The 72,089-nt window shown below is 36.0% G+C and overlaps 2 protein-coding genes, 3 long non-coding RNA genes and 1 pseudogene across 7 annotated transcripts; all 6 read left to right on the top strand.

Annotated features, from left to right (window-relative positions):
• The first annotated feature begins 10,926 nt into the window (after window positions 1-10,926).
• Window positions 10,927-11,537, top strand: LOC109174351 (annotated as a pseudogene).
• A 5,157-nt stretch (window positions 11,538-16,694) lies between these two features.
• On the top strand, window positions 16,695-33,925 carry LOC109174352. Its single transcript, XR_002053054.1, has 3 exons — window positions 16,695-16,830; window positions 20,858-20,860; window positions 33,912-33,925. It is a non-coding gene; the product is annotated as an uncharacterized LOC109174352 (long non-coding RNA).
• Window positions 33,926-38,365: 4,440 nt separating this feature from the next.
• LOC109174415 (agamous-like MADS-box protein AGL62) lies at window positions 38,366-38,965 on the top strand. The gene has a single exon (XM_019323652.1). The coding sequence runs from the start codon at window positions 38,366-38,368 to the stop codon at window positions 38,963-38,965; it is 600 nt and encodes a 199-aa protein (XP_019179197.1).
• A 7,246-nt stretch (window positions 38,966-46,211) lies between these two features.
• LOC109174525 lies at window positions 46,212-47,662 on the top strand. Of its 2 annotated transcripts, none has more exons than XR_002053092.1 (3): window positions 46,212-46,283; window positions 47,054-47,161; window positions 47,241-47,662. It is a non-coding gene; the product is annotated as an uncharacterized LOC109174525 (long non-coding RNA). The 2 variants fall into 2 exon arrangements; XR_002053091.1 differs by lacking the exon at window positions 46,212-46,283 and adding an exon at window positions 46,597-46,656.
• Window positions 47,663-54,543: 6,881 nt separating this feature from the next.
• On the top strand, window positions 54,544-55,158 carry LOC109174413 (agamous-like MADS-box protein AGL62). Its single transcript, XM_019323651.1, has one exon. The coding sequence runs from the start codon at window positions 54,544-54,546 to the stop codon at window positions 55,156-55,158; it is 615 nt and encodes a 204-aa protein (XP_019179196.1).
• A 4,925-nt stretch (window positions 55,159-60,083) lies between these two features.
• Window positions 60,084-61,340, top strand: LOC109174518. Of its 2 annotated transcripts, none has more exons than XR_002053087.1 (3): window positions 60,084-60,201; window positions 60,972-61,079; window positions 61,159-61,340. It is a non-coding gene; the product is annotated as an uncharacterized LOC109174518 (long non-coding RNA). The 2 variants fall into 2 exon arrangements; XR_002053088.1 differs by lacking the exon at window positions 60,084-60,201 and adding an exon at window positions 60,399-60,574.
• The last annotated feature ends 10,749 nt before the right edge of the window (window positions 61,341-72,089 follow it).

Raw genomic sequence — 72,089 nt, 5'->3', positions numbered from 1 at the left:
TATTTCATTGAGAACTTTAAGAACAAGGCACATGGGTTCATAAACACATTTCATCCAAATATTACAAATTAAGTTTAGCCAACCATGGCTAATATTGTCTTCATTACACAAATGCTAAGGAGCATGCAAGAAAAAAAGAAAGTAAAAGAAAATTGAAGAGATCAGATTCTCCCGAATGATGTCTTCCTAGCTTTCCCTTCGCCTTTCGGTGTGACTTGTAGCTCCCCATCTTCTCTTTTCAATCTTGGGGTGATTCTACTCTTTAAAGGTGTAGGAATCCCTCCTTTCACCTTTGAAGAGCGGAAGAATCACCATCTAAACTCTCTGTCTTCTCAAGCCGCAACCAAACTTAGGGTTTGAAGAGGATGGTAGTATTTATAGTGGGGTAGAAATGAGGGCAAAAATGAAAATTCTGCACAATAGAAAATTGCAGATCTGGAGTTTAACGAAATCTGGACCGTTCTACCAACTCTCGACGCGTCCAGCAGAATTATTCAATCTCGACGCGTCGAGAAAGCTCTACAACACAACTCCGACTTCTAGGATGATTTTGACCCTTTTAACTTCAGTACTAGACTTTGAGGTCTTCATAAGAGTTTTATCCATTTGAGTCTTCTTTCTATTGGTGCAAGAATTACTTGATTTGGACATTTCAAGGATGAGATATAATCAAAATACAAACATGTTGACATATTAAGTGTGGATTACAACTCTATGATCTTTTGCTCCACTTTTACCTTGTTTTGTCATTGTGATCAAATCTATTGAAAGTAACACTCTTTGGCTTCTTTAGAAGTATTTTAGCCTCCTCCTTAGCTTCACCTTGGCTCCCATTGACTCGATATTTATTCAAAACGCCCCGAAAGACATATGATTGTCTTCAATTCAACAGTTTATGCACCTAATGATATATACAAACAAATGAATATAATTGAGACACATTTTGCTTAAAATCATAGTATCTTTCACTCAAAATAAGTCTACATATGGGGGTAGAAGACATAGATTTTTTGAAATTTATTGTAAAAATAGTGTAATTCTCTAGTGATAATTGGATATATACATTTGTAATTAATTTATTGTGACTAAATAAGTTTATTATGAATAATATATTCTGTTTTAAAAATTAAATTTTAATCTTTTCAAAAATTTATTTCTAATGTTTTATTTATCACGTTCTTAGATTGTTAAATAATTAAAATATATCTTCAATTATATTTTTAATCCGTTCAGATTTAGTAAAAGATAAACTTTTTAAACTAGTGGTGGCAATGTAAAATTTAAAATTATATTGTGCATACTAAAATGTCATATTATTTTATGATATATGATATAAACGTTCAATTTTTTTTTGAAAGCATGTAAACGTTCAATTTAATTCTAAATAAAATGTCAAAATGTATATTTATGGTAATACACAATTATAATGGCATATAAATAATGAACTTTTTATTCAAAATTAAGAGTTAAATGAATAATAGCTATTTTTATAGAATTCTAAATACCATTAATAATTGTTATTCCTATTGTTGAAAATATTGTTGATGAGCAACCAATTCTGGATAATGTCCAGTTCCTTCACATCCAGAGTCATCGGTTCAACGATCTCAACGCGAGTGCCACTTACCTGCTCGCTTACAGGATTATGTTTTGGGTCATGGTAAAGATCTATCTGATGAAGAGATTGTTCAATTTGCTCTTTTTTTGCAGATTGTGACCCTTTATCCTTTGAGGAGGCTGCTACAGAAACTCATTGGCTTATTAAGACGATGGATGAGGAGATTCGTTCCATTGAAAATAATGGTACTTAGGAGTTAACAGAATTACCTCCTAGAAAGAAGTCAATTGGAGTAAAGTGGGTTTACATAACGAAATAAAAGTCAAATGGAAAAATTGGCCGTTTTAAGATACGGTTGGTAGCAAAGGGTTACAAACAAAAACCGTGTATTGATTATTTTGAGATTTTTACTCTAGTGAGTAGACTTGATACAGTTCGAATGGTTATTTCTCTTGCTGCTCAAAATGATTGGAAATTGAATCAAATAGATGTCAAGTCTGGTTTTTTGAATTGTTTTCTTGAAGAAGAAATATATGTAGAGCAACCTACAAGGTTTGTGTGAAGAAAGGGGAAGGAACATAAAGTGTACAGGTTGAGAAAAACCTTATATGGCTTAAAACATGCGCTTAGGGCATGGTATGATTGCATTAACTCATATTTTCTTGAAAGTGATTTTATAAGATGTCCTCATGAGCACACTTTGTATGTCAAACACACGGATTCTGGTAATATTGTTATAATCTGTCTATATGTTGAGGATTTGGTTATTACTAGAAATAAGTTGAAGCTAATCTCAGAATTCAGGGAGACAGTCATTAAGAGATTTGAAATGACTGATATGGGTCTTATGTGTTACTTTCTTGGCCTTGAGGTTGTTTAAATGGATGGTGGAATCTTTATTTCACAAAAGAAATATGCTACTGATATTTTGAAAAAGTTCAAAATGGAAAACTCCAAACCAGTTTCAACTACTGTAGCTAAAAAGTTAAAGGTGTCCAAAAGATGAGTCTGGTAATAATGTGAATGTGTTTGAGGCATTTGATGGCAACAAGGCTAGATATTTCTTTTAGAGTTGGAATACTTAGCAAATTCATGGAAGAACCAAAAGAATCACATTAGGCTACAACAAAGCGAATTTTGAGATATGTCAAACACACGAGTAATGATGTAATTTTTTACTCTACTAATGAAGTTATGAAACTTGTTGGATATACAGACAGTGATTGGGCTGGAGATTTTGAGACCAGAAAAAGCACATCGGAATATGCATTCTATCTTGGTTCAACCATATTTTCTTGGTCTTCAAAGAAGCAGCAGATTGTAGCACTTTCAACCGCAGGAGCAGAATATATTGCAGCAGCAAATTGTGCTAGCCAAGCAGTTTGACTGAGGATAATTTTGGAGTTTTTACAACACAAGCAGGAAGCACCTACAACTATTTTATGTGACAACAAGTCTGCAATTTCGTTGTCCAAGAATCCTGTCTTTCATGCTCGCAACAAACACATTGATATCAAGTATCACAAAATCATGGAGTTGGTTGCTGAAAAACAAATCAATATTGAGTATTGTTCAAGTGAATGTCAAGTTGCAGATATATTTACGAAGCTTTTAAAGACGGAGACATTTCTTAAATTGAAGAAGGAAATTGCGATGACCAACACTACAAGAAAAAAGCACATAGACAACAGTTTTTAACAAAACTGTTGTCTTTTGTTTAAAAGACAACAGTTTTGTCCAAAATCGTTGTTTTGACGCAACACTTTTGTCAAAGACAACGGTTTTTACCTAAGCGTTGTTATAAGTGTGTTGTCTTTGTGCAATTTTTAAAACCGTTATCTTTGCGTTCTCTCTCTTTTTTTTTAAAAGGAAAATAGTTTTTTTAATTGTTGTCGTTTGGTGTTGTCTTTAAGCGCACTTGAATACATAACACTACAAAGGCAACGGTTTTTAAAACGTTGTCTTTGCTCGTTTTTTTTTTTTTTTTTTTTTTTTTTTTTTTTTTTTTTTTTTTTTTTTTTTTTTTAAGACAACGGTTTTATTTAACTGTTGTCGTTAGTGTGTTGTCTTTAAGCGCACTTAAATACACAATACTATAAAGACGACAGTTTGTAAATCGTTGCGTTTGTGCATTTTTTTTAAAGACAACGGTTTTATTTAACCGTTGTCGTTGGTGTGTTGTCTTTAAGCAAACTTGAATACACAACACTTCAAAGACAACGGTTTTTTAAAACCGTTGTCTTTGTTTGAATTTTTTTTGTTAATTATTTAACCGTTGTCATAGGTGTGTTGTCTTTTAATTCTTTGACTTCCATCTCTAACACTTATCAAATTAAAAATTAAAAAATCTTCCCTCTCTAAAAAAAATTATTTTTTTTAAAATTTTTTTGTTTCCCTCCAAAAAAAAAAAACCTCAACTCTCACGCTTGACGACATTCACTTAGCAAAAGAAAACCTCCGCAGTAGACTTACGCCTCACCTGCGCTCTAATGCTTCATACCTCAGCTGCGCTATTCGATTCGCCGCTCTGTCTTGCACCTTCGACTCCGTCTCACACCTGCCGTAATCTGTTGTCGATAATCAAACTATTGATAACTAAAATTTTAAAAAAACCTTTAACCATTGATAGAACTGAAATATTTATTTAAAAATTTATTAACTGAATTTTTGATTCGATTATTTAACAAATTCAACACTCAATAGACAACGGTTAAAAGCCGTTGTTTATGTGCGTGACTTTTAACAACGCCGGTTTCAACACCACTCAGTAAACAATGGTTAAAATCCGAACAATACTTAATAGACAACGGTTAAAACCGTTGTCTATGTGCGTGACTTTTAACAACACCAGTTTCAACAACGCTCAATAGACAACGGTTTAAAACCGTTGTCTATGCGCGGGACTTACAACAACACTAGTTTCATCAACAGAAATTTTACTCCTAAGACAACGTAACGATTAAAAACCGTTGTTTATGTGTGTATTTTTCTTGTAGTGAATATATCCAACTTGATTTAAGAGAGTCAATGTTATAATAATAATATTATTATAATATTAAACCAAGTAGAACAAAAAGAAGATTTTAGTGGGTTAGTTATTTTAATTAGTGGGATTAGTTGTTAATTTCTTTAGTGGGTTAGTGGTATTTGATAATGGGGTTATTGTTATTAGTGGTTAGTTTTGTTTTAGCTATAGTCTGTTTTCTTTCACTATATTAAATAGAGAATGTATTACAAAACTTTCTATCATCAAGTGAAGCAATAAAGATTCATTTCTCATTCGTGTCTTTCTCTTCTCATATATATATATATATATATATATATATATATATATTATATTTAACATATAGATCTTACAATGGTGGCAATCAAATGAAAGTGAGGATGTAATATAGCAAAATTAAAAGAATAGGAGTAAATGTGTCAATGTCACAATAGTCAAAGATTAAAAGTGGAATTTGCTCAAAGTCAATGATGTTATATAGCAAAATTAAAAAAATAGGATTGGATGTGGCAATGTCACAATATAATAGTCAAGGACTAAAAGTAGAATTTGCATTTTTTTTTTTAAATTTTACCTCACTTAGAGTCAATTTAAAAAAGTTTAAAAAGTCTATTCACCACCTTTAGACTTTTTATCTCATCAATAGGACCTACAATTTATTAGGTCTTACGCAAAAAAAAAAAAAAAAAAAAAAAAAGTTTTCAACAAATTTATAAAATTCAATTCTCCCCTACACTTTTACTTTTGGGATCATTATTAGAGAAATTATATTAAATCAACTTAGAAATTATATTATGAACACAGGGATGGAGGTTTTTGTGACTGGCTCCGTATATGGAAGATGAAAGTTCCACCTAAATGGAAATTATTTTTGTGGATGGCTTTGAGTGATGTTCTCCCCACCACAACTAATCTTATCACGAAAGGAGTGGAAATTGATCCAACATGTTCAATGTGCACTACTTATCCTGAATGTACAATGCATGCTCTAGTATCTTGTGTCTTCTCGCAGACAGTATGGCGGGAATCTTCATTACCTATTATGCATGTTATGGCCGATTCCTTTGAGGCTTGGTTTCTTGAGATTATGAAAATACTCACCCCTAATCAACTTGTTATGGCAGCCGCGATTCTCTATTACATATGGCGGGCGAGAAACCAAGTGGTATGGGAACACACACTACCACTACCCAAGCGGGTTGTGAATGCCGCAACAGCCGCATGGCAGGCGTGGTCCACGGTTCACGGAGGAGCAGCGGCAGTGAGTCCTCCTATTGCTGCTGCCACTGGCAGAGGCGGTCTGCCCAGGGCATATGTAGACGCCGGCTACCATGCGTGAAATGGAAGGGCGACGGCGGGAGCAGTGGTGCTATCAAACGAAGGAGAATTTATGGCGTGTTTCCACATGCAGCTACCCGATTGTCTATCCCCGTTAATGGCAGAGGCTTTGGCATGTAAAGAGGCTTTATCATGGTTAAAGGACAAAGGAATACTCTCGGTACAACTACATACGGATTGTCGCAGTCTACAACACCAGTTAACAACACAAGCCACACGAATGCGAACATATATTGGCTATATCATTGATGGATGCAGGACTATTTTGTCAACTTTTAATTTATGCTCAGTTATTTTTGTTCCTAGATTATAAAATCTTATGGCGCATTCTCTAGCGTCGCATGCTTTTACTCAGACTCATACGATGTATTGGGATTCTATCCCAATGAATTTCGTTGCAGCCTATCTTTAATATAATCACCTTCAATGGTGGCTTTCAAAAAAAAAAAAAAAAACTTAGAGCCTTGTATATGAATTACAAACTTACCCCCACTCTCTCGCTCGTCCCTCCTCCCACTCCCCAACATTCATTATTGTGTGGAATAAGGGTCAAATAGACCACTCAACTTCAAATTAAAGTGCAATTAGACCATCAAACTCAAAAAAGATGCAATTGGATCTCTGAACAATACAAAATTATGCAATTAGGTCCAAAATAACCTGTTTACCTGAAATTGTTGGTTACCGATTTTAAAAATAAATTTTAAATAAAATAATTAATTATAAAAAAAATCTAAACCTGCCGGAGACGATTCGTTTCCGGCAGGCTTCGTCTCCAGCCATTGAGACGAAGGTTGGTCTCCCTGACCATGGAGACGAAGGTTCCTTCGTCTCCATGGCCGGGAGACCATCCCCTCGTCTCTGGCCATGGAGACAAAGAGACCTTCGTCTCCATGTCCAGGGAGACGAAGGTCTTCGTCTCCGTGGCTGGAGACGAATCCTGTCGGAGACGAATCGTCTCCGGCAGGTTTAGTGGGGTTTTTTTGTTTTTGTTTTTGTTTTTGTTTTTTGTTTTTTATTTTTTAAATTTTAATTAATTATTTTATTTAAAATTATTTTTAAAAATTATTTTTAAAATCGGTAACCCACAATTTCAGGTAAACATGTCATTTTGGACCTAATTGCATAATTTTGTGTTGTTCAGGGACCCTATTGCATCTTTTTTGAGTTCGATGGCCTAATTGCACTTTGGTGTGCAATTGGATGACCTATTTGACCCTTATTCCTTATTGTGTGGACCGTGATCCACACAGATGTGTGGACCATGGTACAAAAATATATAAATTACATCATTCTAACACATAAAGTACATTATTTTAACGCATAAAATATATTATTTTATTCCAAAAATTTTATTATTCTAACACTACATAAAGTACATTGTACATTATAATTTTCAAAAAAAAACATTGTACATTATACATTATACATTAAAACAACTCATAAAATATATTATTCTAACTCATAAAATACATTATCTTACACTAAAAATTTTATTATTATAACACATATAAACTATATTATTCTCACACACAAAGTACATTACTCTAACTCATAAAATATATTATCTTACCCCAAAATGTTCATTATTCTAACACGTGTACGGAGCAATGAAATTTTTTTTTTTTTAACATAAAAACAACGTCGTTTTTGACCGTAGTCCACACAACTATATAGACTACGGTGCACACAATAATTTCCCACTCCCCAACCTCCCAAACTCAAACACATGTGTATTCCTAGCAATTTTAATATTCCTAGTCCAGTATAAATGCACTCATTTCACAGCCAAATTGAATCCAATAAGAAGTCAATTCTAAGAAGATCACCTAAGGTCATTTCTTATTGTAGATTATCTCAATCTCACAGATCATTTTCTATTAATATCTCAATGTAGGAGCCCAAGTCTTATACAGAAGCTATTAAAAATCGTTGATAGAAAGAGGCTATGGACAATAAAATTATGGCCCTAGAAGCCAATAATACATGGTAGCTAACATATCGGCAAATTATATCGTGCACCACGGTGCACACCGGGCGTCAGACACTACAGTGTGTCTAAATCGACACTGTCAAAACGACGTTGTTTTATTTAATGAAAAGAAACAGCATCTTCGTAAAAAATAACTCTGTTCTTCAGTTTCATTTTGTATACACTGCAGTTTCAGTTCAACACAAATTACAGCTTCATTCAATATTTATACACTCAAATATGTGAAAATGTTATTTAATTTTATTTTATATACACTATAATTTCATTAAAACACAACTACATGATCATTAGAATATAATTATAGCTTCATTGTACAATATACACTAAAATATGTGAAATGTTATTCAGTTTCATTTTATATATACTGTAGTTTCATTTCACCACAACTACAGTATCATTTTGATATAACTGTAGTTTCATTTGATAATATAAAAATAATACGTGAAGCTGTGTCGGTTTAGACACACTGTAGTGTCTAACGCGCGGTGCATAATCGATTATGCACCGCGGTGCACGATATAACGACCCTAACATATCTGCCCCTTGGCAAGAAAAAAGTGGGTTGAAATGGCTGGGTTTTCAAATTAAAGTTAAATACGCTCTGTTGGGACTGTTAAGCGATACAAAGCTAGGTTAGTAGCAACATGCTACACACAAACTCCTGTTATCATATACTCCGTAGCAAGTATACCATTGTTATTGCTGAAAATCTTGTGTTCCACCGATCGAGTGCACCAAGCACATCGAGATCGATAGTCACTTAGTCAGGAGAAGTTACAGAAGAGGTTTTTGAAGTTGTACGTTGCATGTTCCAACCGGACAATAGTTGGTTAATGTTTTTAGGAGTCATTATTGCATGAACTGTGTGGACTCACAAATAAAAAGTACATTATTTGTGTACATAAAATACATTATTTGAGTATTAAAAGTACATTATTATGTATATTATCAAATAATGTACATTCAATATATAGATAATATACTTTTAGTATATTATTGTATTCAGCGAAAGTACATTATTTGAGTATTGAAAATACATTATTTCAAATAATGACTTTCAGTATTCAAATAATATATTAAAAATGTATTTTTTTTTTTATGGTCCAACAACGCGTACTATGTGGATCATTGCATGGTCCAAATCAAAATTTCCCCTGTTTTTACCAAGTCACTTCCTCTAGGTTGTTTTCTCTCCATTATCAAATTGGGAATTCACAATGTGTAAGCTCCAACTAATTGCGGGGTATATTGCAACATGAAGCAACTGTACTTATGTAGTTCAAAAAAGAAACAAGAAAAATAAATAAATTAGTGATGTAATAGATAGTTAGCTAGCTGATTAGAGCAACTCCGAAAAGTGGATTTTGTACAAATTTTAAGACATTTTGGGTGAGATGGAGGAAAGAGAGGAAAGAGAGAGAGAGAGGGGGAGTTTGTCCTGCAAAAATAGGGATTTTGCAGTCATGGGTCCCACCAATGAAGAAGGAGAGTTGCGTGAGGCGCAAATCTCGCGCCCAGGCGGACGCATAATATAATTCTTTTTATTTAATTTATTTATTTTTTGTTTTTAGATTTTAGATTTTAGTTTTGTTTTGTTTTTTTTATTTTTATTTTTTTTCTTTCCTTCCATTTGACCATTTCTCTTTCCTAATCACACCTGTAAAATCTCTTCAAAACTTCACACTATTGATGATGTCCTTAGTGTTGATTAGTTGGCAGTTGGTTAAGTTGGCACGTGTCTTTCTCTTCTCTATAAAATTAAGCCCAAGCTCTGTAATAAGGAAACTTGAGTCATAAGTCATAACAGACTAACAAGAATCAATTTATTCTTTCTCCCTCTTTGTGATAGTAAAGTGGTGAATAAAGTCCCATAACATTTAACTTCAATTTATCCAAATAAGTGATTGATCGAAGCAATGAATTTCTCCACCCACCAAACACTTCCTACCACCTTCGATCATAGTGTTTCTAGAACCATGGACAAAACCTTTTGGAAAATTTTTAAATTCATTATATTGCAATAACATTTATTTTAATATCTAAAAGAATTAAAATCTAAACCCTTGTGGATAAAAAATAAAATAAAAAAAGCTGAATTCCAATCACTTATTTAAGGTTCTGATAGAATTAATTAACCCGTGTAGTTTGAATTAACCAAAACTAATGATTAAGAGATAAAAAAATAATAACTCAACAAAAAAAAAAAGAGATAAATAATAAAAGACAAAGTATATATAGAGCTTAAAGGAGACAATATAATTGCCTTGTATTAAGAATTCTTGTAATGTGATTACAATCTAGATGTTTATGTCTTAACAAAGACAATAAAAAAAATATACATACCAAACCCATTCTACCGCCCCATGAGAAAAGGGTGAGCGGATGACCATTGACCAAGCTCGCCCATGCCTGACCTTGAGCCAAGCGCTAAGCTCGGCCTAATTGGGGCCTCAAAGTTGGCTATGGAGTCAACCTTGGGCACCTGGGCCCGAGTGCCAAGCTCAGCCTTGGGGCCTTGAGGCTGGCCTTGGGCACCTGTGGCTGAGCACCGTGCTCGGCCTTGAGGCCTCAGGGTTGGCCATGGGGTCGACCTTAGGCACCTAGGGCCGAGCACTGAGCTCTGCATTGGGCCTTGAGGCCAGCCATGGAGCCAGCCTTAGGTACCTGGGGCCAAGCTTCAAGCTCGGCCTTGGGGCCTCGAGGTGGGCGATTGCTAAGCTAGGCCCGAATTGTCTTGATCTTCTTCTTCAAATCGCTTTGCTCCGGACCATCAAGTTACTATATTTATTATAATTTATATAAAGGACAAAAATATATATATATATATAAAGGACAAAGCTACAAGGTCTCTAGTATCATAATTCACAAACGCATTACTAAATACTTAACATTAACTAATGTTGTTCAGACACACCAATTCAAATATGGTGCGCGTAGTGCACGCAGCAGTAGTAATTAAGGTGGGCGACACAATCATATCTAAGATTTTGCAATTCTAAATCTCCATCATATTACCACTACTTTAAATACACCTCCACTTTCCTAAACTTCCCACACCTTAAACTCACAGCCACATGAACGATATGACGCCTAAACTCAAGTTCTCGACGCTCATAATCTGCCTCCTGGTGGCGCTGGCGCCGTGCAGCGAGGCGGCGGTCTCCTGCAACACGGTGTTCAGCAGCCTTGTCCCCTGCCTCAGCTACGTGACGAAAGGCGGCAAGAAGGTGCAGCCGGCGTGCTGCAGCGGCATCAAGTCCCTCTACGCCGCTGCCAAGACGGGGCAGATCGCCGGAGCGTGTGCTCGTGCTTGAAGTCCGCTGCTTCATCCGTTAGTGGTATCAACTTCAAGTATGCCGCTCAGCTGCCTGGGAAATGTGGTGTTAAGAATATACCCTTCCAAATTAGCCCAAAAGTTGACTGCTCAAAGATCAAGTAAGCAAAGCTCCAGGGAATGAATTATTGAAGGTTGATCATATAATGGGTTGTATTAGATGCGGCATATATATACATATATGTTGGAACAAAATTGAAATAAAAATAATTAAGCTAGATTTCAAAATATATAATGTACTTTGTACTACATATTTTATGAAAAATCTTGTATTACTATTCGTAACATGGATGTGCTATTTCCCTTCGTATTTATGGGTTGCATATGGTATGATTTGGTTGATCTTAATTAAATTAAACTATATCATATATGCATTGTTGGTTTAATCAGCATAAAGGGCATTCTAGTCTAGCTTATTTTAAGAAAAACTCCTATCCCATTTTGCTATTATACTATCACAAGTGAATCCACTGGGATGTAAACAATACAATTATATACAACATCTAAAACTTAAATAATAGTTATATTAAACAACGGAAACAATTGAGTTAATTGAGTAGAACACCGGGCATAAGGGGCATTCAAGCATTGTGACAAATATGTCTCTAGACTTCCTAGACCAATCATTATGCCATGGTCATGGTTCATCTTGTTAGGTAAATCACGCTGACATAAGGTTACCTCATTTTTTGTATACTAAAAGTTTATTTTTAATATATTAAATGTTCATTTTTTGAAGGTTTATTTTTTGTATTGATGTAACTAATACGCATGTATTGTACTCGGTTAATACTCCTTAGTATTGGGTAGCTATATGTAAAGTCAGACACTCACGATCTTAGTTAAGTAATTATCAATTGTCCAAAAGTCCACACACGAATTTAGGGTCCGTTTGTAAACCTGAAAAATATTTTCCAAAAAATGACGTATTTTCTAGAAAATATTTTAATTTCCTAGTGTTTGACTAAATGTTAGAAAATTATCTTTTTTTTTTTTTTTTTTTTTTTTTGTTTGGCTAAAAGTTAATAAATTGCATTTTTCGTGTTTGGTTCATTTTTCTGAACATATTATTTGTTATAATAATAATAATAATAATAATAATAATAATAATAATAATAATAATAATAATAATAATAATAATATGTGATGATGGTGGTGGTATGGTGGTGTTGGTGGTAGTGATGGTGGCCTGGTGGTGTAGTAGTGGTGGCGGTGGTGGTATTGGTGGTGTGGTAGTGGGGGTGGCGGCGGCGGTGGTGGCCTGGTGTTGGTGTTGGTGTTGGTGGTATTGGTGGTGTGGTAGTGGTGTTAGTGTTGGTGGTGGTGGTATTGGTGGTGGTGGTGGTCATCGTCGTCGTCTTCGTGTGATAGTGGTGGTGGTTGTGCGGTGGTGGTGGTGGTGGTTGTGTTGAAGGTCCCACCACCACCACCACCCGAAAACTAACTTAAAAAAGAAGAGAGAGGAGAGATGAAAAATAAAGAATTCGGAAAATGTCTTCTAACTAAAAGACTAGGAAGACATTTTCAACCAAATTGGGTGTGTTGACCAGAATAAATATTTTAATTTTCTTTGACTTCATTTTCTGTGAATACCCAAACATTAGAAATTTCGGAAAATGAATATTAGAAGTCATTTTCTGTATATCTAAACGGACCCTTAATGTAGCTTATATAGGAGTTTGAAGGAAACACACGCCAAACCTACAACATGATGCACACGTGTTATCCATGCACTGGTCGGGATGGCGGCAATTCCACTGATCCCACGTGCCTTGAGAATTCTGACAGATTGCATGAAGTTAATTGATATGACTATGCAATCTGTTCGGGTTATGCTTCTATCTAACAATTAGGTCCCATGCTCGGGTAAGTACTTCCCGACCACATATGATCGGGAAAACTATCCCGATTAGAAATCATATTATGCGGAGCCAGAAAACCTCTTTCCCGACCACAATCTGGTTGGGAAAAACATAAAACAGGTCGGTTCCTCTCGAGAAATGACGCCAGTAACTGTTTATACGATACCAGAGCACATAGTTAAATACTCGAGTAGGGTATAATCCCTATCATGTATATTGAAGGTTAATTATATTATTTAGTATACAGCTTAAAAATGAACTTTTAGTATATTAAAAATTAACGTTTAATATACTAAAAATGAACATTTATCCACGACCCACAATATAATTTACTCCTCTAGACTAAATGACAAAAGGTTAGAGTTTCAACTTCCAAGGTCACATGAAACGTTATGCTGTGCAACCGTGTGCACTATGCAAGGTGCACACGGTTCCAATTCATAATTTTTATACTATAGATTCATAATTTCTATACTATAGATTCATAATTTCTATACTGCAGATTCATAAAATCTATACTGTAGATTCATAATTTCTAAACCGTAGATTCATAATTTAAATACAGTAAATTCATAATTTCTATATAGTAGATTCATAATATCTATACTGTAGATTCATAATTTCTGTACTGTAAATTCATAATTTCTAAAATGTATAGTTATCAAATTATAAACCTATTTAGTTCTGTGATTTGTGAATACAGAGTTCAACAATTAATAATATGAACATCGAAAATTATGAACATAGGGTTCTGTATAGGTAATTGTAAATATATAGTTCAATAATTATGAATATGAAGTACCAAAGTTATGAATATATAGCTTTATAATTATGAACATATAGTTCAGTAATTATGAACATAGAACAGATGGTGCACACAGTTACACATCATAATTTGCCACAAGGTAGACTCGAGTAAAAAAATAAACCATTTACATACTAAATGTCACAATTTATATATTGAATGTTCACAACTTACATACTTATGTTCACAAATTTACATACTAAATGTTAACAATTTACCTTTTTTTACAAAATTGCGAACATTCAGTATTTAAATTATGAACATTCAGTATGTAAATTGTATTTTTGGACCAGGTCCACATAGCAACGTGGACACAGGTCCACAGAATAATTTGCCAGATATCTAGGTACCTTCGCTATCATAGGTGTAATTCTGGACTTGGAACGAGGGTGGCGGCCATGGCCGCGGCCCTCGTTCCAGGCCGTTTAAGGTCCAGATCTGGACCTCAAACATGAGGTCCAGATCTGGACCTCACTTTGACAGCTGTGGTTGTCCGGCTGTCCTCGCCGGACAGCCACGGCTGTCTGTGAATGGGCAGCCACCGGCTGTCCGGCGATTATTATTATTATTATTATTATTATTTTTTTTTTTTTAAATTTTTTTTTAATTATTTTATTTATTTATTTATTTTTTAATAATTAATAAATATGTAACATGTAAAAAAAAAAAGCTAATTGAACAAATTAACTGGTAAATGGGTCTATTTGACACTTAATTTTGTTCGTGGTGGAAATTGAGCACTTCGCAATAGTAGATGAGCCTATTTGACACTTGTGCCTTTATATTATTTTGGACTGAAGACAAAAAACGCAGTGACATTTTCATAATTATTATCGATCAACTTTACTATGCAAACTTGAACACTTAAATATGCAACATTTAACAACTAAATACGAAAACCTGGTAAATTTTATAAAATCAATGTGAAATCGCACCGTGAATCTTGAATACAATATGTACTTCTCCTACGTCTGCGGGGCAACTCACGTCTGCCCAATCCACTAGATGTTCACCAAGGTGTTTTACATGGGGTGAGTACATAAGGCAATCAACCACTACTACCACTAGAACCTTCCTAACATCAAGAACAGGATTGGTACGTGCATGCCTTCATTGACATCAATTGTTGATGCTACTGATCCTGATGCAGTCGAACTGACCCAGTACGATCAACACTTCCTTAGCAATAGTATAAAGTAATTTGTTGAAGTAGCGATTCTGGACAGGGACAGAGCCAGAAATTATATTGAGGGGGGGGGGGGGGGGGGGGGGGGAGGCAAAGAAGTAGAACGGATTTAGAAATTTTTTCCAGTAAAAGCGAAATATTAAAACAAAAGAGATAATTTTTAAAAAATAAATAAATTATGTAAGAATTTTTTTTTTTATAACCATTACTTAAGAAATATAGTTGTCAATATTGTTGGATATGTGCGAAAAATAAAACACATCGAAATTTTATAAAAATATTCATAACAAAATATGAAACATAATTAATTTGATAAAATAATTTGAATAGAAAACACATTATAAATTACACATATTAAATATTAAAAAAGTGATTGTGTTGAAGCCATAGGAGAAGAACTCAAAAATATGTAAAACTATGTTAATGCAAGGATTTGAAACCAAGACCTTTTATATTCACAAAGACATACCTTACCAACTAATCTAACTCCTTACTTGTTAACATTTATTAGTTTTTTTTTTTTTTTATACTAATACTAAAATCTATACTATATATACATATATACATACAAAAATTATATATGGAGTGGGGGTACGGTGAGGGGGGCAGCTGACCCCCCTGCCCCCCTTTGGCTCCGTCCCTGATTCTGGAAACTTTCTCTCAAAAATAATAATATTCTAAATCGTGTGAAACAAAGAGGTAAGCATCCCATCCTTTTATATTGAAATTCACTCAACCAATTCCCCAATATGTGCTATCCATACGCCTTTACCAACTCAAAGCCATACTAGAATAAATTACCACAACAATAAATAAGCCATCCTTTGACTAAAGGTCAGATCCATACTTTCGACTTCCACTTAATTATTTGCGCCTGATTATTGCTATTGCTGTAGAATGCATGGGATAGGAGACGATCCATAGGTTAATTTCCAAAATAAATTCTAATTAATTTGTAGGAAAATTGTAAAAAATGCCCCTCAATAATATGACAATTATCAATGTCACCCCTGAATTATGAGTGGTGTAAATGTTGCCCCTCAATTATTAAAACAGTGCATATATAGCCCCTCCCGTAACGGACATGTGGTTCCCCGTTAGTGTACGCACTACAAGAAAAATCGCGAATCGCGACGGAAGCTCGAGACGGACTATATTCCGTCGCCATTTAGCGACCAAATTTGCGATCGAATAGATTCCGTTGCGAAATGGCGACGGAATTAATTTCCGTCGTGTATCTTGGCGCAAACATAAAATAAAGTCCGCGAAATTTTGGCGGCAAATATTCACGACCGAATTGGCGACGGAAGTAATTTACGTCGTCCATTTTGCGATCGAAAAGGCGACCGATTTGTGTTCCGTCGTTAAATGGCGACGGAATTGGCGACCGATTTCATTCCGTCCTTTAAATGAATTAAACTATAGATTATGGACTAAATATGGCGACGGAAATTGCGACCACCTATATTCCGTCGCAATAATTTAATTAAATTTTATTTTTTTTTATATACTTAAACGCTGTGTTTTGACTACGAAATATGAATTAAATTAAAATTATAAAACATCAGAACTCCCTCGTGAACCCTAAGTCCTAAAATTCTCAAAGACATCACCGTGAACTCCAGAACACTCCCTAGCTCGCGAACACCATCGTAAAACTCCATAGCCGTCATCACCGTGCGCCGTCGCCGTGCCGCCGTGGTCATCACCAAAACTCCATAGACGTCGCCTCCTCCTCCATTTCTGACCGGTAATCTTTTTATTACTCATTTTCTGGAGACTTCAATTTTAATTTCTGGCCTTTGGTTTATTGGAAATTACTGTACACTCCAACTTCTCCTAGAGCCAAATCTAAGTGTATCACGGTGTAGTGTATAATGCTTGGGAGATAAAGGCTAAAAGAAGATATGCTGATTACATAAGCAGAATAAGGAAAATGCCAAGACCTCCTTATGTCCCACCAGAAATATGGACAAAATGGAATGATGTTTGGAATTCTGAGGAGGGCAAGAAGAAAACAGAATTGGCTAAGAGAAATAAGCGTGGAGGAGTTTTAATTGGAGTTGCTCAATCTACCCATACCACAGGATCAACACCTCACGTAAAAGTTGCAGCTCAACTTGTAAGTTATTTGAATTGTTTAAGTTATAAGTATTATGTGTTTTGTATTATATGAAAATAAGATATGGAAACCTGAGATTTATTTGAACTTGAATGATTTGATAATGAGGATTGATTGAACTTAGGAGTAGAAACTGCAGAGTTAATTTGGGAAGCACTAGCTTAAATCTTTTAATGAGGATTCTAGGTAAAATGAATAACTAGAGTTTACTTGACTCCAACTTTTATGTTTTTTGTTGATTGTGATTGTGTTTTATTGTGTTTATTGATTGATGTTGGAGATTATAATTGAATTGTATTATATATTGAACAGGGAGATAGTCTTATATACAAAGGAAACTCTGCCGAATTTTTTCTTACTTTAATAATTGCTTTTGTTTGTTAAATATAATTTGTAGGAAGGAAAATTGGGTCATTGTCCATCGTATTATGAACTGTTCAGGCATACACATACCAAACAACACGATGGGAAAACATTCATAGCTGAAAAAGCCAAACAAATTCATGTAAGTTTAATTTGTTTTAAGTTTTTAAAATATCTATGCCTTTACATATATTTTGCACTAAATCTCTAACATATTTTAGGAACAAGTTGAATCGCAACGGGAGATGTTGGCAGAAAATGGGGAGCAGGTGGATGACAATCAATTATACTATGACGCGGTTGGTGGACACGATAAGAAAAGAAGAGTTTATGGACTTGGTTCATATGGTTGTTCTGTTGTTCATGGTCCAACTAATGATAACACTTCTGGCAATATGACACCAACATCGCGACCACCCGACAATGCTACTTCTACTTCTGCAAATGTATAACATGAAATTCAGAGTTTGAAGGAAATTATTCTCCTTATGCAACAACGACTTGATGCTATTGATGGCGGGAGAGCGGGTACTTCATCATCACCTCCATCTGCAATCAATTGATTTTAATGGTTGTTTGTTAATGTTGTTTAGACTTGAATTGACTATTATATTATGTATTAAGTGTGGATTGATAATGTATTATTATGTTGTTTAGACTTGAATTGACTATTATGTATTAAGTGTGGATTGATAATGTATTATTATGTTGTTTAGACTTGAATTGACTATTATATTATGTATTAAGTGTGGATTGGTAATGTATTAGTATTATAACTTAATTTAGAATTATGTTATTTTTTATTTTAAAAACATTCATTACTATTTACAATCAAATTTTAAAATAATTCAAAAACGCGACGGAATCGCGACGGAATATAAAATTTGCGACGGAATATTTGTTGCCAATGAAGCGACGGAATTACGACGGAAAACATTTCCGTTGCGAAATTGGCGATGGAATTCGCAACGGAATAATTCCGTCGCCAAATGGCGACGGAAATATTCCGTCGCCAAACGTTGCGACGGAATTATTCCGTTGTCTACCAAAAAACGACAAGGCGATAGACGACGGAATAAATTCCGTCGCGAATCGCGTTTCGCGACGGAATATTGCCCATTCGCGACGGAAAAATTCCGTCGCGATTCGCGATTTTTCTTGTAGTGACGACATCGTTAAGTCGGAGTAAATATGTAATTTAGTTGTTTTTTCCCTCCCTCGATTCAAAGTACCAGCGATGGATAACGGTGGGGAACCACAGGTCCGTTACGGGAGGGGCTATATGTGCACCATTTTGATAATTGAGGGGCAACATTTACACCACTCATAATTCATGAGTGACATTGATAATTGACGTATTATAGAGGGACATTTTTTACAATTTTCTCTTAATTTGTCAATTAAATTAGCCAACATAAGAGGGTTTAATGTTTATCATTTGTACACTTACAATCTCCCCTTTGGCAAATTAATTGGCAAAAACTATCGCATATATACTTTGGACAAACAATAAATTAATATTTTAAAAAATTTCATTAATAACTTGCCCTTAGTATATTTGCTTGACATAAAACCTATGTGTTAGAATTTATTGACAATTACCAAGACACTTTGAACCATGCTCCATCCATAATGCTTCAGGCTCAACAAGCAAACTAATAATTCCAATAGAGTACCAAATAGAGAGATAATAAGTAGAAGCCCAGAATACCAATAGAAATAGACAGTTAAGTTAAATAAAAGCTTATCATCCAACACAAGGCATACTTCAACCCATAATGCTACCAAAGCCAATATGCCAACACAGAATCCGTAATCCATAACAAAAAATAGATCAATAAAAAAACCATATACTCCCCCTTAATCAAAAAACCATATACTCCCCCTTAATCCAACCATATTCCCCCTTATTATACTCACTCCCCCTTTTTTCCAATAAATTGACAAAGGTGAATATCAATAGTGGATTGAGTTTGCCAGAGTGCCCGATTGGACTGATCCTGTACAAGAGAATTAGAAACGAGAAACGCAGAACTTGATAACAATTTTAACAAATAACGTATAAGCACAAGTCAAGTTGGAGCAGATTAAGTAGATAAAACGTAACATACCAAGTAAAAAACGCATTCAAGCACAAATTCGTAGCAAATAACACAAAAAGCACACAATTGGGTCACTCAAAGAGACAAATTGGTAAATAAGACAGTAAGCACATTTAGGCAAAGCATATTCAGCCAGAGATTCAACTAAAGCAACATTAGGCACATATTCATATAAATCTAATTTAGGCACATATTCATATAAATCTAATTTAGGCACATATTCATATAAATCTAATTTAGGCACATATTCATACCAGATAGCATGGGAAAACACACATACGGTCATGACCGGACTAAACACATAACATAGAGCAAGATTACAGATAACACTTTTATGGAGAATGCAGGTAAATCAATAGGTACATTCACATAAACACATAGCCACGAATATCAACTTGCAGCAAATTTACCATTCAAGCAACCTTATAGAATTCAAATTTTTAGCACAAGAAACACCAACAAAAAGGCATAATCAAAGGATTATCATATCAAAAGCATCCAAAACAACATAGATAGAACATTTAGTGAACACATAGAAACAGTCAAAAACAAAACACAAAGAATGAATACGCAATTTAGAGTAGTAGGTAACGAAAAGGACTAATTGCGAGAAAATTAAAAAAAATTGGAATAGAGGACAAATCAATCATAGAGAGACACACGCACAAAAAAAACACATAGATGCAATGTGAGAGCATGTAGGAACAGAACCATTAATTCAAAAGATAAATTCTATGATCCTGAAACAGATTCTATCACAGATGCAGAATATTACACTGGCAAAGATGAAGAATTGTCAAGATTTGATGAATGCAAGGATATTGAAGTAGAGGGCACCAAATTAGGTAGAGGAACACATAAAAACTCAGCTTTAGACATAGGAAAATTTGCAGGTATTTCACAAGACACATTAGACAATGACACCCTAAAATATTCATGAAATCAACAAAAAGAATTAGAGAGTAATGAACCTGTAGACCTATCACCAAAAATGATGGCAAAATTAATTTTGAAGATAGATGATCTATTGTGGATGCGTGTTGGAATGTCAATGTCGTCTTGATCAGTGTCAGATTCTGATTCTGGTTCTGGGTCAGGTTCAGATGGCGTGGGTGATTCTGGATCTGGTTCAGGAGTTTCAGGATCAGGAGTTACAGAACGGTTTGCATCAGGTTCTATCACTGACTCAGGTTGTGAAACTTCAACAATATCATTCGGTTGATCATCAATTACAAAATTTGTAGACTCGATGATGGTCTTGGTCACTTTGTTGTAGACACGATATGCACTGCTGTTCGTTGAATAACCGGGAAAGATCCCCTTGTCGCTTTTTGGTTTAAATTTTGCAACAGGATTTCTATCCTTCAAAATAAAACATCGTGAGTAAAAAATGTGAAAGTAATTAATATTCGGTTTCTTACCTTTCCATAATTCATACGGTGTTTGACTTGTGCCTGACCGAAGATAGACTCGGTTGGGGATGCGACATGTGGTGTTTACAACTTCTGTCCAGAATTTTTGAGGTAATCCTTTGGCGTTGAGCAGGACTCGTCCCTTTTCTTGAATGATGCTGTTTTTCATTCAACGACTCCGTTTTGTTGAGGTGTCTTTGGTGCCGAATACTCGTGGGTAATTCCTGATTGATTGGAAAAGGCATCGAACAAGTTGTTGTCGAATTTCCATCCGTGATCACTTCGAATTCGAATAATAGGTTCATTTCTTTCCTTTTGGAGTTTCAGTCCCAGTGTTTTGAAAGCTTCAAGTGCTTCGGATTTTTCCCTAAGAAAGATTACCCATGAAAAACGTGAAAGATCATCAACACATACCAGTATGTACTTCTTACCTCCAAAACTCCCTGTTTAAGTAGGACCAATAAGATCCATGTGGATCAGTTCTAGGCAGTAACTCGTCATTATGGTATGTTGAGCTGGATGAAATGATTTGGTCAGTTTCCCAACTTGGCAGGCACCACAAATGGTTGATTCGACTTTCATCTTGGGTAAACCACGAACACCTTCCATCCTCATTAGTTTATCAAGTAGTATGTAACTCAGATGCCCCAGTTTTTGGTGCCATAGCTCAGCTTCATCTATGCTGGTCCTGCAACAGAAGATATTTTAGTTAGAATATAGCAATTGTCAGTTGACCTTTTACCTTCCATAACGCATTGATTTGTTTTGTCCAAGACAATGCATTTATTTTTTTTGAAGCACACGTTCCAGTTTTGGCCACATAGTTGACTTATACTTATGAGATTTGCGTGAAGTCCATTGACTAGCAATACTTTTTCTAGTTTTGGCAGGCCAATGACATTTAGCGTGCCGATGCCAGTGACATGACCTTTAATACCATCACCAAAGGTAACATCACCTTTGCTTGCATTTACGTTACTTATAAATTTGGCATTTCCTGTCATGTGACGGGAACACCCGCTGTCAAAGTATCATTTCTCTTCTCTTCATGCACTTTTAGAGTGAAAATAGACAAACGAAATATAGTCAGTCTTTTTAACCTAAATCTATTTTATAAAGGGTTGGGTGTTCATGTGCGTGAATTTCTCGATTCTTTGACACTTGTAGAAGTAGTAGCATTCGGGTCTGGTATGGCCACGCAACATGCAATAATGACATACGGGGTCACAGAGTTTGTACTGTTGCTTGTTTGACCATACTATACCACTGTGTTATGTTTCGTTGAGCTGGATTCAGGAATGTCTCCTGGATCAAGTCCAGACGCTTTGACAAATACCGTTTTATCCTTTGAGTTGCTTCCAGTGAAGCCCAAACCGAATTTTGCAGAAGTTTTTCTTCCGGAATCAAGGATTTTGTCAAGTGTTGAAGTGGTGTCCATCATTTGGATTTGTCGTTTGTAGGTAAGAGCTCCTGCTTCAAGGTCTGTACTTCCTATTTCAGTATGCCATCTCGGTCAGCCACTTCTTTAAGAAGTACATCCCTATCTGCTATTTGAGTTTGGTACACTTTACTAGCATTTGTTATAATACCTATCTCACTAGTTAATCTAAGATTTGCTTTTCGTAGGGCTTCCCATTTGGGATACAACTTATTAAACTCAACTTCAAAAGATAAAACATTTAATTCTAAATCTTCCGCTGAAACATATTCACCACCCTCTGAGTTAGCTCCTTCATCAGGTTCTAAACGACCAACAACACGAGCAGTATCATCACCTGGTTCGTCTAAATCAAATGCAACATTATTTTCTTCAGGGACAAAGGCTACATTTTTTATTTTTTATTTTTTGTGTGATCAGTTAAAATTTCCATTTCATGGGTTCTACGATTTCCCATTGACTGAGTAACAGTTTTGTTCTCTCAGCCATCGTGTTCCTGAATAGCCGTGACTTTCATTTTGAACCTCGGTGGTAAGGACCTAAGAATTTTTTTACAAGTTTTGCGTGTGGGAAAGGTTCACCGAGGACCATTGCTCGATTTGCTAGTTCCTGTATGTTTGTGTGAAAGTTCGTGATGGTCTCATCCTCATTCATCCGAATCTCTTCAAAGTCGGACTGGACTAGTTGCAGCTTTGATTGTTTCACTGACGTAGTTACTTCGTAAGTTGATTCAAGAGCCTCCCACGCACCGTTAGCTAAATCAATACCTGCAACTATAGAAAGCAGATTTTTATGCATAAGGGAGTAAATCGTATCTAAAGCCTTACCGTTATATCCAGTATCAGTTTTTTCAGTTTGGGACCACTCAGTTTCAGGTTTAGCTACTTGCATTCCGTCAGCACTAGAACTGGCTTTGGTCGGATGAATCCAACCTGTCACCACGGACCGCCATACTGCATCACCCTGCGAATGAACAAATTAACAGAATAAAAAACCTTAGCACGATCCATTTTGTAACACAGACCTCAATTGTTGATGCTGCTGATCCTGATGCAGTCGAACTGACCCAGTATGATCAACACTTCCTTAACAATAGTATAAAGTAATTTGTTGAAGTAGTGATTCTGGAAACTTTCTCTAAAAAAATAATAATATTCTAATTCGTGTGAAATAAAGAGGTAAGCATCCCATCCTTTTATATTGAAATTCACTCAACGAATTCCCCATTATGTGCTATCCATACGCCTTTACCAACTCAAAGCCATACTAGAATAAATTACCACCACAATAAATAAGCCATGCATCCTTCGACTAAAGATCAGATCCATACTTTCGACTTCCACTTAATTATTTGCACCTGATTATTGCAATTGCTGTAGAATGCATGTGATAGGAGACGATCTATAGGTTAATTTCCAAAATAAATTCTAATTATTTTGTCAATTAAATTAGCCAACATAAAAGGGTTTAATGTGTATCATTTGTACAAAATGCTAAATTTTAAATCTAAACTGTAAATGCTAGATGCTAAGCAGTAAAAAGTGAACCACTAAACCAAATAAAACAAAAAATGCAGTCATAAACTCTAAAATAGCAACCCCAAGTACAATGCACTTTTGCATTTTTGCAAGTGCAATATTTAAATACTAAATATGCAAAATGTTAGTACTACATGTGCAAATCTGGAAAATTCTAAAAATTAAAGATTTTTGTTTTCAAGTTTGCATAGTAAAGTTGGTGATAATTACGAAAATGTCACCACATGTTTTTTCTTAAGTCGGATCTGGAACATCCATTTTTCCCAAACGTAAAGTTGAGATTGGTTCTTAGTTTTCACCTAAAGACTTGTTCTCATAGGATCCAACACATGAGATGGCATTATATATTTTCGTTATATAATTATGAATATAAGATTCGGCGGACCAATTTGTTAAAATTGACCATTCTTTTTGTGTGGTATACAACATTAGTTGTAATTTTTGAACGGTTGTGTCCATGCCTATATTGATTAAGAAGTCGTTACAACATACAGCCCCGAATAATTAATTAATACATTTTAATATTAATTACATATTTTATATGGCCGTCAAAATTTTTATTATATTACTAATTCTAGATCTCGCCTACCAACAGATGAGCTGGCATTATAGTTTCTATTACATTATTACGCATTTAAGATCTGGCATACCAAGTTGTGAAAATGGAACTTTTTTTGTGTGTGGTGTATGAAATTAGTTGATATTTTGAATAGTTGGGTCAATGCCTATACCGATTAAGAAGCAACACAATATACAATCGTGAATAATAGATAAATATATTTTTATATTAAATACATATATTTTATATAACGGCCAAAATTTCTATTATATTACAAATTCTAGATCTTACCTACCAACACATGAGCTGGCATTATATAATTCCATAATAATATTACGAATTTAAGATTCAGCATACCAAGTTGTAAAAATCTTCATTGATTATTCCAAATTCGAGATCCGACATACCAAAAAGTTGTGAATATCTATATCGATCATTCAATTGTAAACTTCCAATTTAATTTGTTTTTATTTTAGTTGCATAATAAATTTCAAATATATAATTGAAAAGCGTTAAGGAATAACAACCACACCCAACTATAAATAGACCACTACACATTCAATGCTATCAATATACTTTGTCTCTACATCTTTTGTGAGGGAATTATATTTTTCTTGAAAATGTCTAGCAATAATGCCAATCGAAGGGTGGGTAGAGGTAGGCAAAGGATTCCCCTATCTAGAATTGAAAGTGACACTAGTCGTAGTGTTGCCTTCTCGAAACGCCGCAATGGTCTTATCAAGAAGGCCAATGAGATATCCACACTATGTGGCGTGGAGATTTTGTTGGTGATTTTTTCGCCTTCTGGCAAGGCTTATACTTTCAGCAACCCTGGTATGGATGCGATCTTAACCAAATATTTTGGTGCTAATCCTACAGCACAACCCAACCCTGCCGAGCAAGTTCCTGCCGAACAAAACTTGCGTGCTCACCGTGAAGCCTTGATGCAAATCATGTCTTCCCAAATTAATTACCTGGAAATGCAGATTGAAGAAGAAATGAAAGTAAATAAAGCTTTGCGTGAGGCCGAAAAGGTTAATCCTCCTATTTCTGAACTTCCATTATCAGAGCTACCATCCATGAAACACAAAATGGAAATGCTTCGAGATCTTGTTCTGCAAAAACTAATGCAAGTTCCTGGTCAAGCTCATCTTGATACAAGCAGCTTATTTGGCTATTCACAATTTGGAGCGAATGACAATGTTGGCCCAAGTGGTGGTGCTAGTGCCCAATAAAGAGCCAGTACGAACCAAATGATGATGGAGGGACCTAATTAGAAGCAAGAAGATATTTATGAGTTTTATTTCAGTATATTTATATGTTTTCTCTGCATTTTATTATGGTTTTAGTTATTACATACAGATGATCGATTAAGAGATAATATGAACGGAAATGTGCGTTTTGGATATCTTTTAATAAAAATATCTTGAGTTTACATTGTTATGAAAATTAAGGACAAAATTATTTGACCAATTACCTGTTTTTATTTTTAAGTTACAATGGCAACTATAGAAGTGTTATTAAGACACATTATAGTAAATGTAAGGAAAAAAAAGAGTGGCATGCCATCAACAAAGATATTTTATTTTGGGTAGTAATTAAATGGTACGGAGTATTATATTACAACACCCTTTTTAGATGTAATTAATAAATTGTGGTACTATATCATGCAGACTCATCAATCGTTAATATATCGATAGAGTAAGTTTTGTTTACCTATTAAAAAAAAAAAATGAAGAGGAGAGAGAGAATAGCAATTTTCAAGGTGAAGAAATTTCCATTAATTCTCCAAAAGCTTAATTAATACTGGCTTTTTTACAAATTTACTTTAATGTGGGCTTACAATGATAATATAAATTTTCTCAGCGGATTTCAGTGAGATTATTCGTCTAAGGACATCCGTTTTGTTTCTTTTGCTATACCAACTTGTTCTAAATAGGTTTGATTTAATTTATAGAAATATTTGATTTTGTTAATGCTGTGATGATGAGATGAACACCGTAGCTTTGGTATTTTGGGGAGTGGATAAAATAAAGTTGCATTTTTAATCCTCCTCCGTGAGCCCTCTTCTAATAAATAAATATAAGACAAGTTGGATACTTTGCAAATGATATAATAAATAAATATAATGCAGTTTGTTGATTGAGTATTTATTAAGACATGGTTTGCTTTTCTTCAACAACCCAAACATGTAGCAGTGATTTAAGCTCGAGAATTTGCTTAGTCACTGTAATTTCTTCTCACCCCGTTGCAACATATGTACTATTGCTTGTTTGACCTTACTATACCACTGTTATGTTTCGTTGAGCTGGATTCAGGAATGTCTCCTGGATCAGGTACAAACGCTTTGACAAATACAGTTTTATCCTTTGAGTTGCTTCCGGTAAAGTCCGAACCGAATTTTGCATAAGTTTTTCTTCCGGAATCAAGGATTTTGTCAAGTGTTGAAGTGGTGTCCATCATTTGGATTTGTCGTTTGTAGGTGTTTAGCTCCTGCTTCAAGGTCTGGACTTCCTGTTTCAGTCTCTCTTCTCGGTCAGCCGCTTCTTTAAGAAGTACATCCCGATCTGCTATTTGAGTTTCGTACACTTTACTAGCGTTTGTTATAATCCCTATCTCACTAGTTAATCTACGATTTGCTTTTCGTAGGGCTTCCCATTTGGGGTACAACTTATTAAACTCAACTTCAAAATATAAAGCATTTAATTCTAAATCTTCCGCTGAGACATATCCACCACCCATTGTGTCAGCTCCTTCATTAGGTTCTGAACAACCAGCAACACGTGCAGTAATTGCAACAAAATTACCGGAGATTTTCTTCTATATCAGATCCAGTTGTTTCAGTATCAGGTTCGTCGTCACTCCAGGTAATGGCGAACATAGATTTTTTGCGTCTGAGATAGGTGGTACACTCCACTTGTACATGTCCAAAACCTTCGCACTCATAGCATTTGATTCCTTTATTATTAGGTATTTCTTTGGACTGCCCTAGACGTGAGACAGACTGCTTGAAGCTTGACGAGTCTGCCCTAGGGCCGGTTTTGGACGATGTTGCTCCTCTTTGTGCATTTCTATTGCCCGAATTTTTTGAAACCTGTTTCAAAATTTTAGAGAACTGTTTAGTAAAAAATACAACCGTATCATCACCTGGTTCTTCTAAGACAGATACACCATTATTTTATTCAGCGGCAAAGGCTACATTTTTTTTTTTTTTTTTTTGTTTTTTTGTGTGATCAGTTAAAATTTCCATTTCATTGGTTCTAAGATTTCCCATTGACTGAGTAACAGTTTTGTTCTCCCAGCCGTCGTGTTCCTGAATAGCCGTGACTTTCATTCTGAACCTCGGTGGTAAGGACCTCAGAATTTTTTTAACAAGTTTTGCTTGTGGGAAAGGTTCACCGAGGACCATCCCACGATTCGCTAGTTCCTGTACGCGTGTGTGAAAGTTCGTGATGGTCTCATCCGAAGCTCTTCAAAGTCGGACTGGACCAGTTGCAGCTTTAATTGTTTCACTGACGTAGTTCCTTCGTAAGTTGACTCAAGAGCCTCCCACGCACCTTTAGCTGAATCAATACCTGCAACTATAGAAAACTGACTTTCATGTATATGGGAGTAAATCGTATCTAAGGCCTTATGGTTATATCCAACATTAGTTATGTTAGTTTGGGACCACTCAGTTTCAGGTTTAGCTACTTGTGTTCCGTCAGCACTAGAACTGGCTTTGGTCGGATGAGTCCAACCTGTTACCACTGACCGCCATACTGCATCACCCTGAGCTTTTAGATGTGTACGTGTGCGAGCTTTCCAATAAGTGTAGTTCTCGCGTTTAGCTGAGGAAGAACCTTAACATGATCCATTCTGTAACACTCAACAACCCGTGAGAATGAACAAATTAACAGAATAAAGAAAAGTAATAAAAGTCGCTGAAAGTTTGAGTTCAAGATGCACGGAATAGCCAGATCGACAGACTAATAAATTAAGTCTGCAGGCTCTGATACAAATTGAAATTGCACCGTGAATCTTGAATACAAGATGAACCTTAGAATTCTACTTCATTTTATACTTTAAATAACCAGACCAATTAATTAAGTTATTTAATGAAAATAAATAACGAAATAAAAGGCAAAAATAAAACAAGTACACCGGAATTGATCACACATTTCGGAGCACACTTCTCCTACGTCTGCGGGGCAACTCACGTCTGCCGAATTCACTAGATGTTCACCAAGGTGTTTTACTTGGGGTGAGTACATAAGGCAATCAGCCACTACTACCACTACAAACTTCCTAACATCCCGAATAAGATTGGTACGTGCATGCCTACATTGACCTCAATTATTGATGCTGCTGATCCTGATGCAGTCGAACTGACCCAGTATGATCAACACTTCCTTAACAACAGTATAAAGTAATTTGTTGAAGTAGTGATTCTGGAAACTTTCTCTAAAAAATAATAATATTCTAATTCGTGTGAAATAAAGAGGTAAGCATCCCATCCTTTTATATTGAAATTCACTCAACCAATTCCCCAATATGTGCTATCCATACGCCTTTACCAACTCAAAGCCATACTAGAATAAATTACCACCACAATAAATAAGTCATCCTTCGACTAAAGATCAGATCCATACTTTCAACTTCCACTCAATTATTTGCACCTGATTATTGCAATTGCTGTAGAATGCATGTGATAGGAGACGGAGGTTAATTTCTAAAATAAATTCTAAAATTAATATAGACGTTTGAGTTCGGTAACGTTGAAATAGACGTTGTGACACAAATATTTATAACGCAGTTTCGGGCAAGTAGCCCTAATCTGCGAGGCACTTCTCAAATTGAGAATTTGCCTAAATCCACTAAAAGCTCAATATTTAAAGTACACTTTTGTTTAGGGAATGAGAATTACACAATATGATTTCCTATCAAGCTATTGAGACCTAAACACTTGTACTACTTTTCAAGGGGATTTGGGAATCTCTCTCAATTACTCTCGTGCTCACGATTAGGTGCTGAAAGCGTGAATGAGAGAGTTGTGAAGCAGTTCCTTTTGTAGGCCGAGAGTTTGCAGGTTGGATAGGAATAGGATTACTATTCCTATTTAGATTAGGAATATATGTCCTAATCCTTGATTGTCTTAGTATTCCCTTTTTGACTAGAATTTGACAAAATGTTCTCAAGTCAACATTCTCCCCCTTTGTCAAACTTTAGCAAAAACTTTGGTTCATCTTGAATCTTCTCATGGCTTGTCATGTGTGATTTGTCTCCCCCTTAATTTGTGAATCTCCTTCTTATCCTGATGTATCTTGTTTCTTCAGAGATTGTTAAGGGGAATTGTCTCCCCCTTAATTTGTGGGACATTGGATACAGTTAAGCTCTTGTTTTTTTTTTTTTTTGTTTTTTTTGTTTTTTTTTTGTTTTTTTTTTTTGTGTGTGCAAGAGTTGGGCTAGTATTGCTGATATTAGGATGCATCCTGGGTCCCAAAGGTAAATGATATGTATATGCAAAAATAAGATAATATATACCAGATAAAGGTATTTTGCATCCTTTCCGGTTACCATGCTGAGGATAAATTTAAATGACACAGGAATCATTGGGATGTAAATGAGCTAAGCTCTCAAAGATCTGCTTGGTTTTCTTGTCTGATCTGCTTGTAACAAAAGCTTAGAGTAACTATGCCAGAAGTTGTGCCAACAAAAAGAATTGTTGCCGTGCAACCCAACAAAGATTCACAACAAGAGTTCTGCCTTCTCTGCAACCCAAAAAAAAAAAACTCACAACAGAGAGTTTTCTGCCTGCCTTTCTCCCCCTTGTTTGCTAAAATGGTCAAGGTCTATTTTCTGAATTTGATGTTGAAACAGGGGTTTCAACACCCTTTTCTTGAGTGTGCTCATCCTTTTCTTGAGGGAACTCCTGGCTTTCTTCTTCTGATTCTTGATCTTCTTCATGATCTTCTTCATTGGCTGCTTTTAGGATTTCTAACCATTCTGATATTTCTGCTCTTTCTTCCTTGATGTCCATGTGTTTCCTTAAGATTTGTTTTTCTGAGGTCTCCAATTCTGTTAGTCTTCCCTCAAAATAGCTGATTAGTGTCTTGGAGTCTAGAGGATTGTTCTTTGGGGCTAAGGATCTTAGGTCATTTTGATGGCTTCCCTTCCTTAATTTTACTGTGGTGTTGAGGTTCTTGACAATGGTTTTTGGGCCATGTGTCTTGAGATTCTGTTTTGTCAGTATGCCAAAGATGAGGTTTGGGAAGATTAAGGAAGTGTTGGATTTTGTGTCTTCAGCTAGGTTTGTGATTTGTGAGTAGATAAGGATACCCATGTTGAGTTTAACTCCTTTCCCTATCTTGTATAGCAGCTCTGCTAAAGTCCATTTCACAGTGGATTCGTGGAGTGATGGCATCCAGTTTGCTAGAGCTATTTTCTGGAGGGTGGCATATTTGCTTGTTAGGGAAGCTGCTTTGATCTTGTTCTTTTCAAAAATGACATTTCCAGCTGTGAGCTCTTGGGCAACTTGCTCACTGTTTATTTCCATGTTTTGTTCTGCTTCTGGTGTTCCTAGATATCTGTTGATGATGTCTGGAGTGAAGTTATAGAAGCTGCCTCTTACATATACCTTTCCATACAAAGGACTACTAGGTGTAGAGATGGTTTTTGTCATATTGCAGTAGAACTCCTGTATAACCTGTTCATCATAGGGTTCTATATTGGTCACTGTTCCCAGGAGTTGACTTGTGATTAATATTTCTTGAATCTGTTCTGGATTGTCTAGCTTATCTATAGGAAGCAGTTTTTGGCTGATAATTTTTCTTTCTACTATTCTTTTCCATAAACTTACTGCTTCTTTTCTCAGAAAGTTTGTACTATGGGGTTTTGGTAGGTATGACATGTCAGCATTAGTACCTACTTTCTGTTTCCCCTTTTCCTTAGTACCTACTTTCTGTTTCCCCTTTTCCTTGCTGGACAGTCTATCCCTTTTGGTGGTTGGTTTCTTCTTTTGTTTTTCTTTTTCCTTGGTAGGTAGCTGGGACTTCTTTTGGGCTCGGGTCCTTACTCTTTCATCACCATCATTATCTTCATTGGGTGTCCAGTCATGTTCATCCTCTGTTTGTGTCATTTTTGATTTCTTGGTTTTTGAGGGTTTAGGTGGGATATTTGGCTGTCGTTGGGGGGGTCCTGCCCGTATTGGGAAATCATTCGGCCTTTTGGCTCTGGGATCGGCCCCTTCATACGGGTCAGTCACCTTCCTCTTTCTAGGGTTTCGGTTGACCCGAGGAATTGGATTTGGGGTTTCATCGATTTGGGTTTGTTCTCCATTTGTAGGACTTGGGGGACGATTCACCTCATGATGTTGAGACTCCTCTTGTCCCTCACTTTCAGTTCCCCTTGGATTTTCTTCATCGACAGAGCTAACATAGGAACCTAGATCAGGTTCCCAGCCACGATTTATGGCAAACCGGAGTTGTACCACTAAATCGTTTGGATCAACAATTCTATTGTCCCCGAAATCAGCCGCGATGGGCATGGGCATGGGGATTTCATGATCTGCTAGAGGGAGATTCGGGTTACCTGGTGGGTGGCTCTGTTCTTGGGGTTCGCCGAACGGTACTCTGGCTATCGGAACGGGATTTGTTGTAATGTTGGGACTTTCTTCTTCGACACATATCGGGTTCGAGGACTCTCCGGTGCCGGTGTAGTTTGTGGTGCCCTTGGTCGTTTTCTTTCGTGGTAACTTTCCCATCCTTTGGTTTCATGTTCTCACCATGGTTCCTGTTGTGTGAAGGTTTGGGGTGAGTGGGAAGGTCACTGATGGATGTTGAGTGGAGTCGGGTAAGGATGACGATTCTGGGTTTCTGAAACAGGGCTTTTGTTTGGGATGGGTATCCGGGTTTGGGTCTTTTATGATGGGTCGGTGTGATATATCAGATATGGACATGGGCCGGTTTTGGGTTGATGGACTTGTTTTGTGGATTGGGCCCATGTGTTTTTCTTTTAATTGATGAGTGTTATAGGATACACAGGCCCATTTCAGTCCTTAGTTTTGTGTATCTATTTCCATCTAGAGCTTTGGTCAAAATATCTGCTAGTTGTCTTTCTGTACTTATGTGAGTAAGACTGATGATTTCATCTTCAACTAATTCTCTTATGAAATGATGTCTGATGTCTATGTGTTTTGTCCTTGAGTGTTGAACTGGATTTTTTGAAATGTCTATTGCGCTCTTATTGTCACAGTGAATTATCATAGTTGACTGTTGCATTCCATAGTCTTCTAGCATCTGTTTCATCCAAAGTAGTTGTGTGCAACAGCTTCCTGCTGCAATATATTCAGCCTCTGCTGTTGACAGTGAAATTGAGCTTTATTTCTTGCTGATCCATGATACTAGATTAGTACCTAGGAAAAAACATCCTCCTGACGTACTTTTTCTGTCATCTATGTTACCTGCCCAGTCAGCATCACAATAAGCTGAGAGATGATGATTGGTGTCAAATGAGTACCATATTCCTAGATCAGATGTCCCTTTCACGTATTTAATGATTCTTTTGACCGCTTTTAAATGTTGCTCGGTTGGATCTGCTTGGTATCTTGCACAAATTCCTACTGCAAAGCTTAGATCTGGTCTGCTGGCAGTTAGGTACAGTAACCCTCCTATCATGCTTCGATATAGGGTTTGTTCAACCGGTTTTCCCTCTGCATCCCTTGATATTCTCTCTGTTGTTGGAACAGGTGTTCTGACAACCTTGCTTTCTTCTAGACCAAATCTTTTGACTAAATTTTTGGCATACTTGCTTTGAGAGATAAAGATTCCATTGTCCAGTTGTCTGATTTGTAAACCAAGAAAGTAGGTTAGTTCCCCAACCATGCTCATCTCGAATTCCCCTTCCATGTTGATGATGAATTGGTCTTTGTGGACCTTGAGTGTTGAGCCAAATACTATGTCATCAACATAGATTTGGGCAATGACTATGTCTTGACCGAGTTGTTTGACGAATAGGGTTTTGTCCACGCTGCCTCTTGTGTAACCCTTTTTGATTAGGAAATCAGTGAGGCATTCGTACCAAGCCCGTGGTGCTTGTTTTAGTCCGTATAGTGCTTTGTTAAGTTTAAACACACTTTGTGGAAAATGGGGGTCTTCAAAACCTTTTGGTTGAGCAACATAGACCTCTTCTTTTAGATATCCATTCAGGAATGCAGTTTTCACATCCATTTGGTAGAGTTTTATCTTGAGTATGCAAGCTACTGCTATGAGTAGCCGAATTGATTCAATTCTGGCTACTGGGGCAAATGTTTCCTCGAAGTCTGTTCCTTCTACTTGAGTGTATCCTTGAGCTACTAGTCGGGCTTTGTTACGTATGATGTTTCCTTGTTCATCCGTTTTATTTTTGTAAATCCATTTTGTCCCTATGATATTGGCATGTTCCGGTTTAGGGACTAACTCCCAGACATTGTGTCTTTCGAATTGTTGTAATTCTTCTTGCATGGCTTCTACCCAAAATTCATCTTTTAGGGCTTCCGTGATGTTTTTGGGTTCAATTTTTGAGGTGTAGCAGTAGTCATAGTCTCCTTCTTCCATTTTTTGATAGTCTCGTTTCTTTCCTCTAGTCCTGATTCCTTCATTTAGTCCTCCTATGATGTTCTCTATTGGATGATTTTTCTGTACCCTGGTTTCATCAGTGGTGTGGATTTCTTCTTCAAGGTCTACAGTTTCTTCTTTTTCTAATATTTCTGGTTCTGATTTCTGGTTGTGTGATGTTGGAACTGCTGTTTCAACACCAGTTATCTCTTCATCATTTTTGGGGAAATCTTCTGTTTTGTCATTGACCATAACATTGATAGACTCCATGACAGTGTTTGTCCTGAGGTTATATACTCGGTATGCCCGGCTGTTTGAGGAGTATCCTAGGAAGATTCCTTCATCTCCTTTGATATCAAACTTTCCCAATGGTTCTCTATCTTTTAGAATATAGCATTTGCTTCCAAACACATGTGTGTGTTTTAAATTTGGTGTTCTTCCTTTCCAGATTTGATATGGTGTCATGTTGATTTCTTTTCGAATGTATACCCGGTTTATCAAATAGCATGCTGTGTTAACTGCTTCTGCCCAGAATTTTGATGGAAGTCTTTTGTGATTTAAGAGGACTCTTGCCATTTCTTGGATGGTTCGATTCTTTCGTTCAACTACCCCATTCTGTTGGGGTGTTTTTGGTGCGGAGAACTCATGATGAATTCCATTCTCTGTGCAGTATTCTTTGAATTTTGTATTCTCGAACTCTCTCCCATGATCGCTTCTTAGGCGAATAATTTTTCCTATTCTTCCCTCTTTTTCATTCTGAATTTTGATAATGAGGGTTTTGAATGTTGTAAATGCTTCAGATTTTTCTCTAAGAAAGTTTACCCATGTGAATCTTGAGTAGTCATCAACTGTTACATAAACATATCTCTTTCCCCCTATGCTTTCTGTCTGAGTTGGCCCAAACAAGTCCATGTGTAGTAGTTCTAGAATTCTAGAAGTGTATATTCTTGAGGTCTTCCTATGGACTGTTCGGGTTATTTTGTTTTCGAGGCATGCATCACATTTTTTGTTATCATCTATGTCAAGTGTTGGAACTCCTCGATAGGCTCCCTTCTTTAAACCATTTTTCATGTCATGAAAGTTTATGTGACCCATCCGTTGGTGCCATAGTTGTGTTTGATTGACGGTTGTCTGTAGGCAAGATAGATCACCGTCCTATGTGTAGCATTTATTTGCGGATTTTCTTCCGATCATAACATATTCATGATTATGATTGAGAACATTGCAACTATCTTTTGTGAATTCCACTTTAAGTTCATCTTCACATAGTTGACTTATACTAATCAGGTTTGCTTTTAACCCTTGTACTAGGAAGACTTTTGGCAGTTTTGGCAGTCCATGTACATTCAGGATTCCATTTGCAACAATTTTTCCTTTTCCTCCATCTCCAAAGGTAACATATCCTTCATCTTTATAGTGTATGTTTTCTAAATTTTCTGGATTTCCAGTCATATGCCTGGAACATCCACTGTCAAAATACCATATATCTTGCTCTTTGTTTGTTTTGGAAGTGTATGCAACATTTTGGTCTTTTCTTACCCAGATTTTCTTGCTATTATTTCTGTTGTGTGGTGGCCATACCCCGTTGTTTTGTCTGTAGTAATAGTCGTTTTGTCTTTTGTAGCAATGTGCTTTGATGTGTCCTAGTTTGTGACAATAGTAGCACCTTATTCTTCTTCGATGTCGGAAGTGCTGTTGCGACACCTCCTGTATTTCAGGTTGATTATTCTCACTGGTGTCCGTGTTTGGAGTCCCGAGTCTTTTGGTAAGCTCCTTAATTTCTTGTAGCAGTTTTGTTTCTCTGTTCTTGAGGTCTAGGAGTTCGTTCTGGGCTTCTTTGTACTGTTTCTCTATTCGCTCTTTTTCATTCTTTAAATAGTGATTATCTTCCATGAGTTCCAAGTTTTTCTTGATGATTTGTTCCCATTTGGCATTTAGTTGAGTGTATGCCTCTAGTAACTCTTGCATGTCATCACTATTGTTGTCTTCATGACTAGCAGTGAATGCTACGAAGTTTGTATTGTTATCATCTTCTTCATTATCTGAGTCATCGCTCAGAGTTGTTATATATGTTTTATTTTTCCTTTTCAAGTATGTAGCACATTCTGATTGAATGTGTCCAAAGCCTTTGCATTCATAGCATTGTATTCCTTCAGTAATTGCACTATCTCTTCTTCGCTCCAATCAGTTCTAGGTTTTGCATTTCCTTTATCATCAACCGGAGTTTTCCATTCGTTTTCTATTGCATTCCAGACGCCTTCTCCTTGTGCTAGAATGTATATCTGCATTCGAGCTTTCCAGTAGGAGAAGTTTGTGCCAAGTAAAGCCGGGGGTCTGTTGTTTGAAAGACCTTCTCTTGGGAACTCCATTTGGATCCTGCTGGTAACTTGAGCAGACCCGCTCTGATACCAATTGAAATTAATATAGACGTTTGAGTTCGGTAACTTTGAAATAGACGTTGTGACACAAATATTTATAACGCAGTTTCGGGCAAGCAGCCCTAATCTGCGAGGCACTTCTCAAATTGAGAATTTGCCTAAATCCACTAAAAGCTCAATATTTAAAGTACACTTTTGTTTAGGGAATGAGAATTACACAATATGATTTCCTATCAAGCTATTGAGACCTAAACACTTGTACTACTTTTCAAGGGGATTTGGGAATCTCTCTCAATTACTCTCGTGTTCACGATTAGGTGCTGAAAGCGTGAATGAGAGAGTTGTGAAGCAGTTCCTTTTGTAGGCCGAGAGTTTGCAGGTTGGATAGGAATAGGATTACTATTCCTATTTAGATTAGGAATATATGTCCTAATCTTTGATTGTCTTAGTATTCCCTTTTTGACTAGAATTTGACAAAATGTTCTCAAGTCAACAAATTCTAATTATTTTGTCAATTAAATTAGTCAACAAAAAAGGGTGTAATGTGTATCATTTGTACACTTACAAAATGAAATGGCTAAATTTTAAATCTAAACTGTAAATGATAGACGCTAAGCAGTAAAAAGTGAACCACTAAACCAAATAAAACAAAAAATGCAGTCATAAACTCTAAAATAGAAACCCCAAGTACAATGCACTTTTGCAATTTTGCAAGTGCAATATTTAAATACTAAATATGCAAAATGTTAGTACTACATGTGCAAATCTGGAAAATTCTGAAAATTATAGATTTTTGTTTTCAAGTTTACATAGTAAAGTTGGTGATAATTACGAAAATGTCACCACATGTTTTATCTTAAGTCGGATCTGGTACATCCATTTTTCCCAAACGTAAAGTTGAGATTGGTTCTTAGTTTTCACCTAAAGACTTGTTCTCATATGATCCAACACATGAGATGGCATTATATATTTTCGTTATATAATTATGAATATAAGATCCGGCGGACCAATTTGTTAAAATCGACCATTCTTTTTGTGTGGTATACAACATTAGTTGTAATTTTTGAAGGGTTGTGTCCATGCCTATATTGATTAAGAAGCTGTTACAATATACAGCCCCGAATAATTAATTAATACATTTTAATATTAATTACATATTTTATATGGCCGTCAAAATTTTCATTATATTACTAATTCTAGATCTCACCTACCAACAGATGAGCTGGCATTATAGTTTCTATTACATTATTACGAATTTAAGATCCGGCATACCAAGTTGTGAAAATGGAACTTTTTTTGTGTGTGGTGTATGAAATTAGTTGATATTTTGAATAGTTGGGTCAATGCCTATACCGATTAAGAAGCAACACAATATACAATTGTGAATAATTAATAAATATATTTTTATATTAAATACATATATTTTATATACTGGCCAAAGTTTTTATTATATTACAAATTCTAGATCTTACCTACCAACACATGAGCTGGCATTATATAATTCCATAATAATATTACGAATTTAAGATTCAGCATACCAAGTTGTAAAAATCTTCATTGATTATTCCAAATTCGAGATCCGACATACCAAAAAGTTGTGAATATCTATATCGATCATTCAGTTGTAAACTTCCAATTTAATTTGTTTTTATTTTAGTAGCATAATAAATTTCCAATATGGAATTGAAAAGCGTTAAGGAATAACAACCACACCCAACTATAAATAGACCACTACACATTCAATGCTGTCAATATACTTTGTCTCTACATCTTTTGTGAGGGAATTATATTTTTCTTGAAAATGTCTAGCAATAATGCCAATCGAAGGGTGGGTAGAGGTAGGCAAAGGATTCCCCTATCTAGAATTGAAAGTGACACTAGTTGTAGTGTTGCCTTCTCGAAACGCCGCAATGGTCTTATCAAGAAGGCCAATGAGATATCCACACTATGTGGGGTGGAGATTTTGTTGGTGATTTTTTCGCCTTCTGGCAAGGCTTATACTTTCAGCAACCCCGGTATGGATGCGATCTTAACCAAATATTTTGGTGCTAATCCTACAGCACAACCCTACCCTGCCGAACAAAACTTGCGTGCTCACCGTGAAGCCTTGATGCAAATCATGACTTCCCAAATTAATTACCTGGAAATGCAGATTGAAGAAGAAATGGAAGTAAATAAAGCTTTGCGTGAGGCCGAAAAGGTCAATCCTCCTATTTCTGAACTTCCATTATCAGAGCTACCATCCATGAAACACAAAATGGAAATGCTTCGAGATCTTGTTCTGCAAAAACTAATGCAAGTTCCTGGTCAAGCTCATCTTGATACAAGCAGCTTATTTGGCTATTCACAATTTGGAGCGAATGACAATGTTGGCCCAAGTGGTGGTGCTTGTGCCCTATAAAGAGCCAGTACGAACCAAATGATGATGGAGGGACCTAATTAGAAGCAAGAAGATATTTATGAGTTTTATTTCAGTATATTTATATGTTTTCTCTGCATTTTATTATGGTTTTAGTTATTACATACAGATGATCGATTAAGAGATAATATGAACGGAAATGTGCGTTTTGGATATCTTTTAATAAAAATATCTTGAGTTTATATTGTTATGAAAATTAAGGACAAAATTATTTGACCAATTACCTTTTTTATTTTTAAGTTACAATGGCAACTATAGAAGTGTTATTAACACACATTATAGTAAATGTAAGGAAAAAAAAGAGTGGCATGCCATCAACAAAGATATTTTCTTTAGGGTAGTAATTAAATGGTACGGAGTATTATATTACAATACCCTTTTTAGATGTAATTAATAAATTGTGGTAGTATCTCATGCAGACTGATCAATCGTCAATATATCGATAGAGTAAGTTTTGTTTACCTATTAAAAAAAAAAAAGAAGAGGAGAGAGAGAATAGAAATTTTCAAGGTGAAGAAATTTCCATTAATTCTCCAAAAGCTTAATTAATACTGGCTTTTTTACAAATTTACTTTAATTCTCATGCAGACTCATCAATCGTCTAAGAACATTCGTTTTGTTTCTTTTGCTATACCAACTTCTTCTAAATAGGTTTGATTTAATTTTTAGAAATATTTGATTTTGTTAATGCTGTGATGATGAGATGAACACCGTAGCTTTGGTGTTTTGGGGAGTGGGTAAAATAAAGTTGGATTTTTAATCCTCCTCCGTGAGCCCTCTTCTAATAAATAAATATAAGACAAGTTGGATACTTTGCAAATGATATAATAAATAAATATAATGCAGTTTGTTGATTGAGTATTTATTAAGACATGGTTTGCTTTTCTTCAACAACCCAAGCATGTAGCAGTGATTTAAGCTCGAGAATTTGCTTAGCCACTGTAATTTCTTCTCACCCCGTTGCAACATATGTACTATTTCTTGTTTAACCTTACTATACCACTGTTATGTTTTGTTGAGTTGGATTCAGGAATGTCTCCTGGATCAGGTACAGACGCTTTGACAAATACCGTTTTATCCTTTGAGTTGCTTCCGGTGAAGCCCAAACCGAATTTTGCAGAAGTTTTTCTTCCGGAATCAAGGATTTTCTCAAGTGTTGAAGTGGTGTCCATCATTTGGATTTGTCGTTTGTAGGTGCTTAGCTCCTGCTTCAAGGTCTGGACTTCCTCTTTCAGTCTTTCTTCTCGGTCAGCCGCTTCTTTAAGAAGTACATCCCGATCTGCTATTTGAGTTTGGTACACTTTACTAGCGTTTTTTATAATCCCTATCTCACTAGTTAATCTACGATTTGTTTTTCGTAGGGCTTCCCATTTGGGGTACAACTTATTAAATTCAACTTCAAAATATAAAGCATTTAATTCTAAATCTTCCGCTGAGACATATCCACCACCCTCTGAGTCAGCTCCTTCATTAGGTTCTGAACAACCAGCAACACGTGCAGTAAATGCAACAAAATTACCGGAGATTTTCTTCTATATCAGATCCAGTTGTTTCAGCATTAGGTTCGTCGCCACTCCAGGTAATGGAGGACATAGATTTTTTGCGTCTGAGATAGGTGGGACACTCCGCTTGTACATGTCCTAAACCTTCGCACTCATAGCATTTGATTCCTTTATTATTAGATATTTCTTTGGACTGCCCTAGACGCGAGACAGACTGCTTGAAGCTTGACGAGTCTGCCCTAGGGCCGGTTTTGGACGATGTTGCTCCTCTTTGTGGATTTCTATTGCGCGAATTTTTTGAAACCTGTTTCAAAATTATAGAGAACTGTTTAGTAAAAAATACAACCGTATCATCACCTGGTTGTTATTTTTGTTTGATCAGTTAAAATTTCTATTTCATAGGTTCTAAGATTTCCCATTGACTGAGTAACAGTTTTGTTCTCCCAGCCGTCGTGTTCCTGAATAGCCGTGACTTTCATTCTGAACCTCGGTGGTAAGGACCTTAGAATTTTTTTAACAAGTTTTGCTTGTGGGAAAGGTTCATAGAGGACCATCCCACGATTCGCTAGCTCCTGTACGCGTGTGTGAAAGTTCGTGATGGTTTTATCCGAAGCTCTTCAAAGTCGGACTGGACCAGTTGCAGCTTTGATTGTTTCACTGACGTAGTTCCTTCGTAAGTTGACTCAAGAGCTTCCCACGCACCTTTAGCTGAATCAATACCTACAACTATAGACAGCTGACTTACATGCATACGGGAGTAAATCGTATCTAAGGCCTTATCGTTATATCCAACATTAGTTATGTTAGTTTGGGACCACTTAGTTTCAGGTTTAACTACTTGCGTTCCGTCAGCACTAGAACTGGCTTTGGTCGGATGAGTCCAACCTGTCACCACATTTTTTTTCTTAAGTCGGATCTGGTACATCCATTTTTTCCAAATGTAAAGTTGAGATTGGACCTCACTTTGACAGCTGTGGTTGTCCGGCTGTCCTCGCCGGACAGCCACGGCTGTCTGTGAATGGGCAGCCACCGGCTGTCCTCGCTGGACAACCGGTGGCTATTATTATTATTATTATTATTATCATTATTATTATTATTATTATTATTATTATTATTATTATTATTATTATTATTATTATTATTATTATTACTTTTTAAATTATTTTATTTTATTTTATTTATTTATTTTTTAATAATTAATAAATATGTAACATGTAAAAAAAAAAAAGCTAATTGAACAAATTAACTGGTAAATCGGTCTATTTGACAATTAATTTAGTTCGTGGTGGAAATTGAGTACTTCGCAATAGTAGATGGGCCTATTTGACACTTGTGCCTTTATATTATTTTGGACTGAAGACAACAAACGCAGTGACATTTTCATAATTATTATCGATCAACTTTACTATGCAAAAGTCAATTTTAAAAAAATAAATAAATTATGTAAGAATTTTTTTTTATAACCATTACTTAAGAAATATAGTTGTCAATATTGTTGGATATGTGCGAAAAATAAAACACATCGAAATTTTATAAAAATATTCATAACAAAATATGATACATAATTAATTTGAGAAAATAATTTGAATAGAAAACACATTATAAATTACACATATTAAATATTAAAAAAGTGAGTGTGTTGAAGCCATAGGAGAAGAACTCAAAAATATGTAAAACTATGTTAATGCAAGGATTTGAAACCAAGACCTTTTATATTCACAAAGACATACTGTTATAATAATATTATTATTATAATTGTTAATCCAAGTAAGATGAGTTAGTTGGTTAAAAATAATGGGAGTAATTATAGGTGCAGTACATGGCCATGATGTTAGCTTTACATGGAGCATTAATTCCTTAATTTTAGCATTTGAGTTATCTTATCTAGTATAAATAGTCTTTGTATTCAAGATTTTATTATCAATCAAGTTATCCATTCCTCTCTCCCTCTTTCTCTAATATTATATATATATATATATATATATATATATATATATATATATATATATATATATATATATTATAGATATATTATATTATATTTAATATATATTATATTAAATATATTATATTTAATATATCTAACATTTGGTATCAGAGCCAGTCAACCTTTCAACCCCGAGATATTTCCCGTAGTGAAATATGGCTGCAAATTTCAATATTGTATGGACGGGTCCCAAATTGGACGGGAAACTCGATTACAATTATTGGCAAATTATGATGTCCACACATTTGCAAGCTCAAAAAATTTGGAGCTTTGTTGATCCCGGTCTACCCGAAGGAGCTGAAGTAGGCGCTATACGGCGAGATAAATTGGCCTTGGGTCAGATTCACCAAGGTGTTCATTATTCCATTTTTGGGCAATTAGCTCGTGCTCAAACAGCAAAACAAGCTTGGGACATCTTAAAGGTGTCACACAAAGGAGTCGATCGGGCGCAGAAGTCTAAGTTGCAGTCGTTGAGAAGGTTGTACGATAATTGTGAGATGACCTCTACAGAAACAGTAGATGCGTATTTCACTCGTCTTATTGATATGGTGAATAAGATGAGGCTATATGGAGATACGATTGAAGATGGTGCAGTGGTTGAAAAAGTTCTTCGAACTATGCCGATGAAGTATGACCATGTGGTGGCTTCGATCACAGAGTCACACAAAACTGAGCTCTTATCAATTGCAGAGCTGAAAGGTATGGTAGAAAGTCATATTGACAGGATTGCGTCAAAATCGGAACCACTAGCAGAAGAAGCTTTGAAGAGTCAAGTCACCCTTAATGTGACTGGCACTAATCAAAGAGGTGGAGGATCTGGTAGAGGTCGTGGAAGAGGAAGGGGAGGTTCTGGTGGAAGAGGTCGTGGTAACTTCAACCAAGGAGGAGGACGTGGTAACTCCAACCAAGGAAGAGGTGGAGGTAATACCAAACAAGGTAAATTTCCATTTCATTGCTACAATTGTGGCAAGTATGGACACAAGATTGCAGATTGTTGGTATAATGAGGACAACAATCGTGGAAATCAAGCAAACATTGCTGAAAACACTGCTGAAAAGTCTGGTGAGAGTTCTGAAACTTTACTTTTAGCCAGCGATAGTTTTTCTGCAGATAAAAACATATGGTTCTTGGATACTGGGTGTAGTAACCATATGTGTGGGAAGAAAGAATTGTTTTCCGAACTAGATGAATCAGTCCGGTCTGAAGTAACGTTTGGCAATAAGTCAAAGGTGCCAATTTTGGGAAAAGGTAAAATCTCTATTCAGTTGAAGGATGGTACTCACAATTTTATATCCGATGTGTTCTATGTTCCTGAACTACACCAAAATTTGTTGAGTATGGGTCAGCTGTCAGAAAAAGGATATAAGATACATATTGCTCAGGGGTGTTGTACCATTGAAGATGCTAAAGGAGTTTTGATTGCAAAGGTAAATATGTCCCAAAATCGACTATTTCCTTTGAAAATTAAGCATACTCTCATTGATTGCTTTAATTCTGAAGTTTGTGATGATAATTGGTTATGGCATATGCGGTTTGGGCATTTTCATTTCTCTGGATTAAACTATCTTGCGAGAAAGGAACTTGTTTCTGATTTACCTGTTGTGAATGTCCCTGATCGTATCTGTGAGATTTGTGTGATTGGGAAGAAGCATAGAGATCCCTTTCCCATGGGCAAGTCAAGGAGAGCTACAAAACAGTTGGAGATTGTTCACTCATACCTGTGTTCGTTGGAGGTTCCTTCACATGGAGGTTGTAAGTACTTTATTACTTTCATTGATGATTTCAGTAGAAAAACATGGGTTTACTTTCTGAAGCAAAAGTCTGAAGCATGTGATGTTTTCAAATAATTTAAGGCTTTTGTTGAAAAGCAGAGTGGTTATGAGATTAAAATCTTGAGAACTGATAGAGGTACAGAATATATTGCCTGTGATGATTTTCTGAAAAAGAAGGGTATTCAACATCAGATGACAGCTAGATACACTCCACAACAAAACGGAGTGGCTGAGAGGAAGAATAGGTCTATCATGGATATGGTAAGGTGCATGTTGAAATCCAAGGATCTGCCTAAACCTTTTTGGGCAGAAGCTGTTGCTTGTGCTGTCTATATGTTGAATAGGTGTCCAACTAAGAGTGTCCATGATAAGACGCCCGAAGAAGCTTGGAGTGGGAGAAAACCCTCTATCAAATATCTCAAGGTTTTTGGATGTTTGGCATATGCCCACGTGCCGGATCCATTGAGAAAGAAGTTGGATGATAAAGGTGAGAAATGCATATTCATTGGTTATAGTGACGCTTCAAAGGCTTATAAACTATACAATCCTGAAACTAAAAAGGTTGTTATAAGTCGTGATGTCACTTTTGATGAATATGGTGCTTGGGATTGGTTAGCTAAAGATGAAAGTTCAGTTGTTATTCCTGCTGTTGAAAATATTGTTGAAGAGCAACCGATTCCAGATAATGTCCAGTCTTCTTCACAGCCAGAGTCGTCAGTTCGACGATCTCAGGGCGAGCGCCACTTACCAGCTCGCTTGCAAGATTATGTTTTGGGTCATGATAATGACTTGTCGGATGAAGAGATTATTCAATTTGCTCTTTTTGCAGATTGTGACCCTTTATCCGTTGAGGAGGCTGCTACAGAAATTCATTGGCTTAAGGCGATGGATGAGGAGATACGTGCCATTGAAAAGAATGGTACCTGGGAGTTAACAGATTTACCTCCTGGGAAGAAGCCAATTGGAGTAAAGTGGGTTTACAGAATGAAATACAAGTCAGTATATCCAACTTGAAGACGAAGACATTTCTTAAATTGAAGAAGGAAATTGGGATGACCAATATATCCAACTTGGTTTAAAGGAGGCAATGTTATAATAATATTATTATCATAATTGTTAAACCAAGTAAGATGAGTTAGTTGGTTAAAAATAATGGGAGTAATTATAGGTGCAGTACATGGCCATGATGTTAGCTTTACATGGAGCATTAATTCCTTAATTTTAGCATTTGAGTTATCTTATCTAGTATAAATAGTCTTTGTATTCAAGCTTTTATTATCAATCAAGTTATCCATTCCTCTCTCCCTCTTTCTCTAATATATATTATATATATATATATATATATATATATATATATTATAGATATATTATATTATATTTAATATATATTATATTAAATATATTATATTTAATATATCTAACACATACCTTACCAACTAATCTAACTCCTTACTTGTTAACATTTATTAGTTTTTTTTTATACTAATACTAAAATCTATACTATATATACATACAACGATTATATATAGAGTGGGGGTACGGTGAGGGGGGCAGCTGACCCCCCTGCCCCCCTTTGGCTCCGTCCCTGATTCTGGAAACTTTCTCTCAAAAATAATAATATTCTGCGATCAAAAAGGCGACCGATTTCTGTTCCGTCGTTAAATGGCGACGGAATTGGCGACCGATTTCATTCCGTCCTTAAATGAATTAAACTATAGATTATGGACTAAATATGGCGACGGAAATTGCGACCACCTATATTCCGTCGCAATAATTTAATTAAATTTTATTTTTTTCTACTTAAACGCTGCGTTTTGACTACGAAATATGAATTAAATTAAAATTATAAAACATCAGAACTCCCTCGTGAACCCTAAGTCCTAAAATTCTCAAAGACATCACCGTGAACTCCAGAACACTCCCTAGCTCGCGAACACCATCGTAATACTCCATAGCCGTCATCACCGTGCGCCGTCGCCGTGCCGCCGTGGTCATCACCAAAACTCCATAGACGTCGCCTCCTCCTCCATTTCTGACCGGTAATCTTTTTTATTACTCATTTTCTGGAGACTTCAATTTTAATTTCTGGCCTTTGGTTTATTGGAAATTACTGTAGACTCCAACTTCTCCTAGAGCCAAATCTAAGTGTATCACGGTGTAGTGTATAATGCTTGGGAGATAAAGGCTAAAAGAAGATATGCTGATTACATAAGCAGAATAAGGAAAATGCCAAGATCTCCTTATGTCCCACCAGAAATATGGACAAAATGGAATGATGTTTGGAAGTCTGAGGAGGGCAAGAAGAAAACAAAATTGGCTAAGAGAAATAGGCGTGGAGGAGTTTTAACTAGAGTTTCTCAATCTACCCATACCACAGGATCAACACCTCACGTAAAAGTTGCAGCTCAACTTGTAAGTTATTTGAATTGTTTAAGTTATAAGTATTATGTGTTTTGTATTATATGAAAATAAGATATGGAAACCTGAGATTTATTTGAACTTGAATGATTTGATAATGAGGATTGATTGAACTTAGGAGTAGAAACTGCAGAGTTAATTTGGGAAGCACTAGCTTAAATCTTTTAATGAGGATTCTAGGTAAAATGAATAACTAGAGTTTACTTGACTCTAACTTTTATGTTTTTTGTTGATTGTGATTGTGTTTTATTGTGTTTATTGATTGATGTTGGAGATTATAATTGAATTGTATTATATATTGAACAGGGAGATAGTCTTATATACAAAGGAAACTCTGCCGAATTTTTTCTTACTCTAATAATTGCTTTTGTTTGTTAAATATAATTTGTAGGAAGGACAATTGGGTCATTGTCCATCGTATTATGAACTATTCAGGCATACACATACCAAACAACACGATGGGAAAACATTCATAGCTGAAAAAGCCAAACAAATTCATGTAAGTTTAATTTGTTTTAAGTTTTTAAAATATCTATGCCTTTACATATATTTTGCACTAAATCTCTAACATATTTTAGGAACAAGTTGAATCGCAACGGGAGATGTTGGCAGAAAATGGGGAGCAGGTGGATGACAATCAATTATACTATGACGCGGTTGGTGGACACGATAAGAAAAGAAGAGTTTATGGACTTGGTTCATATGGTTGTTCTGTTGTTCATGGTCCAACTAATGATAACACTTCTGGCAATATGACACCAACATCGCGACCACCCGACAATGCTACTTCTACTTCTGCAAATGTACAACATGAAATTCAGAGTTTGAAGGAAATTATTCTCCTTATGCAACAATGACTTGATGCTATTGATGGCGGGAGAGCGGGTACTTCATCATCACCTCCATCTGCAATCAATTGATTTTAATGGTTGTTTGTTAATGTTGTTTAGACTTGAATTGACTATTATATTATGTATTAAGTGTGGATTGATAATGTATTATTATGTTGTTTAGACTTGAATTGACTATTATGTATTAAGTGTGGATTGATAATGTATTATTATGTTGTTTAGACTTGAATTGACTATTATATTATGTATTATGTGTGGATTGGTAATGTATTAGTATTATAACTTAATTTAGAATTATGCTATTTTTTATTTTAAAAACATTCATTACTATTTACAATCAAATTTTAAAATAATTCAAAAACGCGACAGAATATAAATTTTGCGACGGAATATTTGTTGCCAATGAAGCGACGGAATTACGACGGAAAACATTTCCGTTGCGAAATTGGCGATGGAATTCGCAACGGAATAATTCCGTCGCCGAATGGCGACGGAAATATTCCGTCGCGAATTCCGTCGCCAAACGTTGCGACGGAATTATTCCGTCGTCTACCAAAAAACGACAAGGCGATAGACGACGGAATAAATTTCGTCGCCATTCCGTCGCGAAACGCGATTCGCGACGGAAAAATTCCGTCGCGATTCGCGATTTTTCTTGTAGTGACGACATCGTTAAGTCGGAGTAAATATGTAATTTAGTTGTTTTTTCCCTCCCTCGATTCAAAGTACCAGCGATGGATAACGGTGGGGAACCACAGGTCCGTTACGGGAGGGGCTATATGTGCACCATTTTGATAATTGAGGGGCAACATTTACACCACTCATAATTCATGGGTGACATTGATAATTGACGTATTATAGAGGGACATTTTTTACAATTTTCTCTTAATTTGTCAATTAAGTTAGCCAACATAAGAGGGTTTAATGTTTATCATTTGTACACTTACAATCTCCCCTTTGGCAAATTAATTGGCAAAAACTATCGCATATATACTTTGGACAAACAATAAATTAATATTTTAAAAAATTTCATTAATAACTTGCCCTTAGTATATTTGCTTGACATAAAACCTATGTGTTAGAATTTATTGACAATTACCAAGACACTTTGAACCATGCTCAATCCATAATGCTTCAGGCTCAACAAGCAAACTTATAATTCCAATAGAGTACCAAATAGATAGATAATAAGTAGAAGCCCAGAATACCAATAGAAATAGACAGTTAAGTTAAATAAAAGCTTACCATCCAACACAAGGCATACTTCAACCCATAATGCTACCAAAGCCAATATGCCAACACAGAATCCGTAATCCATAACAAAAAATAGATCAATAAAAAAACCATATACTCCCCCTTAATCAAAAAACCATATACTCCCCCTTAATCCAACCATATTCCCCCTTATTATACTCACTCCCCCTTTTTTCCAATAAATTGACAAAGGTGAACGTCAATAGTGGATTGAGTCTGACAGAGTGCCCGATTGGACTGATCCTGCACAAGAGAATTAGAAACGAGAAACGCAGAACTTGATAACAATTTTAACAAATAACGTATAAGCACAAGTCAAGTTGGAGCAGATTAAGTAGATAAAACGTAACATACCAAGTAAAAAACGCATTCAAGCACAAATTCGTAGCAAATAACACAAAAAGCACACAATTGGGTCACTCAAAGAGACAGATTGGTAAATAAGACAGTAAGCACATTTAGGCAAAGCATATTCAGCCAGAGATTCAACTAAAGCAACATTAGGCACATATTCATATAAATCTAATTTAGGCACATATTCATACCAGATAGCATGGGAAAACACACATACGGTCATGACCGGACTAAACACATAACATAGAGCAAGATTACAGATAACACTTTTATGGAGAATGCAGGTAAATCAATAGGTACATTCAATGTGAGAGCATGTAGGAACAGAACCATTAATTCAAAAGATAAATTCTATGATCCTGAAACAGATTCTATCACAGATGCAGAATATTACACTGGCAAAGATGAAGAATTGTCAAGGTTTGATGAATTCAAGGATATTGAAGTAGAGGGCACCAAATTAGGTAGAGGAACACATAAAAACTCAGCTTTAGACATAGGAAAATTTGCAGGTATTTCACAGGACACATTAGACAATGACACCCTAAAATATTCATGAAATCAACAAAAGGAATTAGAGAGTAATGAACCTGTAGACCTATCACCAAAGATGATGGCAAAATTAATTTTGAAGATAGATGATCTATTGTGGATGCGTGTTGGAATGTCAATGTTGTCTTGATCAGTGTCAGATTCTGATTCTGGTTCTGGGTCAGGTTCAGATGGCGTGGGTGATTCTGGATCTGGTTCAGGAGTTTCAGGATCAGGAGTTTCAGAACGGTTTGCATCAGGTTCTATCATTGACTCAGGTTGTGAAACTTCAACAATATCATTCGGTTGATCATCAATTACAAAATTTGTAGACTCGATGATGGTCTTGGTCACTTTGTTGTAAAAAATGTGAAAGTAATTAATATTCGGTTTCTTACCTTTCCATACTTCATACGGTGTTTGACTTGTGCCTGACCGAAGATAGACTCGGTTGGGGATGTGACATGTGGTGTTTACAACTTCTGTCCAGAATTTTTGAGGTAATCCTTTGGCGTTGAGCTGGACTCGTCCCATTTCTTGAATGATGCTGTTTTTCATTCAACGACTCCGTTTTGTTGAGGTGTCTTTGGTGCCGAATACTCGTGGGTAATTCCTGATTGATTGGAAAAGGCATCGAACAAGTTGTTGTCGAATTTCCATCCGTGATCACTTCGAATTCGAATAATAGGTTCATTTCTTTCCTTTAGGAGTTTCAGTCCCAGTGTTTTGAAAGCTTCAAGTGCTTCGGATTTTTCCCTAAGAAAGATTACCCACGAAAAACGTGAAAAATCATCAACACATACCAGTATGTACTTCTTACCTCCAAAACTCCATGTTTAAGTAGGACCAATAAGATCCATGTGGATCAGTTCTAGGCAGTGACTCGTCATTATGGTATGTTGAGCTGGATGAAATGATTTGGTCAGTTTCCCAACTTGGCAGGCACCACAAATGGTTGATTCGACTTTCATCTTGGGTAAACCACGAACACCTTCCATCCTCATTAGTTTATCAAGTAGTATGTAACTCAGATGCCCCAGTTTTTGGTGCCATAGCTCAGCTTCATCTATGCTGGTCCTGCAACAGAAGATATTTTAGTTAGAATATAGCAATTGTCAGTTGACCTTTTACCTTCCATAACGCATTGATTTGTTTTGTCCAAGACAATGCATTTATTTTTTTTGAAGCACACGTTCCAGTTTTGGTCACATAGTTGACTTATACTTATGAGATTTGCGTGAAGTCCATTGACTAGCAATACTTTTTCTAGTTTTGGCAGGCCAATGACATTTAGCGTGCCGATGCCAGTGACATGACCTTTAATACCATCACCAAAGGTAACTTCACCTTTGCTTGCATTTACGTTACTTATAAATTTGGCATTTCCTGTCATGTGACGGGAACACCCGCTGTCAAAGTATCATTTCTCTTCTCTTCATGCACTTTTAGAGTGAAAAGAGACAAACGAAATATAGTCAGTCTTTTTAACCTAAATCTATTTTATAAAGGGTTGGGTGTTCATGTGCGTGAATTTCTCGATTCTTTGACACTTGTAGAAGTAGTAGCATTCGGGTCTGGTATGGCCACGTAACATGCAATAATGACATACGGGGTCACAGAGTTTGTACTGTTGCTTGTTTGACCATACTATACCACTGTGTTATGTTTCGTTGAGCTGGATTCAGGAATGTTTCCTGGATCAAGTCCAGACGCTTTGACAAATACCGTTTTATCCTTTGAGTTGCTTCCAGTGAAGCCCAAACCGAATTTTGCAGAAGTTTTTCTTCCGGAATCAAGGATTTTGTCAAGTGTTGAAGTGGTGTCCATTATTTGGATTTGTTGTTTGTAGGTGCTTAGCTCCTGCTTCAAGGTCTGTACTTCCTGTTTCAATCTGCCTTCTCGGTCAGCCACTTCTTTAAGAAGTACATCCCTATCTGCTATTTGAGTTTGGTACACTTTACTAGCATTTGTTATAATACCTATCTCACTAGTTAATCTAAGATTTGCTTTTCGTAGGGCTTCCCATTTGGGATACAACTTATTAAACTCAACTTCAAAAGATAAAACATTTAATTTTAAATCTTCCGCTGAAACATATTCACCACCCTCTGAGTTAGCTCCTTCATCAGGTTCTAAACGACCAACAACACGAGCAGTAAATGCAACAAAATTACCGGAGATTTCTTCTATATCAGATCCAGTTGTTTCAGCATCAGGTTCGTCGTCACTCCAGCTAATGGCGGACATAGATTTTTTGTGTCTGAGATAGGTGGGACACTCTTCTTGTACATGTCCAAAACCTTCACACTCATAGCATTTGATTCCTTTATTATTAGATATTTCTTTGGACTGCCCTGGACGTGAGACAGACTGCTTGAAGCTTGACGATCCTGCCCTAGGGCCAGTTGTGGACGATGTTGCTCCTCTTTGTGGATTTCTATTGCGCGAATTTTTTGAAAACTTTTTCAAAATTCTAGTGAACTGTTTAGTCAAAAATACAACAGTATCATCACCTGGTTCGTCTAAATGAAATACAACATTATTTTCTTCAGGGACAAAGGCTACATTTTTTTTTTATTTTTTTGTGTGATCAGTTAAAATTTCCATTTCATGGGTTCTACGATTTCCCATTGACTGTGTAACAGTTTTGTTCTCTCAGCCATCGTGTTCCTGAATAGCCGTGACTTTCATTCTGAACCTCGGTGGTAAGGACCTAAGAATTTTTTTACAAGTTTTGCGTGTGGGAAAGGTTCACCGAGGACCATTGCTCGATTCGCTAGTTCCTGTATGTTTGTGTGAAAGTTCGTGATGGTCTCATCCTCATTCATCCAAATCTCTTCAAAGTCGGACTGGACTAGTTGCAGCTTTGATTGTTTCACTGACGTAGTTACTTCGTAAGTTGATTCAAGAGCCTCCCACGCACCGTTAGCTAAATCAATACCTGCAACTATAGAAAGCAGATTTTTATGCATAAGGGAGTAAATCGTATCTAAGGCCTTACCGTTATATCCAGTATCAGTTTTTTCAGTTTGGGACCACTCAGTTTCAGGTTTAGCTACTTGCATTCCGTCAGCACTAGAACTGGCTTTGGTCGGATGAATCCAACCTGTCACCACGGACCGCCATACTCCATCACCCTGAGAATGAACAAATTAACAGAATAAAAAACCTTAGCACGATCCATTTTGTAACACGGACCTCAATTGTTGATGCTGCTGATCCTGATGCAGTCGAACTGACCCAGTATGATCAACACTTCCCTAACAATAGTATAAAGTAATTTGTTGAAGTAGTGATTCTGGAAACTTTCTCTAAAAAAATAATAATATTCTAATTCGTGTGAAATAAAGAGGTAAGCATCCCATCCTTTTATATTGAAATTCACTCAACGAATTCCCCATTATGTGCTATCCATACGCCTTTACCAACTCAAAGCCATACTAGAATAAATTACCACCACAATAAATAAGCCATGCATCCTTCGACTAAAGATCAGATCCATACTTTCGACTTCCACTTAATTATTTGCACCTGATTATTTCAATTGCTGTAGAATGCATGTGATAGGAGACGGTCTATAGGTTAATTTCCAAAATAAATTCTAATTATTTTGTCAATTAAATTAGCCAACATAAAAGGGTTTAATGTGTATCATTTGTACAAAATGCAAAATTTTAAATCTAAACTGTAAATGCTAGATGCTAAGCAGTAAAAAGTGAACCACTAAACCAAATAAAACAAAAAATGCAGTCATAAACTCTAAAATAGAAACCCCAAGTACAATGCACTTTTGCATTTTTGCAAGTGCAATATTCAAATACTAAATATGCAAAATGTTAGTACTACATATGCAAATCTGGAAAATTCTGAAAATTAAAGATTTTTGTTTTCAAGTTTGCATAGTAAAGTTGGTGATAATTACGAAAATGTCAACACATGTTTTTTCTTAAGTCGGATCTGGAACATCCATTTTTCCCAAACGTAAAGTTGAGATTGGTTCTTAGTTTTCACCTAAAGACTTATTCTCATATGATCGAACACATGAGATGACATTATATATTTTCGTTATATAATTATGAATATAAGATTCGGCGGACCAATTTGTTAAAATTGACCATTCTTTTTGTGTGGTATACAACATTAGTTGTAATTTTTGAACGGTTGTGTCCATGCCTATATTGATTAAGAAGTCGTTACAACATACAACCCCGAATAATTAATTAATACATTTTAATATTAATTACATATTTTATATGGCCGTCAAAATTTTTATTATATTACTAATTCTAGATCTCGCCTACCAACAGATGAGCTGGCATTATAGTTTCTATTACATTATTACGAATTTAAGATCCGGCATACCAAGTTGTGAAAATGGAACTTTTTTTGTGTTTGGTGTATGAAATTAGTTGATATTTTGAATAGTTGGGTCAATGCCTAAACCGATTAAGAAGCAACACAATATACAATCGTGAATAATTAATAAATATATTTTTATATTAAATACATATATTTTATATAACGGCCAAAATTTCTATTATATTACAAATTCTAGATCTTACCTACCAACACATGAGCTGGCATTATATAATTCCATAATAATATTACGAATTTAAGATTCAGCATACCAAGTTGTAAAAATCTTCATTGATTATTCCAAATTCGAGATCCGACATACCAAAAAGTTGTGAATATCTATATCGATCATTCAGTTGTAAACTTCCAATTTAATTTGTTTTTATTTTAGTAGCATAATAAATATAAAATATCGAATTGAAAAGCGTTAAGGAATAACAACCACACCCAACTATAAATAGACCACTACACATTCAATGCTATCAATATACTTTGTCTCTACATCTTTTGTGAGGGAATTATATTTTTCTTGAAAATGTCTAGCAATAATGCCAATCGAAGGGTGGGTAGAGGTAGGCAAAGGATTCCCCTATCTAGAATTGAAAGTGACACTAGTCGTAGTGTTGCCTTCTCGAAACGCCGCAATGGTCTTATCAAGAAGGCCAATGAGATATCCACACTATGTGGGGTGGAGATTTTGTTGGTGATTTTTTCGCCTTCTGGCAAGGCTTATACTTTCAGCAACCCTGGTATGGATGCGATCTTAACCAAATATTTTGGTGCTAATCCTACAGCACAACCCTACCCTGCCGAGCAAGTTCCTGCCGAACAAAACTTGCGTGCTCACCGTGAAGCCTTGATGCAAATCATGTCTTCCCAAATTAATTACCTGGAAATGCAGATTGAAGAAGAAATAAAAGTAAATAAAGTTTTGCGTGAGGCCGAAAAGGTTAATCCTCCTATTTCTGAACTTCCATTATCAGAGCTACCATCCATGAAACACAAAATGGAAATGCTTCGAGATCTTGTTCTGCAAAAACTATTGCAAGTTCCTGGTCAAGCTCATCTTGATACAAGCAGCTTATTCGGCTATTCACAATTTGGAGCGAATGACAATGTTGGCCCAAGTGGTGGTGCTAGTGCCCAATAAAGAGCCAGTACGAACCAAATGATGATGGAGGGACCTAATTAGAAGCAAGAAGATATTTATGAGTTTTATTTCAGTATATTTATATGTTTTCTCTGCATTTTATTATGGTTTTAGTTATTACATACAGATGATCGATTAAGAGATAATATGAACGGAAATGTGTGTTTTGGATATCTTTTAATAAAAATATCTTGAGTCTATATTGTTATGAAAATTAAGGACAAATTTATTTGACCAATTACCTTTTTTATTTTTTAGTTTCAATGGCAACTATAGAAGTGTTATTAAGACACATTATAGTAAATGTAAGGAAAAAAAAGAGTGGCATGCCATCAACAAAGATATTTTCTTTTGGGTAGTAATTAAATGGTACGGAGTATTATATTACAATACCCTTTTTAGATGTAATTAATAAATTGTGGTAGTATCTCATGCTGACTCATCAATCTTCAATATATCGATAGAGTAAGTTTTGTTTACCTATTAAAAAAAAAAGAAGAGGAGAGAGAGAATAGAAATTTTCAAGATGAAGAAATTTCCATTAAATCTCCAAAAGCTTAATTAATACTGGCTTTTTTTACAAATTTACTTTAATGTGGGCTTACAATGATAAAATAACTGTTCTCAGCGGATTTCTGTGAGATTATTCGTCTAAGAACATTCGTTTTGTTTCTTTTGCTATACCAACTTCTTCTAAATAGGTTTGATTTAATTTTTAGAAATATTTGATTTTGTTAATGCTGTGATGATGAGATGAACACCGTAGCTTTGGTGTTTTGGGGAGTGGGTAAAATAAAGTTGGATTTTTAATCCTCCTCCGTGAGCCCTCTTCTAATAAATAAATATAAGACAAGTTGGATACTTTGCAAATGATATAATAAATAAATATAATGCAGTTTGTTGATTGAGTATTTGTTAAGACCTGGTTTGCTTTTCTTCAACAACCCAAACATGTAGCAGTGATTTAAGCTCGAGAATTTGCTTAGTCACTGTAATTTCTTCTCACCCCGTTATACCACTGTTATGTTTTGTTGAGTTGGATTCAGGAATGTCTCCTGGATCAGGTACAGACGCTTTGACAAATACCGTTTTATCCTTTGAGTTTCTTCCGGTGAAGCCCAAACCGAATTTTGCAGAAGTTTTTCTTCCGGAATCAAGGATTTTCTCAAGTGTTGAAGTGGTGTCCATCATTTGGATTTGTCGTTTGTAGGTGATTAGCTCCTGCTTCAAGGTCTGCACTTCAGTCTTTCTTCTCGGTCAGCCGCTTCTTTAAGAAGTACATCCCGATCTGCTATTTGAGTTTGGTACACTTTACTAGCGTTTGTTATAATCCCTATCTCACTAGTTAATCTACGATTTGTTTTTCGTAGGGCTTCCCATTTGGGGTACAACTTATTAAACTCAACTTCAAAATATAAAGCATTTAATTCTAAATCTTCCGCTGAGACATATCCACCACCCTCTGAGTCAGCTCCTTCATTAGGTTCTGAACAACCAGCAACACGTGCAGTAAATGCAACAAAATTACCGGAGATTTTCTTCTATATCAGATCCAGTTGTTTCAGCATCAGGTTCGTCGTCACTCCAGGTAATGGCGGACATAGATTTTTTGCGTCTGAGATAGGTGGGACACTCCGCTTGTACATGTCCAAAACCTTCGCACTCATAGCATTTGATTCCTTTATTATTAGATATTTCTTTGGACTGCCCTATACGCGAGACAGACTGCTTGAAGCTTGACGAGTCTGCCCTAGGGCCGGTTTTGGACGATGTTGCTCCTCTTTGTGGATTTCTATTGCGCGAATTTTTTGAAACCTGTTTCAAAATTATAGAGAACTGTTTAGTAAAAAATACAACCGTATCATCACCTGGTTCTTCTAAGTCAGATACAACATTATTTCTTCACCGACAAAGGCTACATTTTTTTTTTGTTTTTTTGTTGTTTTTTTTGTTTGATCAGTTAAAATTTCTATTTCATAGGTTCTAAGATTTCCCATTGACTGAGTAACAGTTTTGTTCTCCCAGCCGTCGTGTTCCTGAATAGCCGTGACTTTCATTCTGAACCTCGGTGGTAAAGACCTTAGAATTTTTTTAACAAGTTTTGCTTGTGGGAAAGGTTCACAGAGGACCATCCCACGATTCGCTAGTTCCTGTACGCGTGTGTGAAAGTTCGTGATCGTTTCATCCGAAGCTCTTCAAAGTCGGACTGGACCAGTTGCAGCTTTGATTGTTTCACTGACGTAGTTTTATCGTAAGTTGACTCAAGAGCTTCCCACGCACCTTTAGCTGAATCAATACCTGCAACTATAGAAAGCTGACTTACATGCACACGGGAGTAAATCGTATCTAAGGCCTTATCGTTATATCCAACATTAGTTACGTTAGTTTGGGACCACTCAGTTTCAGGTTTAGCTACTTGCGTTCCGTCAGCAATAGAACTGGCTTTGGTCGGATGAGTCCAACCTGTCACCACATTTTTTTTCTTAAGTCTAATCTGGTACATCCATTTTTTCCAAATGTAAAGTTGAGATTGGACCTCACTTTGACAGCTGTGGTTGTCCGGCTGTCCTCGCCGGACAGCCACGGCTGTCTGTGAATGGGCAGCCACCGGCTGTCCTCGCCGGACAGCCGGTGACTATTATTATTATTATTATTATTATTATTATTATTATTATTATTATTATTACTTTTTAAATTTTTTTAATTATTTTATTTTATTTTATTTATTTATTTTTTAATAATTAATAAATATGTAACATGTAAAAAAAAAAAAAAAAAAAAAAAAGCTAATTGAACAAATTAACTGGTAAATGGGTCTATTTGACACTTAATTTAGTTCGTGGTGGAAATTGAGCACTTCGCAATAGTAGATGGGCCTATTTGACACTTGTGCCTTTATATTATTTTGGACTGAAGACAAAAAACGCAGTGACATTTTCATAATTATTATCGATCAACTTTACTATGCAAACTTGAACACTTAAATATGCAACATTTAACAACTAAATACGAAAACCTGGTAAATTTTATAAAATCAATGTGAAATTGCACCGTGAATCTTGAATACAATATGTACTTCTCCTACGTCTGCGGGGCAACTCACGTCTGCCCAATCCACTAGATGTTCACCAAGGTGTTTTACATGGGGTGAGTACATAAGGCAATCAACCACTACTACCACTAGAACCTTCCTAACATCAAGAACAGGATTGGTACGTGCATGCCTTCATTGACATCAATTGTTGATGCTACTGATCCTGATGCAGTCGAACTGACCCAGTACGATCAACACTTCCTTAGCAATAGTATAAAGTAATTTGTTGAAGTAGCGATTCTGGACAGGGACGGAGCCAGAAATTATATTGAGGGGGGGGGGTGAGGGGGGGGGTGGGGGGGGGGGCAAAGAAGTAGAACGGATTTAGAAATTTTTTCCAGTAAAAGCGAAATATTAAAACAAAAGAGATTATTTTAAAAAAATAAATAAATTATGTAAGAGTTTTTTTTTTTTTTATAACCATTACTTAAGAAATATAGTTTTCAATATTGTTGGATATGTGCGAAAAATAAAACACATCGAAATTTTATAAAAATATTCATAACAAAATATGAAACATAATTAATTTGATAAAATAATTTGAATAGAAAACACATTATAAATTACACATATTAAATATTAAAAAAGTGATTGTGTTGAAGCCATAGGAGAAGAACTCAAAAATATGTATAACTATGTTAATGCAAGGATTTGAAACCAAGACCTTTTATATTCACAAAGACATACCTTATCAACTAATCTAACTCCTTACTTGTTAACATTTATTAGTTTTTTTTTATACTAATACTAAAATCTATACTATATATACACACAAAGATTATATATGGAGTGGGGGTACGGTGAGGGGGGCAGCTGACCCCCTTGCCCCCCTTTGGCTCCGTCCCTGATTCTGGAAACTTTCTTTCAAAAATAATAATATTCTAAATCATGTGAAACAAAGAGGTAAGCATCCCATCCTTTTATATTGAAATTCACTCAACCAATTCCCCAATATGTGCTATCCATACGCCTTTACCAACTCAAAGCCATACTAGAATAAATTACCACAACAATAAATAAGCCATCCTTTGACTAAAGGTCAGATCCATACTTTCGACTTCCACTTAATTATTTGCGCCTGATTATTGCTATTGCTGTAGAATGCATGTGATAGGAGACGATCCATAGGTTAATTTCCAAAATAAATTCTAATTAATTTGTAGGAAAATTGTAAAAAATGCCCCTCTATAATATGACAATTATCAATGTCACCCCTGAATTATGAGTGGTGTAAATGTTGCCCCTCAATTATCAAAACAGTGCACATATAGCCCCTCCCGTAACGGACATGTGGTTCCCCGTTAGTGTACGCACTACAAGAAAAATCGCGAATCGCGACGGAAACTCGCGACGGACTATATTCCGTCGCCATTTAGCGACCGAATTTGCGACCGAATAGATTCCGTTGCGAAATGGCGACGGAATTAATTTCCGTCGTGTATCTTGGCGCAAACATAAAATAAAGTCCGCGAAATTTTGGCGGCAAATATTCACGACCGAATTGGCGACGGAAGTAATTTACGTCGTCCATTTTGCGATCGAAAAGGCGACCGATTTCTGTTCCGTCGTTAAATGGCGACGGAATTGGCGACCGATTTCATTCCGTCCTTAAATGAATTAAACTATAGATTATGGACTAAATATGGCGACGGAAATTGCGACCACCTATATTCCGTCGCAATAATTTAATTAAATTTTTTTTTTTTCTACTTAAACGCTGCGTTTTGACTACTAAATATGAATTAAATTAAAATTATAAAACATCAGAACTCCCTCGTGAACCCTAAGTCCTAAAATTCTCAAAGACATCATCGTGAACTCCAGAACACTCCCTAGCTCGCGAACACCATCGTAAAACTCCATAGCCGTCATCACCGTGCGCCGTCGCCGTGCCGCCGTGGTCATCACCAAAACTCCATAGACGTCGCCTCCTCCTCCATTTCTGACCGGTAATCTTTTTTATTACTCATTTTCTGGAGACTTCAATTTTAATTTCTGGCCTTTGGTTTATTGGAAATTACTGTAGACTCCAACTTCTCCTAGAGCCAAATCTATGTGTATCACGGTGTAGTGTATAATGCTTGGGAGATAAAGGCTAAAAGAAGATATGCTGATTACATAAGCAGAATAAGGAAAATGCCAAGACCTCCTTATGTCCCAACAGAAATATGGACAAAATGGAATGATGTTTGGAATTCTGAGGAGGGCAAGAAGAAAACAGAATTGGCTAAGAGAAATAGGCGTGGAGGAGTTTTAACTGGAGTTGCTCAATTTACCCATACCACAGGATCAACACCTCACGTAAAAGTTGCAGCTCAACTTGTAAGTTATTTGAATTGTTTAAGTTATAAGTATTATGTGTTTTGTATTATATGAAAATAAGATATGGAAACCTGAGATTTATTTGAACTTGAATGATTTGATAATGAGGATTGATTGAACTTAGGAGTAGAAACTGCAGAGTTAATTTGGGAAGCACTAGCTTAAATCTTTTAATGAGGATTCTAGGTAAAATGAATAACTAGAGTTTACTTGACTCCAACTTTTATGTTTTTTGTTGATTGTGATTGTGTTTTATTGTGTTTATTGATTGATGTTGGAGATTATAATTGAATTGTATTATATATTGAACAGGGAGATAGTCTTATATACAAAGGAAACTCTGCCGAATTTTTTCTTACTTTAATAATTGCTTTTGTTTGTTAAATACAATTTGTAGGAAGGACAATTGGGTCATTGTCCATCGTATTATGAACTGTTCAGGCATACACATACCAAACAACACGATGGGCAAACATTCATAGCTGAAAAAGCCAAACAAATTCATGTAAGTTTAATTTGTTTTAAGTTTTTAAAATATCTATGCCTTTACATATATTTTGCACTAAATCTCTACCATATTTTAGGAACAAGTTGAATCGCAACGGGAGATGTTGGCAGAAAATGGGGAGCAGGTGGATGACAATCAATTATACTATGACGCGGTTGGTGGACACGATAAGAAAAGAAGAGTTTATGGACTTGGTTCATATGGTTGTTCTGTTGTTCATGGTCCAACTAATGATAACACTTCTAGCAGTATGACACCAACATCACGACCACCCGACAATGCTACTTCTACTTCTGCAAATGTACAACATGAAATTCAGAGTTTGAAGGAAATTATTCTCCTTATGCAACAACGACTTGATGCTATTGATGGCGGGAGAGCGGGTACTTCATCATCACCTCCATCTGCAATCAATTGATTTTAATGGTTGTTTGTTAATGTTTGTTATAATAATAATAATAATATTATTATTATTATTAGTAATATTAAACCAAGTAGTTAGTTAATTGGTTAAAAATAATGGGAGTAATTATAGGTGCAGTACATGGCCATGATGTTAGCTTTACATGGAGAATTAACTCCTTTATTTTAGCATTTGAATTATCTTATCTAGTATAAATAGATTTGTTATTCAAGCATTTCTAATCATCAATAAAATTATCTATTCCTCTCTCTCTCTTCTCAATATATATAAATATAATATATAGATATATTATATTTAATATATATTATAGATATATTATATTATATTTAATATATATTATATTAAATATATTATATTTAATATATCTAACAATGTTGTTTTCAGAGCCAGTCAACCTTTCAACCCCGAGGTATTTTTCATAGTGAATTATGGCCACAAATTTGAATATTGTATTGTCGGGTCCCAAATTGGACGGGAACCTCGATTACAATTATTGGCAAATTATGATGTCCACACATTTGCAAGCTCAAAATCTTTGGAGCTTTGTTGATCCCAGTCTACCCGAAGGAGCTGATGCAGGCGCTATACGGCGAGATAAATTGGCCTTGGGTCAGATTCACCAAGGTGTTCATTATTCCATTTTTGGGCAATTAGCTCGTGCTCAAACAGCAAAACAAGCTTGGGACATCTTAAAGGTGTCACACAAAGGAGTCGATCGGGCGCAGAAGTCTAAGTTGCAGTCGTTGAGAAGGTTGTACGATAATTGTGAGATGACCTCTACAGAAACAGTAGATGCGTATTTCACTCGTCTTATTGATATGGTGAATAAGATGAGGCTATATGGAGATACGATTGAAGATGGTGCAGTGGTTGAAAAAGTTCTTCGAACTATGCCGATGAAGTATGACCATGTGGTGGCTTCAATAACAGAGTCACACAAAACCGAGCTCTTATCAATTGCAGAGCTGAAAGGTATGGTAGAAAGTCATATTGACAGGATTGCGTCAAAATCGGAACCACTAGCAGAAGAAGCTTTGCAGAGTCAAGTCACCCTTAATGTGACTGGCACTAATCAAAGAGGTGGAGGATCTGGTAGAGGTCGTGGAAGAGGAAGAGGAGGTTCTAGTGGAAGAGGTCGTGGTAACTTCAACCAAGGAGGAGGACGTGGTAACTCCAACCAAGGAAGAGGTGGAGGTAATACCAAACAAGGTAAATTTCCATTTCATTGCTACAATTGTGGCAAGTATGGGCACAAGATTGCAGATTGTTGGTATAATGAGGACAACAATCGTGGAAATCAAGCAAACATTGCTGAAAACACTGCTGAAAAGTCTGGTGAGAGTTCTGAAACTTTACTTTTAGCCAACGATAGTTTTTCTACAGATAAGAACATATGGTTCTTGGATACTGGGTGTAGTAACCATATGTGTGGGAAGAAAGAATTGTTTTCTGAATTGGATGAATCAGTCCGGTCTGAAGTAACGTTTGGCAATAAGTCAAAGGTGCCAATTTTGGGAAAAGGTAAAATCTCTATTCAGTTGAAGGATGGTACTCACAATTTTATATCCGATGTGTTCTATGTTCCTGAACTACACCAAAATTTGTTGAGTATGGGTCAGTTGTCAGAAAAAGGATATAAGATACATATTGCTCAGGGGTGTTGTACCATTGCAGATGCTAAAGGAGTTTTGATTGCAAAGGTAAATATGTCCCAAAATCGACTATTTCCTTTGAAAATTAAGCATACTCTCCTTGCTTGTTTTAATTCTGAAGTTTGTGATGATAATTGGTTATGGCATATGCGGTTTGGGCATTTTCATTTTTCTGGGTTAAACTATCTTGCGAGAAAGGAACTTGTTTCTGATTTACCTGTTGTGAATGTCCCTGATCGTATATGTGAGATTTGTGTGATTGGGAAGAAGCATAGAGATCCCTTTCCCGTGGGCAAGTCAAGGAGAGCTACAAAACAGTTGGAGATTATTCACTCAGACCTATGTTCGTTGGAGGTTCCCTCACATGGAGGTTGTAAGTACTTTATTACTTTCATTGATGATTTCAGTAGGAAAACATGGGTTTACTTTCTGAAGCAAAAGTCTGAAGCATGTGATGTTTTCAAACAATTTAAGACTTTTGTTGAAAAGCAAAGTGGTTATGAAGTTAAAATCTTGAGAACTGATAGAGGTACATAATATATTGCTTGTGATAATTTTCTGAAAGAAAAGGGTATTCAGCACCAAATGACAGCTAGATACACTCCACAACAAAACGGAGTGGCTGAGAGGAAGAATAGGTCAATCATGGATATGGTGAGGTGCATGTTGAAATCCAAGGATCTGCCTAAACCTTTTTGGGCAGAAGCTGTTGCTTGTGCTGTCTATGTGTTGAATAGGTGTCCAACTAAGAGTGTCCGTGATAAGACGCCCGAAGAAGCTTGGAGTGGGAGAAAACCCTCTATCAAATATCTCAAGGTTTTTGGATGTTTGGCATATGCCCACGTGCCGGATCCATTGAGAAAGAAGTTGGATGATAAAGGTGAGAAATGCATATTCATTGGTTATAGTGACGCTTCAAAGGCTTATAAACTATACAATCCTGAAACTAAAAAGGTTGTTATAAGTCGTGATGTCACTTTTGATGAATATGGTGCCTGGGATTGGTTAGCTAAAGATGAAAGTTCAGTTGTTATTCCTGCTGTTGAAAATATTATTGAAGAGCAACCGATTCCAGATAATGTCCAGTCTCTTTCACAGCCAGAATCGTCAGTTCGACGATCTCAGCGCGAGCGCCACTTACCAGCTCGCTTGCAAGATTATGTTTTGGGTCAAGCTAATGACCTGTCTGATGAAGAGATTATTCAATTTGCTCTCTTTGCAGATTGTGATCCTTTAACTTTTGAGGAGGCTGCTACAGAAACTCATTGGCTTAAGGCGATGGATGAGGAGATACGTGCCATTGAAAAGAATGGTACCTGGGAGTTAACAGATTTACCTCCTGGAAAGAAGCCGATTGGAGTAAAGTGGGTTTACAGAACGAAGTACAAATCAAATAGAGAAATTGACCGTTTTAAGGCACGGTTGGTAGCAAAGGGTTACAAGCAGAAACCAGGTATTGATTATTTTGAGGTTTTTGCTCCTGTAAGTAGACTTGATACAGTTCGAATGGTTATTTCTCTTGCTGCTCAAAATGATTGGAAATTGCATCAAATGGATGTCAAGTCTGCTTTTCTGAATGGTTTTCTTGATGAAGAAATATATGTTGAGCAACCTGCAGGATTTATGAAGAAAGGGGAGGAAAATAAAGTGTACAGGTTGAGAAAAGCCTTGTATGGCTTAAAGCAAGCGCCTAGGGCGTGGTATGGTTGCATTGACTCATATTTTGTTGAAAGTGGTTTTATGAGATGTCCTCATGAACACACTTTGTATGTCAAATGCACGGATTCTGGTGATATTGTTTTAATCTGTCTGTATGTTAATGATCTGGTTTTTACTGGAAACAACTTGAAGCTAATCTCAGAATTCAGGGAGGCACTCATTAAGAGGTTTGAAATGACCGATATGGGCCTTATGTCTTACTTTCTTGGCTTTGAGGTTATTCAGATGGATGGTGGAATCTTTATTTCACAAAAGAAGTATGCTGCTGATATTTTGAAAAAGTTCAAAATGGAAAACTCCAAACCAGCTTCAACTCCGGTAGCTGAAAAGTTAAAGGTGTCCAAAGATGAGTGTGGTAAGAATGTGAATGTTACGTCTTATAAAAGCTTAATTGGAAGTTTGAGGTATCTGGTGGCAACAAGGCCAGATATTTCTTTTGGAGTTGGGATACTTAGCAGATTCATGGAGGAACCAAAAGAATCACATTGGGCTGCAGCAAAGCGAATTCTGAGATATGTCAAAGGTACGAGTAATGATGGAATTTTTTACTCTACTAATGAAGTAGTGGAACTTGTTGGGTATACAGACAGTGATTGGGCTGGAGATATTGAGACCAGAAAAAGCACATCAGGATATGCCTTCTATCTTGGTTCAGCCATATTTTCTTGGTCTTCAAAGAAGCAGCAGATTGTAGCACTTTCAACCGCAGAAGCAGAATATATTGCAGCAGCAAACTGTGCTACTAAAGCAGTTTGGTTGAGGAGAATTTTGGAGTTCTTACAACACAAGCAGGAAGCACCAACAACTATTTTTTGTGACAACAAGTCAGCAATTTCGTTGTCCAAGAATCCTGTCTTTCATGGTCGCAGTAAACACATTGATATCAAGTATCACAAAATCAGAGAACTGGTTGCTGAAAAACAAATCAACATTGAGTATTGTTCGAGTGAATGTCAAGTTGCAGATATTTTTACGAAGCCGTTGAAGACAGAGACATTTCTTAAATTGAAGAAGGATATTGGGATGACCAATATATTCAACTTGGTTTAAAGGAGGCAATGTTATAATAATAATAATAATAATAATATTATTATTATTATTATTATTAGTAATATTAAACCAAGTAGTTAGTTAATTGGTTAAAAATAATGGGAGTAATTATAGGTGCAGTACATGGCCATGATGTTAGCTTTACATGGAGCATTAACTCCTTTATTTTAGCATTTGAATTATCTTATCTAGTATAAATAGATTTGTTATTCAAGCATTTCTAATCATCAATAAAATTATCTATTCCTCTCTCTCTCTTCTCAATATATATAAATATAATATATAGATATATTATATTTAATATATATTATAGATATATTATATTATATTTAATATATATTATATTAAATATATTATATTTAATATATCTAACAATGTTGTTTAGACTTGAATTGACTATTATATTATGTATTAAGTGTGGATTGATAATGTATTATTATGTTGTTTAGACTTGAATTGACTATTATATTATGTATTAAGTGTGGATTGGTAATGTATTAGTATTATAACTTAATTTAGAATTATGTTATTTTTTATTTTAAAAACATTCATTACTATTTACAATCAAATTTTAAAATAATTCAAAAACGCGACGGAATCGCGACGGAATATTTGTTGCCAATGAAGCAACGGAATTACGACGGAAAACATTTCCATTGCGAAATTGACGATGGAATTCGCAACGGAATAATTCCGTCGCCAAATGGCGACGGAAATATTCCGTCGCCAAACGTTGCGACGGAATTATTCCGTCGTCTACCAAAAAACGACAAGGCGATAGACGACGGAATAAATTCCGTCTCCATTCCGTCGCGAAACGCGATTCGCGACGGAATATTGCCCATTCGCGACGGAAAAATTCCGTCGCGATTCGCGATTTTTCTTGTAGTGACGACATCGTTAAGTCGGAGTAAATATGTAATTTAGTTGTTTTTTCCCTCCCTCGATTCAAAGTACCAGCGATGGATAACGGTGGGAAACCACAGGTCCGTTACGGGAGGGGCTATATGTGCACCATTTTGATAATTGAGGGGCAACATTTACAGCACTCATAATTCATGGGTGACATTGATAATTGACGTATTATAGAGGGACATTTTTTACAATTTTCTCTTAATTTGTCAATTAAATTAGCCAACATAAGACGGTTTAATGTTTATCATTTGTACACTTACAATCTCCCCTTTGGCAAATTAATTGGCAAAAACTATCGCATATATACTTTGGACAAACAATAAATTAATATTTTAAAAAATTTCGTTAATAACTTGCCCTTAGTATATTTGCTTGACATAAAACCTATGTGTTAGAATTTATTGACAATTACCAAGACACTTTGAACCATGCTCCATCCATAATGCTTCAGGCTCAACAAGCAAACTAATAATTCCAATAGAGTACCAAATAGAGAGATAATAAGTAGAAGCCCAGAATACCAATAAAAATAGACAGTTAAGTTAAATAAAAGCTTACCATCCAACACAAGGCATACTTCAACCCATAATGCTACCAAAGCCAATATGCCAACACAGAATCCGTAATCCATAACAAAAAATAGATCAATAAAAAAACCATATACTCCCCCTTAATCAAAAAACCATATACTCCCCCTTAATCCAACCATATTCCCCCTTATTATACTCACTCCCCCTTTTTTCCAATAAATTGACAAAGGTGAACATCAATAATGGATTGAGTCTGACAGAGTGCCCGATTGGACTGATCCTGCACAAGAGAATTAGAAACGAGAAACGCAGAACTTGATAACAATTTTAACAAATAACGTATAAGCACAAGTCAAGTTGGAGCAGATTAAGTAGATAAAACGTAACATACCATGTAAAAACGCATTCAAGCACAAATTCGTAGCAAATAACACAAAAAGCACACAATTGGGTCACTCAAAGAGACAGATTGGTAAATAAGACAGTAAGCACATTTAGGCAAAGCATATTCAGCCAGAGATTCAACTAAAGCAACATTAGGCACATATTCATATAAATCTAATTTAGGCACATATTCATACCAGATAGCATGGGAAAACACACATACGGTCATGACCAGACTAAACACATAACACAGAGCAAGATTACAGATAACACTTTTATGGAGAATGCAGGTAAATCAATAGGTACATTCACATAAACACATAGCCACGAATATCAACTTGCAGCAAATTTACCATTCAAGCAACCTTGTAGAATTCAAATTTTTAGCACAAGAAACACCAACAAAAAGGCATAATCAAAGGATTATCATATCAAAAGCATCCAAAACAACATAGATAGGACATTTAGTGAACACACAGAAACAGTCAAAAACAAAACACAAAGAATGAATACGCAATTTAGAGTAGTAGGTAACGAAAAGGACTAATTGCGAGAAAATTAAAAAAAATGGAATAGAGGACAAATCAATCATAGAGAGACACACGCACAAAAAAACACATAGATGCAATGTGAGAGCATGTAGGAACAGAACCATTAATTCAAAAGATAAATTCTATGATCCTGAAACAGATTCTATCACAGATGCAGAATATTACACTGGCAAAGATGAAGAATTGTCAAGATTTGATGAATGCAAGGATATTGAAGTAGAGGGCACCAAATTAGGTAGAGGAACACATAAAAACTCAGCTTTAGACATAGGAAAATTTGAAGGTATTTCACAGGACACATTAGACAATGACACCATAAAATATTCATGAAATCAACAAAAGGAATTAGAGAGTAATGAACCTGTAGACCTATCACCAAAGATGATGGCAAAATCAATTTTGAAGATAGATGATCTATTGTGGATGCGTGTTGGAATGTCAATGTCGTCTTGATCAGTGTCAGATTCTGATTCTGGTTCTGGGTCAGGTTCAGATGGCGTGGGTGATTCTGGATCTGGTTCAGGAGTTTCAGGATCAGGAGTTTCAGAACGGTTTGCATCAGGTTCTATCACTGACTCAGGTTGTGAAACTTCAACAATATCATTCGGTTGATCATCAATTACAAAATTTGTAGACTCGATGATGGTCTTGGTCACTTTGTTGTATACACGATATGCACTACTGTTCGTTGAATAACCGGGAAAGATCCCCTTGTCGCTTTTTGGTTTAAATTTTGCAACAGGATTTCTATCCTTCAAAATAAAACATCGTGAGCAAAAAATGTGAAAGTAATTAATATTCGGTTTCTTACCTTTCCATAATTCATACGGTGTTTGACTTGTGCCTGACCGAAGATAGACTCGGTTGGGGATGTGACATGTGGTGTTTACAACTTCTGTCCAGAATTTTTGAGGTAATCCTTTGGCGTTGAGCAGGACTCGTCCCATTTCTTGAATGATGCTGTTTTTCATTCAACGACTTCGTTTTGTTGAGGTGTCTTTGGTGCCGAATACTCATGGGTAATTCCTGATTGATTGGAAAAGGCATCGAACAAGTTGTTGTCGAATTTCCATCCGTGATCACTTCGAATTCGAATAATAGGTTCATTTCTTTCCTTTTGGAGTTTCAGTCCCAGTGTTTTGAAAGCTTCAAGTGCTTCGGATTTTTCCCTAAGAAAGATTACCCACGAAAAACGTGAAAAATCATCAACACATACCAGTATGTACTTCTTACCTCCAAAACTCCCTGTTTAAGTAGGACCAATAAGATCCATGTGGATCAGTTCTAGGCAGTGACTCGTCATTATGGTATGTTGAGCTGGATGAAATGATTTGGTCAGTTTCCCAACTTGGCAGGCACCACAAATGGTTGATTCGACTTTCATCTTGGGTAAACCACGAACACCTTCCATCCTCATTAGTTTATCAAGTAGTATGTAACTCAGATGCCCCAGTTTTTGGTGCCATAGCTCAGCTTCATCTATGCTGGTCCTGCAACAGAAGATATTTTAGTTAGAATATAGCAATTGTCAGTTGACCTTTTACCTTCCATAACGCATTGATTTGTTTTGTCCAAGACAATGCATTTATTTTTTTTGAAGCACACGTTCCAGTTTTGGTCACATAGTTGACTTATACTTATGAGATTTGCGTGAAGTCCATTGACTAGCAATACTTTTTCTAGTTTTGGCAGGCCAATGACATTTAGCGTGCCGATGCCAGTGACATGACCTTTAATACCATCACCAAAGGTAACTTCACCTTTGCTTCCATTTACGTTACTTATAAATTTGGCATTTCCTGTCATGTGACGGGAACACCCGCGCTGTCAAAGTATCATTTCTCTTCTCTTCATGCACTTTTAGAGTGAAAAGAGACAAACGAAATATAGTCAGTCTTTTTAACCTAAATCTATTTTATAAAGGGTTGGGTGTTCATGTGCGTGAATTTCTCGATTCTTTGATACTTGTAGAAGTAGTAGCATTCGGGTCTGGTATGGCCACGCAACATGCAATAATGACATACGGGGTCACAGAGTTTGTACTGTTGCTTGTTTGACCATACTATACCACTGTGTTATGTTTCGTTGAGCTGGATTCAGGAATGTCTCCTGGATCAAGTCCAGACGCTTTGACAAATACCGTTTTATCCTTTGAGTTGCTTCCAGTGAAGCCCAAACCAAATTTTGCAGAAGTTTTTCTTCCGGAATCAAGGATTTTGTCAAGTGTTGAAGTGGTTTCCATCATTTGGAATTGTCGTTTGTAGGTGCTTAGCTCCTGCTTCAAGGTCTGTACTTCCTGTTTCAATCTGCCTTCTCGGTCAGCCACTTCTTTAAGAAGTACATCCCTATCTGCAATTTGAGTTTGGTACACTTTACTAGCATTTGTTATAATACCTATCTCACTAGTTAATCTAAGATTTGCTTTTCGTAGGGCTTCCCATTTGGGATACAACTTATTAAACTAAACTTCAAAAGATAAAACATTTAATTCTAAATCTTCCGCTGAAACATATTCACCACCCTCTGAGTTAGCTCCTTCATCAGGTTCTAAACGACCAACAACACGAGCAGTAAATGCAACAAAATTACCGGAGATCACACCTGGTTCGTCTAAATGAAATACAACATTATTTTCTTCAGGGACAAAGGCTACATTTTTTTTTTTGTGTGATCAGTTAAAATTTCCATTTCATGGGTTCTACGATTTCCCATTGACTGTGTAACAGTTTTGTTCTCTCAGCCATCGTGTTCCTGAATAGCCGTGACTTTCATTCTGAACCTCGGTGGTAAGGACCTAAGAATTTTTTTACAAGTTTTGCGTGTGGGAAAGGTTCACCGAGGACCATTGCTCGATTCGCTAGTTCCTGTATGTTTGTGTGAAAGTTCGTGATGGTCTCATCCTCATTCATCCAAATCTCTTCAAAGTCGGACTGGACTAGTTGCAGCTTTGATTGTTTCACTGACGTAGTTACTTCGTAAGTTGATTCAAGAGCCTCCCACGCACCGTTAGCTAAATCAATACCTGCAACTATAGAAAGCAGATTTTTATGCATAAGGGAGTAAATCGTATCTAAGGCCTTACCGTTATATCCAGTATCAGTTTTTTCAGTTTGGGACCACTCAGTTTCAGGTTTAGCTACTTGCATTCCGTCAGCACTAGAACTGGCTTTGGTCGGATGAATCCAACCTGTCACCACGGACCGCCATACTCCATCACCCTGAGAATGAACAAATTAACAGAATAAAAAACCTTAGCACGATCCATTTTGTAACACGGACCTCAATTGTTGATGCTGCTGATCCTGATGCAGTCGAACTGACCCAGTATGATCAACACTTCCTTAACAATATTATAAAGTAATTTGTTGAAGTAGTGATTCTGGAAACTTTCTCTAAAAAAATAATAATATTCTAATTCGTGTGAAATAAAGAGGTAAGCATCCCATCCTTTTATATTGAAATTCACTCAACGAATTCCCCATTATGTGCTATCCATACGCCTTTACCAACTCAAAGCCATACTAGAATAAATTACCACCACAATAAATAAGCCATGCATCCTTCGACTAAAGATCAGATCCATACTTTCGACTTCCACTTAATTATTTGCACCTGATTATTTCAATTGCTGTAGAATGCATGTGATAGGAGACGGTCTATAGGTTAATTTCCAAAATAAATTCTAATTATTTTGTCAATTAAATTAGCCAACATAAAAGGGTTTAATGTGTATCATTTGTACAAAATGCAAAATTTTAAATCTAAACTGTAAATGCTAGATG

Source organism: Ipomoea nil, unplaced genomic scaffold (genome assembly GCF_001879475.1).
Source record: "Ipomoea nil cultivar Tokyo-kokei standard unplaced genomic scaffold, Asagao_1.1 scaffold0642, whole genome shotgun sequence".
NCBI classification, from domain to species: Eukaryota; Viridiplantae; Streptophyta; class Magnoliopsida; order Solanales; family Convolvulaceae; genus Ipomoea; species Ipomoea nil.
The sequence above is the reverse complement of the archived record's forward strand: the minus strand, read 5'-3'. Positions and strand labels throughout refer to the sequence as shown.

Bases quoted from the DNA above. Each gene is read 5' to 3' on its own strand.
- LOC109174413 (XM_019323651.1), top strand. From the start codon at position 54,544: ATGTCTAGCAATAATGCCAATCGAAGGGTGGGTAGAGGTAGGCAAAGG.
- LOC109174415 (XM_019323652.1), top strand. From the start codon at position 38,366: ATGTCTAGCAATAATGCCAATCGAAGGGTGGGTAGAGGTAGGCAAAGG.